At 39.7% G+C, this 72,089-nt stretch overlaps 4 protein-coding genes across 4 annotated transcripts; 2 read left to right on the top strand and 2 right to left on the bottom strand.

Moving 5' to 3' along the window:
- The first annotated feature begins 21,214 nt into the window (after positions 1 to 21,214).
- LOC111918783 (hydroquinone glucosyltransferase) lies at positions 21,215 to 22,926 on the top strand. Its single transcript, XM_023914406.3, has one exon. The coding sequence runs from the start codon at positions 21,319 to 21,321 to the stop codon at positions 22,711 to 22,713; it is 1,395 nt and encodes a 464-aa protein (XP_023770174.1). The 5' UTR covers positions 21,215 to 21,318; the 3' UTR covers positions 22,714 to 22,926.
- A 32,142-nt stretch (positions 22,927 to 55,068) lies between these two features.
- LOC111918785 (uncharacterized) lies at positions 55,069 to 56,566 on the top strand. Its single transcript, XM_023914408.3, has 3 exons — positions 55,069 to 55,542; positions 56,128 to 56,145; positions 56,240 to 56,566. The coding sequence occupies exons 1-3, from the start codon at positions 55,185 to 55,187 to the stop codon at positions 56,431 to 56,433; spliced, it is 570 nt and encodes a 189-aa protein (XP_023770176.1). The 5' UTR covers positions 55,069 to 55,184; the 3' UTR covers positions 56,434 to 56,566.
- Positions 56,567 to 57,391: 825 nt separating this feature from the next.
- LOC111918784 (uncharacterized) lies at positions 57,392 to 58,643 on the bottom strand. Its single transcript, XM_023914407.3, has 2 exons — positions 58,223 to 58,643; positions 57,392 to 58,127 (listed from the first exon to the last, which is right to left on the bottom strand). The coding sequence occupies exons 1-2, from the start codon at positions 58,525 to 58,527 to the stop codon at positions 57,608 to 57,610; spliced, it is 825 nt and encodes a 274-aa protein (XP_023770175.1). The 5' UTR covers positions 58,528 to 58,643; the 3' UTR covers positions 57,392 to 57,607.
- Positions 58,644 to 68,030: 9,387 nt separating this feature from the next.
- LOC111918786 (probable WRKY transcription factor 41) lies at positions 68,031 to 69,567 on the bottom strand. The gene is made up of 3 exons (XM_023914411.3): positions 69,132 to 69,567; positions 68,911 to 69,039; positions 68,031 to 68,819 (listed from the first exon to the last, which is right to left on the bottom strand). Exons 1-3 carry the CDS (start codon positions 69,422 to 69,424, stop codon positions 68,312 to 68,314), a joined length of 930 nt encoding a protein of 309 aa, XP_023770179.1. The 5' UTR covers positions 69,425 to 69,567; the 3' UTR covers positions 68,031 to 68,311.
- Between the last annotated feature and the right edge of the window lie 2,522 nt (positions 69,568 to 72,089).

The raw sequence follows: 72,089 nt of genomic DNA, 5'->3' as shown, positions 1-72,089 counted from the left end.
TAAAAACAACTCTATATAAATGATTATATTGTTAGCTTTAAAATAAAAAAACGATGTTTGATGTTTTAAATAATTATAATGATAGAAATTAAAACATTAAGCAAATAAATTTTAAAAAATTAATTAACAATAAAAACAACTATAAATAACATCAAATCATATATTATATTTAATTTTATTCATGTGTAACTCGCGGGTAGAATGCATTCAAACGATTGAGGTTACGAAGTTATAATAAATGTATATATTATCATAAAATTTAAAATAATCAATATATTATATCAATTTAGTATATACAAATTATTATATCAAATTTAACAACAACGTTATTGTTATATTTAAAAAATCATATATTTGTAAAGACTTCAATTATATAGGTGTTTCTGCGCAACGCGCGGGCACTCGCCTAGTATATATATATATATATATATATATATATACATATATATATATATATATATATATATATATATATATATATATATATATATATATATATATATATATATATATATATATATAGAGAGAGAGAGAGAGAGAGAGAGAGAGACACACATTTTATAAAGGAAGGTGATTTTTGAAGTTACTAAAATAAACGCAACATTATTACAACTATAAATTTTCTTTAGGAGTTTTGACTTTTTAAATTATTGGAGTCTCAACATTAACTCAATATAGTCACTAAAGATCTGATCATGTCCCTAAAGTTTGAGCTTTGACTCGTTTTACCCTTACGACCTCTTGTAGTCTGTTATTCGGTTTCCTTGTCTACGTGACATCCAAAAACTAGATTCTTAACTATGAAATCTTTTCTTTTAATTTTTTTTATTAAAACTAAACTCGATTTTATGTTTTATGTTTTTTCTTTATTTTTCAAAATTTTTGTCGTTTTATTTTGTTTTATTTTTCAATGTGTTGGTACTTTTTCAATATGAAATCCAAAAACTGATTTTCAATATGTTTGACACATTTATTTTATTTGCTTTGTACTGAAGATGTTTTGGATATACTGATTTTATTAAATTAAAAATAAAATTTTCGGCTCTTATTTTTGGTACGTTTCAAAACTTTATCTTTCCAGTAGCCTCTCCACCAAGTAGTCCTTGTTTATTTAGAACTGGCATGCCCTTCTCACTCATGTCCCCCAACCTACGATGCCACTTTGTCTTGTCATCACCTTCATTCAAGGATTGGGAGATAGCCACCGTTCCCATAACAGTACTGCCTTCTAGGATTCCTTTTCATTATAACCAGAGAGCCTTTGGTCACTTTGACACAGTCGCCTTCACTAGCATACCTTATCCCATTCTTAGGTAATGTTCCAATAGAAATTAGATTCTTACGAAGTTCTGGAACGTACAAGCAATCTAACTCCTGACCATGCCATTGTGCATCTTGATCTGCACCATGCCACCACCTTTGATACTGCTCACCTAATCATCACCCATCTTAACTGTGCCATCCCAATATTTGAAGGATTGGAACCAGTCATGATTATATGTCATGTGATAGGATGCTCTAGAATCTAATACCCAAGCATCAACATAACTTGATGTACATACAGTCAGTTCATCACCATCGTCCCCATCATCAGAACTTTCCTGAACCACATCAGTAGTGTTGTTGCTGCTTGATTCACCTTTGGACTTCCCATTCTTCAGTTGTGGACAATTTCACTTGAAGTGCCCCTTCTCCTTACAATTATAACACTTGGCATTCGATGAACATTTAGACTTCGATTTAGAACGTGATCTCCCTTTGTTTCCCCCTTTCCTCTATTCTGTCCTTCATCTCCCTGCAAACAGACCAGAACTGGACACCTCTTCTCCAACTGAAACTTTTCTTTTTCAGTTCCTTGGACATCAGAGAGTCCTTCACATCATTCATAATGATCGTTGTCCTACCATAGAGCATGGTATTAACGGAATTCTCATATGAGTTAGGAAGAGAACATAAGAAAATGAGCGCCTGGTCTTCATCTTCAATCTTTATGTCAATACCTGGATCCAAGATGGTGAGATTGAATTTATCTAGATGATCTTTCACTTGGGTACTTTTAGACATTCTGTGAGTGTATAACCTTTGCTTTTGATATAACATGTTCGTTAATGAGTTGTTTTGGTACTTGTCACATAGTTTATCCCAGAGCCCAGAACCAGTTATTTGATACAAGACCTCCCTCAGTATTTCATCTGTTAAGCACAATAGAATGACACTATGTGCCTTCGTCAGAATGGCCACCTTCTTATCAGCCACCATATCCTTTGGTAGGTTTGCCTCTCCTTCCAGTGCCACCACACATCCTTGTTGAACCAAAAAAGCCCTCATCTTCACCTTCCACAAAGTGAAGTCATTTGAACCATTGAACTTCTCTAAATAAGACTTGTGAGTAGACATCTTTAATCACAAGAATACAAACCACAACTCTGATACCACTTGTTAGGAAGTAAAGCGGATAACTAGCAAAACTATAAGCACACAAGACATAGTATTTACGTGGTTCAGTCAAGGTCACCTACATCCACGTGTAACACCCAAAGTTTTGAAGGCCAAGAAAGGAAGAAAACCCTAAGTTTGGGGGTCGACTCGGCGAGTCCAAGGAGGGACTCGGCGAGTCCGAGCGGGATCCGAGTCGAGGAGTAAGTGACCGACTCGACGAGTCGGCCAAGGTGACTCGGCGAGTCTGGTCTGTGCGAGGAAAACCCTAAATCCGGGGTTTGGAGCCTATTTAATCGCCTCATTCTTCTTCCTAGGGCTCCTTTACTGCCTCTCACACTCAGAACGCCGCACCCTAGGTCTCCATTGTGCTCATTCAAGCTTTTAGCCATTTTTGGAGTAATTAAAAGAAGAAGAAGTGGGAATCTTTGAAGCATCAAGGAGTGGCCTTGGATCCAAAGTTTGGGGAACATTTCAGAGCACTTGAAGGTATTAATTCGTTTCTCTCCTTTAGATCTTCTTTGGTTATGAGTTTTGGGGCTTTTAAGCCATGTCTAAGATCAATTTCGAGCTTGAGGTCCAGATATGAGGTTGCTACCTCAGATCCATGCTTGTTTTGGTTTAGAATCCTGTAAAGTATCAGCCACTGGGTGGATTTTGGAGCCTCTTGGTCTTAAACCCTAGTTCATGGTGTATTTTGCTTAGATCTCCATCTTTACACGTAAAGTTTGCAACTTTACGTGGGGGATAGGCTTGGGAAGGGTAGATCTATAGTTTGGAGTCCATGCATGACTCGAAAGTCCTCTGCATGTATGTAGATCTGAATGGACTCGGCGAGTCCTTCGAGTGGACTCGACGAGTAGCTTGAAGATGAGGAGGAACTCGATGAGTGTGATGAACAGCTCGTCGAGTCGGATGAAGATGGGCATGAACTCGGCGAGTTGGATGAACAACTCGGCGAGTTGGATGAAGATTGCCTTGTGCTCGGCGAGTTTGTTCTTAGACTCGGCGAGTCAGGTCGCGTAGTCCCAAACCCTTCGAGTTAAGACCCGAGTCAGCGAGTCGAGCAAGGACTCAGTGAGTTAGTCAGGACAGGATTCGGGAATCTGTAGACTCGGCGAGTCAGGGGCTGACTCGGCGAGTCAAGTCGCGATTGGAAGGACTTTGAGCATAAGAACTCGGCGAGTCAGTAAGTGGACTCGGCGAGTAGGGTTGACCTGGAAGGTTGACTTTGACCAGGACTTTGACTTTGGCAAGGGTTGACTTGGTTGACCTTTGAAGGTCAGTTAGACTAAGTGATATGTTGATATTGGTAGCTCGGGGAGCTAGTGGAGCAGCAGTTCGGAGTTAGTGGTCAGGTAGCGGTCAAAGGGATTAGCAGCAACAGTTCAGCAGTATCAGGTGAGTTTCCCTTTGTATGAATGGGTCTACGGCCACAATGCCGTCCCATATAGTTATGAGTAGAAGACCCGGGGGTTAGCCCTAGGCACAGTATGCTAGTATGATATTCGGACGAGGTCCAATGATAGAGGGCGGGTGCCCAAGGAATGGTTTATGCGGTAGTTTATACTTGTTGTCTGTGTGATACTTGTATGTGCCTGGTAGGGAGGTGAGTGCAGGCGAGGTCCCATATCTCACCAGTAGCAGAGTATGGATGGTGTTCCACATCTCAGTAGCAGCAGAGCAGGGGCGAGGCCCAAGTCAGGAAGGGAGTGAGTGTGGGCTGGGCCAGTATCTCACTACCAGCAGGAGCATGGATGGGGTCCGTGACTCAGCAGTAGCAGGTCAGGGGCGGGGCCCAAGGATAGGCGAGGCCTTAGGACAAGATCCTTAGTATGTGTTTAGCTTATGTGATGTGTGTATGTGCTATTATATGTTAGTGGGCGAGGCCCTGTGATGGGCGAGGCCTACATGAAACAAATCTGTATCCGAGCGGGGCTCGAAGCCAGGCGGGGCCTGGAGCAGCGGGGCCGTTGTAGCGGGCGAGGCCCGAGGTAGGGGCGAGGCCCAGAATAACGGGCGCGACCCAGTATGTGCAGTATGTGGTTATGCATGGTATGTGGTAGGATGGGGAACTCACTAAGCTTCGTGCTTACGGTTTTCAGTTTTGGTTTCAGGTACTTCCGGTAGCGGAGGGAAGAGCTCGGGGTGATCGCATGGCACACACCATAGTTCAGATAGCCTGGGAATGTTTACTCTGATAACGAATATGTATTTTGGAAACTAATACTTTGTTTATGTTTTGAAATGATGAATTTGCTTAACGTAATGTTTTATCAAATGAAATTTTTAGTCCTGAAAATTTGGGCTGTTACAAGTTGGTATCAGAGCCTTGGTTTGAGGGATTCGGGCATACTCTCGGGTGTGCTTGAACTAAAACTGAGGGGTCGGATAAAAAGTTTCCAAAAATGAAAAGACAGTCTTGTAAAAAGAACTTTTGAGAACGAAAAACAGTTTTAGAAAAGCAAAAAGAATTCAGAAAGAGAAAATTTTGAAAAGAGAAAAAGGGGTGTGGTGCATGCAATCAGCCGAGCTCAAGTAAGTACCCCAAAATACCCATACAAGTTTATGTTATGATTATCAGTTGATAGAACAGCATGCTAGAATAAGACTAAGGATCTAGTGATGATGCCTTATGTGCCTGTTATTTGTGCTTTTGAGCTGCATGATAGTACTGATTAGATAGTAGTAGGATAGCCTGTTTAGGTTATGCCTGAGCTTATGAGTTTGTGATACATGCTAGTTCAGATTCTTGCTTTGTGGATATGATTGCTCGAGTATGTTGTGGTTAGATTTTCCCTTGTTTGAATGTTGCTTGCTTTGTGCATTGTGGGACTCTGAGTAATGGGAGTTAGCCATTAGGTGGATACGTCACGTCACATGTGATCAGGGTTGAATAATCTCAGAGTGCTGGATTTGGCCCTATTGCGCAGCTCTTGTTTGAGTCCAACCGTTGTAGGGACGAGCCTTTTACGTGAAGGATTATCTGAGCCTCGTCACATGTGATGGTATCCAGGTGATGGCTAATTGGCATCACAAGGAGACCTTCAACAGCTGAGGACTGGTTGAGATTGAGTCAGAGGTTTCCCTAGGGTAAGCCTAGGATGAGATAGTGCTCGGAGCATTAGTAGTGGATAAGGGACCTGGTGGAGTCAAAGCAATTCCTGAGGAAAGTACGGATAGATGTGGAAGGTAGTATGGGCCCGTACTACTGAAAGCAGAGGATCCGTACTTGATTTGGGAAGGGCCAAGATAAGACCGGGAACCTAGTAAGGGGTGTGTTTGGTCTCGCAGCAGTGAGGAGTTTTCTGATAGTGGTTGTGTTATATGTTTCAGCATGGTGACGTTGCGAGAGAGACCAGCGGGCGGATCAGGCACCGGAGAGGGATCGGGCTCGGGTTCAGGGGCCGAGCAGCTCGAGGAGCGGATGAGAGAGTTGATATCAACTGAGGTTACGCGCAGTATTCTAGCTCAGACTCCTGTGATCTTTGGCACGGTCAAGGAGGGTATATTGGAGATCTTGGATGAGAGGCTGGGAGCCTTCCGTACCGAGATGATGGCGTTGTTGGGAGCGCGTACCTTGACATTTCGAGAGTTCAGGGCTTGCAGGGCACCAGATTATCATGGGGCTAGGGACCCCATTGCTAGCAGCAGATGGTTGGCTGATGAGCAAGTGTCCCGAGGGGGACAAGGTTAGACTCGCCTCCTGTCTTCTGAAGGACAGAGCGAGGGATTGGTGGGAGGAGATTGGTCATGCTTTAGGGGATGATTCCGCGTTGGACGCGATGACTTGGAGCGATTTCTCGGCCAGGTTCAGGGCGGAGTTTTCGCCGATTATTGAGGTGCAGCAGCTGGCACGAGAGTTTCAGGATTTGACGCAGACTACTGAGACTGTGGCGGAGATCACCGCCAAGTTCAGGGAGAGGGCTCTTCTTGTACCGCAGTATGTCGCGGATGAGGAAATGAAGAAGGCTCGGTACCATGAGATGTTGATGGATGACATCAGGGAGTTCGTGAGCAGATCCAACTGTAAGACGCTGGAAGATATGATTGCTCGGGCTAGAGAAAAGGAAATTGATTTGGAGCAAATCTGGAAGAGGAAGCCGGATGAGGTTCAGGTAGCTGTGGGTTCGAGCAAAAGGCCCAAGGGATCGGATTCGAGATCGAGGGATCATCAGGACCGCAGTCGGTGCGGAAAGTGTGGCAGGGCGCACGGGGGCGCATGCAGGAGTGGTAGCGGTGGTGAGTCTGGCTGTTTCAAGTGCGGTCGGACTGGTCATTTCAGCAAGGATTGTACTGTTACCGCCGCGCAGGGATCAGACTTGATATGTTTTCACTGCAACCAGCGGGGCCACAAGAAGGCCCAGTGTCCCAGTTTGTTTTCAGCAGGACGGGTGATGGCACCCGCCCCTGTAACCTTGAGGATCACGGATGGCCGTTAGGGCCGGGTAGAGGCGCCTGCAGCAGGGAGCAGGGCTTTTCAGATGACGACCGTGGAGGCACGATCAATGCCGGACGTTGCAGGTATGCAATTTCCCATTTTCAGTTCTTTTATTCATGCATGATTTTATTGTTATGGTTCTGCATCATTATCAGTAAAAGTATTTTATTTTGATTGGTTGATTGTGATCGAGTTGTATGCCATCTGCATACCTTGGATATTTGTATGGTAGTTAGGGGATGTGCTCTATTGAAAAAGGTTTCGAAGGATGCAGTAACTGTAGCATGCTTGGGAGAGATTTGGTACATCTCGCTAAGTTCGGAGTGGTACGGCGATTGTGATGGATTGGCTAAACCCTAGCTATGGCGGGCTTGGGTTCCTCAGTAGATGGGTTATGGAACGGTAGCAAAGATCGGGATCTCTTTTGAGTATTGAGCAGCAAGGGGTAAGCAGGATCGAAGTGGGGGAGAATCCTCCGGGTGTGCCCAGAGAGGAGCACGCAGACCCATAATGAGTACGTGACCTCCGAGAAGGAAGAGAAGTAGTTCAGCTTTTGATGGATTGAGGATTTCAGGGTTGGGAGTTTGAGAAACTCCCCATCAGCTAGTGCGTGTGATGGTAATGGTTAGTTATGGTGGAGAATTCAGGTTGTGGATCGCCGTAGGACTCGAGGGAGTCGGAATGAGGACCTTGAGAGCTAACGGCACATGGGTGCCTTCGTTCTAGCAGTTAGCATTGGATGGTGATGTAAGACTACGGGTAAGCCATAGCATTCCTTAGTAGTTTTGTTAGCAGAGTTGGGGCGAGGCCCTTATCTCCTAGTGATCAGATAGGAATCAGGAATGGGTAGTGGACGAGAATGATATGGAGTTGCCTGTATAGCCCTAGAGAGGTGAGACCTTGGGAGAGGCCGCTCCAGGATATAGTTGGGTGAGACCCGTGGGCGAGGCCCGTATGAGATCAGTAGTGTAGATGAGACCTAGGAGCAGGGTTGCTCAGTAGAGTGGTTGGGTGAGACCCGTGGGCGAGGCCCGAGCGAGAGTGATTAGACTAGTGGAAATAGAAGGATAGATGCGGGTGGGACCCGTGGGCGAGGCCCGTGAGTTTTAGCAGCACATGTGGGACCTGGTAGGGACCTTAGTGTCAAGTTAGGGGATCGAGAATCCCAGGGTTGTAGTGCCTGAATGGCAGAGTAGATTGAGCAGTTATAGGTGATCGAAGTTCTTCGGAAGTCGCTGGGAGCGACTATTGGTGGTGTTGGGACTGGCTACCGGTGGGAGCCGATAATCCAGTCATTGATAGGTTGATAGGGACCAGGGTGGTCTCAGTTCTTCAGGAAGTCAGACGAGGAATAACAGAGTTGCCAGTCAGTGGCAGTGCGAGTATGCAACATATGGTGGAATACAGTTAGCTGATCATGTGGTGCTTGACACCAAATTGTAGTAGAAGGAAATGCCCAGTGGATATTGGCGATAATGACCCGTACTGGAAGTAGCGGGAGTAATAGAATCTGTGAAGACAGGGTCTTCGCAGTGGCAGAGGGAATAGTTGGTTATGGAGCATTGCCTTGGGGAGGCAAGGAAATCGCACAAGGAAGGAAGTGGAGAACCCCTATGGGTTCAGTGCAGTACTCGGTGAGTACCAGAAGGATTGTCGGTTGAGTAAGTTCTGTTTCTAAGTTGTTCAGGGTCAGGTTTGACCCGAGGTTTAACCGCGAGGTTTATGTTAGTTAGAATGACCAGGTGGAAGACCAGCACAGGTAGGCGACATATGTTGGGATAATTGGTGGGTGTTGGAGGCGGATCGCAGGCGGTGGGCTATGGCAAACTTCAAGGACGAAGTTCAATTTAAGTGGGGGAGAGTTGTAACACCCAAAGTTTTGAAGGCCAAGAAAGGAAGAAAACCCTAAGTTTGGGGGTCGACTCGGCGAGTCCAAGGAGGGACTCGGCGAGTCCGAGCGGGATCCGAGTCGAGGAGTAAGTGACCGACTCGGCGAGTCGGCCAAGGTGACTCGGCGAGTCTGGTCTGTGCGAGGAAAACCCTAAATTCGGGGTTTGGAGCCTATTTAATCGCCTCATTCTTCTTCCTAGGGCTCCTTTACTGCCTCTCACACCCAGAACGCCGCACCCTAGGCCTCCATTGTGCTCATTCAAGCTTTTAGCCATTTTTGGAGTAATTTAAAAGAAGAAGAAGAAGTGGGAATCTTTGAAGCATTAAGGAGTGGCCTTGGATCCGAAGTTTGGGGAACATTTCAGAGCACTTGAAGGTATTAATTCGTTTCTCTCCTTTAGATCTTCTTTGGTTATGAGTTTTGGGGCTTTTAAGCCATGTCTAAGATCAATTTCGAGCTTGAGGTCTAGATCTGAGGTTGCTACCTTAGATCCATGCTTGTTTTGGTTTAGAATCCCGTAAAGTATTAGCCACTAGGTGGATTTTGGAGCCTATTGGTCTTAAACCCTAGTTCATGGTGTATTTTGCTTAGATCTCCATCTTTACACGTAAAGTTTGCAACTTTACGTGGGGGATAGGCTTGGGAAGGGTAGACCTACAGTTTGGAGTCCATGCATGGCTCGAAAGTCCTCTGCATGTATGTAGATCTGAATGGACTCGGCGAGTCCTTCGAGTGGACTCGACGAGTAGCTTGAAGATGAGGAGGAACTCGACGAGTGTGATGAACAGCTCGTCGAGTTGGATGAAGATGGGCATGAACTCGGCGAGTTGGATGAACAACTCGGCGAGTTGGATGAAGATTGCCTTGTGCTCGGCGAGTCTGTTCTTAGACTTGGCGAGTCAGGTCGCGTAGTCCCAAACCCATCGAGTTAAGACTCGAGTCAGCGAGTCGAGCAAGGACTCAGTGAGTTGGTCAGGACAGGATTCGGGAATCTGTAGACTCGGCGAGTCAGGGGCTGACTCGGCGAGTCAAGTCGCGATTGGAAGGACTTTGAGCATAAGAACTCGGCGAGTCAGTAAGTGCACTCGGCGAGTAGGGTTGACCTGGAAGGTTGACTTTGACCAGGACTTTGACTTTGGCAAGGGTTGACTTGGTTGACCTTTGAAGGTCAGTTAGACTAAGTGATATGTTGATATTGGTAGCTCGGGGAGCTAGTGGAGCAGCAGTTCGGAGTCAGTGGTCAGGTAGCGGTCAAAGGGATTAGCAACAGCAGTTCAGCAGTATCAGGTGAGTTTCCCTTTGTATGAATGGGTCTACGGCCACAATGTCGTCCCATATAGTTATGAGTAGAAGACCCGGGGGTTAGCCCTAGGCACAGTATGCTAGTATGATATTCGGACGAGGTCCAATGATAGAGGGCGGGTGCCCAAGGAATGGTTTATGCGGTAGTTTATACTTGTTGTCTGTGTGATACTTGTATGTGCCTGGTAGGGAGGTGAGTGCGGGCGAGGTCCCGTATCTCACCAGTAGCAGAGTATGGATGGTGTTCCACATCTCAGTAGCAGCAGAGCAGGGGCGAGGCCCAAGTCAGGAAGGGAGTGAGTGTGGGCTGGGCCAGTATCTCACTACCAGCAGGAGCATGGACGGGGTCCGTGACTCAGCAGTAGCAGGTCAGGGGCGGGGCCCAATGATAGGCGAGGCCTTAGGACAAGATCCTTAGTATGTGTTTAGCTTATGTGATGTGTGTATGTGCTATTATATGTTAGTGGGCGAGGCCCTGTGATGGGCGAGGCCTACATGAAACAAATCTGTATCCGAGCGGGGCTCGAAGCCAGGCGGGGCCTGGAGCGGCGGGGCCGTTGTAGCGGGCGAGGCCCGAGGTAGGGGGCGAGGCCCAGAATAGCGGGCGCGACCCAGTATGTGCAGTATGTGGTTATGCATGGTATGTGGTAGGATGGGGAACTCACTAAGCTTCGTGCTTACGGTTTTCAGTTTTGGTTTTAGGTACTTCCGGTAGCAGAGGGAAGAGCTCGGGGTGATCGCATGGCATACACCATAGTTCAGATAGCCTGGGAATGTTTACTCTGATAACGAATATGTATTTTGGAAACTAATACTTTGTTTATGTTTTGAAATGATGAATTTGCTTAACGTAATGTTTTATCAAATGAAATTTTTAGTCCTGAAAATTTGGGCTGTTACACCACGGGTATGAAGGGATTATTCTTTTGTTTTAGAGCTCTCAAACAGAGGTTACAAGTACAATTACACAGAGATTCACCTATCTCTCTAGAATTCAAGATAAAAAATGACCTAGCATGCATCCCTATTTATACTTGAGGGATCAGACCTAAAACCCTAATGGGCTGAGCCCATTGGCCCATAGGCCCATGAATGGAGGCAACCAATCATATTCCGCCATGTAGCATCTTCTGGAACATTCTTGAGCATGATAAAGGATTTCATAGCATACTTGGCACATCAAGGACCAAGATGGTCCAACTTGCACCATGATGGCGCAACAAGTGTATGGATGGCCCAAAAAGCTTCAAGTGTGGCACAAGAACATCAAGTTTGGAGCAACAACACCACCTTGGCGCATATGAACATACATGGCACAACAAGGCCAAGCATGGCTCTAGAGCATACTCCATGGCTCAACATGAGAAATTCATGGGACAAGAGGGATCCTCATGGCGTAGGAGGAACCCCTCATGGCGCAATAGGGAGTGTAATGGCGCAAGAAGGAATGCCCTTGGCACAACAACATCCTTCTTGGCCCATCCCTTCAACATATGGTGCAACAAGGTTCCCTTGTTGCTCCATATCACTCCCAAGTGCTCCAAACCTCTTCCAGATGCTCCAAACCCCCTTTTGTACGATCCGTTCCTTTGGAACTTGATCGTTCCTTTATCAGACAATCCATTCCTTACTCAGATGATCCATTCCTTTGTCACATTCTCCATGAACCCCAAGTGATCCATTGAGTTCAAAGTGCTCCAAATGCTCCATGAACATGATCCACATATTTGAGTCACATTTAAAAAGCAGTAAATAATCAAGGGTTCTGTTTTCTAGTTGGTTCTCATCGCAATGGTACACTTACGTGTGGGATTAGCATGACGATGACTAGCTAAGGAGGTTAAGAGCCGATCAAATCTATGGGTTTTCAGAAAGGGATTCCATCGTGAAGCGGAAGCGAGAGCTGATTTTGAGAATGAAATCTAATTTATGTTGGGGAGAATTGTAACATCCAGTTTCCTTCCATTTATGAGCCATGGACCGGAAGTCGATTGTTTGAGTTGTAGGACCTTCAGGAGGTAAATTTTAGTTCTCGTGGAAGGAGGTAATGATAGTTAATAGATTTTACCTTTGAATTGTCTTATGGGCCAAAGGGTAGAAAGGGAAAAGTCACAGGTCGGGTTCTTGCGTGAAATATGGATTTTTGTTCAATAATTTTTAGTCCAAGATATTTAGATAATATTTTAGATCTCTTCAACACCTTTCCATGGATATAAATAAAATAAAAAACGGAGTTGGAACGAAAACGTTATGGTCGTTTGAAGTTAGGCGGTTTTGGGTTGAGCCGCATACGCTGGGCGTAAATTCAATACGTTGGTCGTACATAATCAGTGCCCAAACCCTATTTTCATGGTTTAAGCCCTATTTAAGCTCCTTAACTCCCCAAATCCATTCCATTCTCTGCCTCCACCTCTCCAACAGCCTCTCATGAAACCCTAACCCTAGATTGAGCCTTGTGAGCAAAAAGAAGGTGTTTTAAGTGCTTTGGAGTGTTCTTGGTGCACCTTAGAGAAGAAGGAACTCGCTGAAGAAATGTTGGTTGCATTGGAGCTTATAGATCCATACTTTTTCAACTAGATCTTTCTTATAAAGGTATAAAATTTGAATCTTGATGACGAAATTGTTAGATCTAGCTAGTTTTGGGTGTTATGAGCTTTTGGTCACTTTAAGTGCATAAACTTTAGATCTTTAAAGTATCTGACCTTTTTATAGATAAAGTTGGAAACTTTATTCATCTAAACATCATTTTGATTCAAATATGAAAGTTAGAGACTTTGACTTAATGGATTAAGTTGAAAAGATGCACTTTTTGGGTCCCTTTCAGACTTAAAGACAAGATCTTGTTTGTTGGGACCATTCTAATAGATAAAGTTGGAAACTTTATCCATTATGGAGCTATTATGAAGCATAAAAATTTGATCTTGAGTGTTGTATGTAACAATGTGTGTGTAAGATGGTCTTATTGGGTTAAGAATGTAGGGTTTGGGACATTAAGCACTTAATAGCCATGCAAAGTCATAAAGTTGGAAACATTATGACTTCGTACATCATTTTGGGCTTGGATCCGAGTTTTGGACGGAAGAGCTTAATGGAATAAGATCTTAATGCAATTTTGGGACTGGGCTGCGTACACTGGGCGTACCTAGAGATATGTTGCACGTACGCAGTCAACACCTCACTTTTTGGTTAACATCAGAGTACGTTGGGCGTACTCTCTTAGTATGTAGGGCGTACTTAACTGGGAAGGGATATTGACTTTTGGGACCTTGACTGTCGACTTTGACTTTCACTAGGGTTGACCAAGTTTGACCTAGGGGTATTTTAGGTATTTTGGATTATGTTTGAGAATTGATCATTTGGATGCATAAGTGGCGGTTAGAGTTGAGATTCGAAGTCGGGACCCCATCAGCTATTATTCAAATTAAGAGGTGAGTTTTCCTCACTGTACTTACGAGTCGAAGACACCAAGGTCGGCCCTTTGGATTGATATCCTGGTTTACTGTATGTTGTTATGCTATAGTGATCTGTTACATCTGTATCCTGGTATATAGGATGTTGTTATGATGTAGTGATCTGTTAGATCTGTATCCTGGTATATAGGATGTTAGTATGCGGTAGTGATCTGTAGATCTGTATGTTTGTCTATTGACTGGTTATATGTTTATTTGTTATGTATATGTCGACATGTTATGTGTGGTTGGGTTGAAGCGGTCTTGCTTTGTGCTAAACGCAAGACACCTGGGGTGGTTCGGATAGACTGTAGGCCCTGCGAGGCGGTCCATTCAGGCTAAAGGCCCGACAATCGGTCCATATAGGCTGTAGGCCCTGCAAGGCGGTGCAGTCAGGCTGAAGGCTCATATATGCATGTTGTTGTTTGTTATGTTTATGTGGTGGTATTTTGGGAGAAACTCACTAAGCATTGGCTTACAGTTTTTGGGTTATGGTTTCAGGTACTTACGAGGATCATGGAAAGGCGAAGGTGTGACCGTACACATCCTGATTTTATGTTTTTGATATTGGGGAACTCTATTTTTAAATAATATTTTGGAAACAATGGTTTTTTAAACACTTTTAATAGTAAATGGGTTGTTTTGAAAAGTCTAAATTGGTCGTGATTTTTGAGGCGTTACAGATGGAGCTAAATACGTCGAATGTCAGCAAATAAGGGAGATGGAGACATATGGATGATCAGTGTTTTAATCGAATCAAACTTGCTTGAGAGGCCATTTATGGTGTACAATATGAGTTGTTTCTCCGGGACCTGTGATTCAAGATTCTCCAAAAGATCTGCAATGATTTTTATATAGGTACAATAGGCAACCATCATAGAGTCATCCATGGTGATGTTTCGAATTTTAGAGTCAAGTTGGAATGCTTTGGCTTCTTTGTTGCATTGAAACAACTGCTCAAGACTGGAGCAAAGGACATCAAAGAATGCTTTCATCTTGAGAATTGTGTTGAAAAGAGTTTGCGACAGAGTTCCATAAATCCACGATTTGACAATATTGTCAATCTGTATCCATTCAACATCTGTTAGAGTTTCAGGTGATTTGGTGGCTGAGTTAAGGTGGATGTCAATACCATATCCTGCACAGTGGTGAGGAAAATTCCTTGCCAAGCATCATGTAACCTCCCGATGCTCAAGTACTTCTAAATTTATCCCTTTAAGTTTATTATATGACATTTTGGTCCCTAAGTCCAAGAAATGTGCCTTGAAGCCCTAGTAGCATTCTTGTAATTTTGGGCAGGAGAAGTACGCTAAGCATACATGTGTGTATGCTGAGCGTACACTTATGCATGCGGGGCCTACTAAATAAAGTTGGAAACCCTAATTTTTAGAAGAGGAAGGAAGAAGATTAAGCTAAACTTGGAGAAAGTGGCAACCCAGATTTGGGATTCCTCTTTCATTTGCAATCCTTTCAAGGTATAAAGCTTGAACCTTTGTCTTTTAATCTTGTAGATCTAGCTATGAGGGTTTTATGTCATCTTTTTGATCCCAAAGGTCTCATCTTGATTGTGGCATGTTCTGGATGTTTTGAGTTGTCCTTTTAGACACTAAGAGGGTTCCTTAGCCATAAAAATGAAGTCACTTTGGTTAGTTTTGCTCCATGCATCTTGTAGAAGGTCTTAATGGATTAAGACCTTGTGTTAAGCTCTTATTTTTGGATTAGATGTCTAAGTCCATAACTATTTCTGGTATGTACTTGACCCGTTTGGCATGGTCCAATTGGGTTGCATGGCATCATGATACTTGGATAAACAAAATGAGAAAAAGACACTTATGTTTATTAATATATTATAAGTTCCAATATATTAATAATATTATTTAATTAGTGTTGATCAAGAATTAATTTGGAATTAATTTTGTGATCAAAAAGAGACTAATTAAATTAATGGGGTTGATTGTGTAAATCATCCATTCTTATATAGTGGGCTAATGATCCATGGTTTATTGAATTGGGCTAAAACCCATAGGCTGCTCCATGGATGGTCTATGGAGGTTAAAACCCATGGATCATGGAGGAAATGAAAAGCCATGTCAATTAGGGTTTACATGGTGTAACACTACTTGTGACACAACTATAAAAGGACCCCATGGGCTACTAAAATCGGCACTAAGTGAAGAACAAGAGGGCTAGCCGATTTTGAGTGTGTGTGTACTTCTCTCAAAGTTATTCCAAGAGTTGTGGTGTTGTGTGAAACACTTGAGGCATCACATTTGGGGTGCTAGGCTCACAAAGTTCTTAAGGAATCCAAGAAACAAGAAAGGTATGTTCTTCTACTAGCTTTTATGTTTCAAGTTCCCCATGCCATGCTAGTTAGGTTAAGAACCTTGGAAAAATCAAATTTGCATGTATCTTAGTAAAACATAGATCCAAGGTTTCTAGGGTTGCATGTACACCTTAGGAGTGTTAGAATGCTCAAAACCCTTCACTTATTGTAACGCCTCGTTCCTAGTACACATTTAAAACATTATTTTTACTTTTTATTTTAGAAGCTACTCGATGAGTCAGTGGCCCCAACTCATCGAGTAGCAGTGGGTCAACACATGAAGTTGGCGTGGCGACTCGACGAGTCCATATTCCGGACTCGGCGAGTCCGCCAGTCTGGATGAATCCCAAATTTTCAGGATGTGTACCCTATTTAAACACTATTATAGCCCCAAACCAGCCTCCTTCACCTCTCAGAGACTTATTCCCGAAACCCTAGCCTCCTTGAAGTGTGTGTGAGTGATCTTTGCCCTTGTGAAGGAATATTGGTGCATTGTTGAGCAAGAAGAAGAAGGAGAAGGTAGAAGAAATCAAGGAAGAGGAAGTAGATCCAGATTATACTCCTCTTTGGCCATCCTTTCTGCTAATAAAGCTTTCATCTTGGTTATTGTATTGCTAGATCTAGTTTGTCCCCAAATTGATGGTTTTGAGCTCAAAAACCCCAAATCCCTAGTGATGAGGCTTTGTAATCAAGCCATATCTTGGATCTAGCCTCTCTTGAGTTCCAGGAGCTCAAGAAGGCCACCTTTTGTCAGCCATGGCTTTGTTCTAGTCAACTAACCCCCATAATAGCCAAGTTTGAGTGTTATTGCTTCATTGCATCATAGATACACGTAAAGTTAGCAACTTTACGTGTTCAGATAGTCCCATAAACCCAAATCTATGAATTGGATGCACTAAAACTGATTAGAATCGACTGAATAGAAACTGCACGCAAAGGACTCGGCGAGTTGTTCTTCTGACTCGGTGAGTCAGGTCGCGAGTCTTAGATTCCCTGTTCAGTAGTAGCGAGTCTGTTTAGTGAGTGGAGTAAAGACTCAGTGAGTTAAGTCATGGATCTGAGTGTAGAGGGACTCGGTGAGTCTACGCCCTGACTCGGCGAGTCTAAGGCAATCTCCTTACCCGTAAGAACAGACTCGACGAGTTGTTCATACAACTCGGCGAGTCACAGACTAGACGTGTTCTTATGTTGAAGGTGAACTCGATGAGTTGATCATACAACTCGGCGAGTCGGATGAAGGTTGGCAGGATATCAGTAAAGAAGGAGAACTCGTCGAGTATTGGTTAAACTTGACGAGTAGAGTCGGGAAGGGGAGTAGAAGGAAAGATAGGGACTCGACGAGTTGGCGGCCCAACTCGACGAGTCAGGTCAACGGATTGTTGACTTTGACCAGGGGGTAGAATAGTCATTTTACCCTAAGATTAGTTATCAGTGTTTGATTAAGTGTCTTTTGGGAATTGTAGCCGGGGAGTTACCGGAGCAGCAGTCAGACAGTTCCCGAGCAGCATTTCAGCAGCCAGCCTTACGAGGTGAGTTTTCCTTCCAGTAGGAACGGGTCTACGGCCACAATGCCGACCCGTTTAGTTAGCAGTAGTTCCGGACTACGGTCTGATGCAGTAGTTCAGTATGCTTGGTGTCTTTGTGATACAGACATGTTATGTGTTATGTGATGTGGACTATGGTCCGATGCAGCATGCAATATAGGTGTTTATGTTATATGCTATGACTATGTTATGCTATGTTTAGTCAGTTCCGAACTTCGGTCCGATGCAGTGGGTAAGATCCTAGTTAGTTCCGGACTTCGGTCCGATTCAGTGGGCAAGGCCCTAGTCAGTTCCAGACTTCGGTCTGATGTAGTTCCGGACTTCGGTCCGATGCAGTGGGCAAGGCCCTAGTTAGTTCCGGACTTCGGTCCTATGCAGTGGGCAAGGCCCAGTATTTGCTTTATATGTTATTGTATGGTATGTGGTAGTTTGGGGAGACTCACTAAGCTTCGTGCTTACAGTTTCGGTTTTGGTTTCAGGTACTCAGTTTTTAGAATAGGAGCTCGGTAAGATTGCAGTGCACACACCATTTGTTTAACCTGGGATGTTTATACTCTGATATTTTGATAATTGTTACGATATTTTGAGATACACTTTTTATGATTTTTTATATGATGTTCGATTAATATGGTTTTATTATTAAATTAAAACGAAATTTTTAGACTGTATTTTTGGGATGTTACACTTATTAGGCGTGTAAAGTCATGAAGTTGAAAACTTTATGACTCTAGGGTGTGTTTTTGTCATGGATATGAAATATTGGCTTGAGTGCTTAAGCCATTATGCACTAAATGGAGTTTGGAAGCTGCGAGGGTACGCCCTGCATACATGGGAGTATGCCCTGCGTACTCGGTCAACCACCCCGATGGTGGTCTTTTACGAGGCTTTGCATACGCTAAGCGTGCATCTAGAGTACGCCCCGTGTACTCACATGGATCAGCCTTGCTGAATTGACTTGGTTGGGTTGACTCAATTGACTTAGTGGGTTTGACCAATGGACTTTAACCAAGTTTGACCTTGAGGGTATTTTGGAATTTTGATGGAATTAGTCATTTGATGGAAATAGGTATCGGTTAGAGAGCTGAGATTCGGATTCAGACCTTATCAATTATGTTCTATTTGTTAGGTAAGTTTTCCTCACTGTAATTTTGGGTCGAAGGCACCAAGGTCGGACCTATTGGATTGTTATCCTGGTTTATCGCATGTTGTAGGTTGTAGTGATCTGTTAGATCTGTATCCTGATATATAGGATGATGCTATGCTTAGTGATTTGTTAGATATGTATGACTGTTTGTAGATGCTAGCTAGGGTTTGATATGGTATATGTTGATATGTGATGGTATGTTGGGTTGAGGCGGTCCTACTATATGCTCAAGGCCAAGAAACCTAGGACATCCCAGATAGAATGCAAGCTAGTAGGGCGTACCAGTCAAGATGAAGGCCCAGAGAACATTCCAGATAAGCTGAAGGCCCGGTGAGGCGTACCAGTCATGCTTAAGGTTCTGTGAGCGTGCCAGATAGACTGTAGGCCGGTGGGGTGTTTCAAGCAGACTGAAGGCTCTGTGTGCATGCTGTTTGTTGTTATTATTGTGATTATGTGTTGTATTGGTACTTTGGGAGAAATTCACTAAGCTTTGGGCTTACAGTTTTGGATTATGTTTCAGGTACCTTAGATGATTACGGGAAGACGAATGCGTGATCGTGCACCTCCTCGCGTTTTGATTTATGATTTTGGGAAAACTATGATATTAACATGTTTTGAAAAGTAAATTGTAAATAATGATGGTTTGTGGATTGGTTTTAAATGTTTAAAATTTTCATGAATTTTATGGATGTTACACATCATAGTTGTGTTGATCAAGATTGAGCATGAGGGGGACAAATGCTCGGAAGTTTGTGATGTCGTAAGGTTTCTCGGTCGCCATTGAAAGGTAGAGAGGAGAAGAATTAGAGGGAAATAATTAGGGTGCGTCGTGAAGAAGAAGGAAAGGAGAGTACGGCGTATAGGAGGTCCGATACCATGTAATTGGGTAAATTCCCCCTTGTGTATTCTCAATAACATAAAGGTATAAATACAAAGAAGTACAAATGAGGCAATGGGTCTATACACAATACATCTATACAATTGGGCTACTTATAATATACATTATACTAATAGTTAGTGATGTAAAAACCACAAGTGATAAAACTGTGTGTATAGTGGCAGGTTTGACCACGAGAATGGAAGTTTGATCATTGTCGATACCTAGGCACTAAGCTCTGCCATTTGCCACAAGATAGGCCTTGTACTGGGATTGAGATCCATCTTCATTATGCTTCTTTATGGTATAATTATACCATGTTACACTATAACTTCCCCTAAATGTGATTTTTTTCTTATTAAGATAATTAAATAGAGTGCAAATACAGTAAAAGGGCTAATCTACATGAGTGGTATATCATCCTACACAAGAAATACAAATACATACATAATACGCTAACAAACACGTTTTATGTTTTGTATATGTTTTCAGAAGAAAAAAAAGGCTCACTTCATGTTTGCAAACAATAAAACACATTAAAAATATATTAAAGCTAGAAAATAGAAACTAATCTAATAATTTTATATTCCAAAAGGCATCAACTTGCCATAAAAAGCCATATAGAGCCATCCATGCAACCAACAACATACAATCAAAGTTCTAGGTATAAATGCTAGTGCGACACAATAATTACATCAATTATGTGAAAAGATTTAATCAATCGAAGCTTTAAAGGCATAAGGGTATGGGGTATCACACAATTTTTTACCGACGGAAACATATGGTGTGTTCGGCAAAACTAGCTAGTAAAACTAGCTGATAGCAGATAGCGGGTAACGTTTGATTTTGGAACGTTTTGTTGAAAGCTACTTCATGTAGCTTTTGATTTTGGAGCGTTTTGTTTAGACTAAAAGTTAAACGCTCTTGTCGCCAAACGAGACTTCTTCTTTTTTACTAGCGTTTTCTTAAAAGCTAAAAGCCAGAAGCTCTCAAACGCTATGTGTCAAACACGCCCATAAGCTAATAGTGATATTTTTGTCATTTTTGCTAATGACAAAAGGGTGTGGTGTTTTAACATGCTCCACATATGCATACCCCCGGTAAACTTCCATCGATGAAAACTACCGCCGGTAAATCAAATGGTTGAGGAGTGGTGTTCACCGGCGGTAATATGCTTCACGTATGCATACCCCACATCATAAAATAGTAGTGCTAATAATTACATCAATAATGTGAAACAACAATTTAATCACATGTCTCTGTAACAATCATGTATATGAGTTTTATAAAGCTCTTTTTATCTGGATCCTTCCGCAACAATATTAACTAAAATAGAGACCAATAATTGGAGAATTCAAAAAGCATAGTTGTAGGAAATTTATTGATACATAATATGTTTTCTATCAATCACATACGTAGTTTAAAAATAAGAAAAAAATTTACTATAAAAATTGAAGGGGATTTCGGGCCTCCACCGTGTATTCGGGACGGAACTCCCCACTCCCCCACTCTCGAAAACTAAATGGGAGTAAAACCCACCCCCAAACGGCTAAACCCCAAACATTTGTTTTTAATTTGTCAAGAGTTATATGTTTAGGAATAATTTCTTACTATTTTTTATAAGATTTTGCAAGAACTATATGAATACAAATATACAATTGTTATACTTTTCCATTTTCATATGAAATGATAAAATTTTCATTTAAACATGTTAAGTTAGCTTCATCATATCGTATACTTTAATAAAAGAAACAAAACTCATCCGGTAATTTATAGCAAAATATATTCAGGATTATTCTTTTTTTTTTTTTAATGGCAAAGGTCTAGCAAAGGTCACTTCAGCAAGGGAAGTACTATAAATATGTGGACAGAGGAGATGGGGAAGTAGTAGTTACTAGTGACGATTCTAAAATGGAAGCTCACATAGCCATTTTCCCGAGTCCAGGGATGGGTCACCTCATTCCACTGACTCAGTTAGCTCATCAGCTTCTCCTCCATCGTCGTTTCTTCATCACCTTCATAATACCCACTGCCACCGGTTCCCCTGTAAAACCACAAAACGACATCCTCAACGCCATGCCGGAGAACATCACTTCCATATTCCTCCCTCCCGTAGATCTAAACGACCTTCCAGATGATGCTACCATGGAAACTCGGATATCACTCACTTTAACTCGGTCGTTACCTGCTCTACGTGAAACTCTTACCGAGTTAACTACACGAAACCGACCCTCAGCTTTGGTTGTTGACCTTTTCGGCCCTCCTAGTTTCGAAATTGCCAAAGAGCTCAACATTCCATCCTATATTTTCGGTACGTTTTCGGCTATGTCATTGGTTAGTATCTTCTATACGCCGATTTTAGACCAGATGTTTGCTTGCGAGTACAGGGAGTTACTTGAACCGGTAAAACTACCCGGATGTGTTCCCGTTCAAGGGTCCGATATTCCTGAACCGCTTCAAGATAAAAAGAATGAGTCATATAAAAACATCGTTGAAATTAGCAAAATGTTTAGCATGCCAAAAGGTATATTGGTGAACAGTTTTGTCGAGTTAGAACCGAGTACGTTTAAGGCCATGCAAGAAGGTGAGTGGTGCAAACCCGATATTTACGCGGTCGGACCGTTAATACGCAAAGGTTCAGACAATCCAACCGGTGATGAATTCGAATGTTTAAAGTGGTTGGATAAGCATCCGGTCGGGTCGGTTTTGTTTGTATCATTTGGAAGCGGTGGGACCCTCTCCCAGAAGCAGCTCGATGAACTAGCATTTGGGTTGGAAGAAAGTGGTCAAAGATTTCTATGGGTCGTAAAGAGTCCAAATGATAAGGCAAATGCAAGTTACTTCAATGCAGAAACTCATCACGACCCGTTAGGGTATTTACCTGACGGGTTCTTGGATCGGGTCAAGAACCGGGGTCTGGTGGTGTCGTCTTGGGCACCTCAGGTTGAGATACTGAGCCATGAGTCAACCGGAGGGTTTCTGACACACTGTGGTTGGAACTCGATACTAGAAAGTGTTGTAAATGGAGTGCCTATGATTGCATGGCCACTTTACGCTGAGCAAAGAATGAACGCTGTGTTTCTTACAGATGATTTGCGAGTTGCTTGCAGGGTTAAAGTGGATGAAAATGGAGTTGTAGGGAGAAATGAAATCGACAGTTGCGTTAGATGTTTGTTTGAAGGAGAAGATGGACGTAAGATGAGGTTGAAAATGAGTGAGCTTAAAGATCTTGGTGCAATGGCATTGAGCCAAGATGGTTCATCGACTAGGTCGCTCTTACATGTGGCTGAAAAATGGGTTGAATAACGTTTTCTTGTACTTTTCGTAGAGGATAATTGTGTTCTGCTTCTACGTAAATCTTTTAAAAATTATTATTTGTACGTCTTTACTAAATAAGATATTTCACCTAAAAGTTGCATTAGAATGTTGTTAAAATTGGTGTAATTCTTTTTGGGTGTAGCCTGGTGTAAGCGACCAATAATTGATTAATGGGAAAAAACATAGGCTAATCTTTTCATATTTAATTAGTATTTTTTACACGTCGGTAACGAATTTTTTGAAAGTATTTATATATAATCATGAATATAACCTGCTACAACGGGTCATAATGGTAATATGTGAACACTTTAAAAAAGTTCGTTACCTAGATGAGTACAAAAAAAAAGATAATTACCACATGTGAACAAACCGGGAAGTTAATTATCTTAATATGAGGAAGTCTATTTCTCAAATGTTGACAAATACTAAACGATTGAAGTGATATATCTAAAAAGCTCATTGCTCAATGATTTTCAAATAATAAAAAGAATAAATTATAGTTTTGGTCGCTGTGCTTTGTGCCAATTTGTAGGTTTGGTCCAACCTTTGGAATTTTAATAGGACCCATCTTTGTGGTTTTAAAAAATTACAGTGGCCATCCCTGAAGCATACATCGTTTATATTTCATCCGCCAAACACCAACATGTACCCTTCATATCAGGGGCATTTTTGTCAATTTGCTTTTGTCTTCTTCCCAATGTCTATATGAACGCAGGAATCAAATGTATTTAAATACCATTTCTTTCTCAATCAAGCTTCATTAAACGCTTTTGAAAATTGAATCTATGAAAAATCAAAGAATGGTGATATGTGTCTGTGGTCATCCTGCGATTGTACGCACGTCGTGGACAGATGTTAATCCAGGCAGGCGTTTTTGGGGTTGTCCCTAAAAAGGCTCACGATGTCCATTCATCGGCTGGTTTGACCCACCGATATGTCGTAGGTTTGTCGATATCATCCCATGATTACTGAGGGCAAGAAACAACTTGGAAACTAGTAGAAGGACTTACAAATACCTATTTTCCTGTCTTGGGGTTTTTTGGAGTCGTGTTCTTCATGGGTGATGGTAACGATGATATAGGGTTGCAGTAGGTGCAACTTGTAGTGTAACATCCATAAAGTTCGTGAAAATTTTGAAGTTTTAAAAACCAATCCACAAATCATCATTGTTTACAATTTAGTTTTCAAAACATGTTTAATATCAGAGTTTTCCCAAAATCATAAATCCAAACACGAGGAGGTGCATAATCACGCATTCGTCTTTCCGCGATCATTTGAGGTACCTGAAACATAACCCAAAATTGTAAGCCCAAAGCTTAGTAAGTCCCCCCAAAGTACCAACAACAATACATAATCATAATAATAACAACAACCAACATGTATACAGAGCCTTCAGTCAAACTGAAACACCACAACGACCTACAATCTATCTGTAAGCTCACAGAACCTTCAGCATGACTGGTACGCCTCACCAGGCCTTCGGTTTATCTAGAACGTTCTACGGGCCTTCGGCCTAACTGGTACACCTCACTGGCCTACAATCTATCCGGTACGCCATAGGTCTCTTGGCCTTGAGCACGTAGCAGGATGCTTCAACCCACCATACCATCACATATCAACATATACCATATCAAACCCTAGCTAGCATAACAGACAGTCATATAGATCTAACAGATCACTAAGCATGGCATCATCCTATATACCAAGATATAGATATAACAGATCACTACAACATACACGCATACGATAAACAAGGATAATAATCCAAATGGGTGGCCTTGGTGCCTTTGACACAATAGTACGGTGAGGAAGGCTCACCTCACAAACTGAACAGAACTGATGAGGTCTGACTCCGAACCTCAAATCTTTATCCGATACCTTTTTCCATTAAGTGACCAAATTCCATCAAAATCCCAAAATACCCTCAAGGTCAAACTTGGTCAAAGTCAAAGTCAACTGGTCAACCCACTAAGTCAACTGAGTCAACCCAGCCGAGTCAACTCAACAAGGCTGACCCATGCGAGTACGCGAGGCGTACTCCAGAGTTATGCTTAGCGTATGTGAAGCCTCGTAGAAGACCACGATCGGGATGGTTGACCGAGTACGTAGGGCATACCGTCGTAGCCTCCAAACTCCATTTAGTGCTTAATGGCTTAGGCACGTAAGCCCATATTTCAGATCCATGACTAAAACACACCCTAGAGTCACAAAGTTTCCAACTTTATGACTTTACACACCTAACAAGAGCTTAATACAAGGTCTTAATCCATTAAAACCTCATATAAGATGTATGGAACAAATCTAACCAAAGGGACTTCATTTTTATGGCTAAGGACCCTTCCTAGGTTCTGAAAGGACAACTCAAAACGTCCAGAACAACCATGCACAAGATGAGACCTTTGGGGCAAGAAAAGCAACATAAAACACCCAAAAATGGGATCTAACAACCAAGACGTCAAGGTATAGACTGTATACCTTCTGGAGCTTCTCAAGAAGGCAAAGATTCTATATCCACAAGCTTACTTCCGCTTCAAGGCTCCTTGATGCAACTTCTTCCTCTTTCAACACACCAAAAACACTCTCTTGAGATCAAAACACACACTAGGAAGGCTAGGGTTTGCAAAAACGCCTCAAAGGATGTGGAGACTGAAAAGGTGAGGAGAAATGAGACATAATGTTGCTTAAATACCACCCAAACCCTAAAAATTAGGGTTTCCTCCTGAAGCTAGTACGCCCTGCATATATATAGGTGTACGCCCAGCGTACTAAGGCGTGCCCTAGTATGCTCAACGTGTACACATGTACACATGGCATACTCCTCCTGCCATAATTATGAAATTTCCACTAGGGATTCAAAGCATAACTTCTTGGGCTTATGGACCAAAATGACATGAAATAGAATTATAGGGATGAATTTGGAAGTACCTGAATGTCAAGATGTTACAATTCTCCCCCACTTGAACTAGAATTCATCGTTAAAGTCTTCTTCAATGAACAACTCATGATAATGCTCCCACATCTCAGCCTCCAACTCCCAGGTCCACTCGGAGCCCCTTTGGTGCTGCCATCACACCTTTACCAAAGGTATTTCCTTGTTACACAAAACCTTCATCTTCCTTTCTAGGATAGCCACCGACCTTTCAACATAGTTCATGCACTCATCGACCTAAATATCATCCAATGAAATCACTACATCCTCATCCAATATGCACTTTTGCAGTTGCGAAACATGGAAAGTGCTGTGAATCTAACTGAGCTCCTCAGGAAGATCCAATCTGTAAGCAACCTTGCCAACCCTATTAATCACCCCAAAAGGCCTAATATACCGGGGGCCCAACTTCCCCCTCTTCCTGAAGCGTATCACACCTTTCCAAGGTGAGACATGTAGTAATACCATGTCGTTGACCTAAAACTCCAAATTAGATCGATGTCGGTTGATATAGATCTTCTGCCGACTCTGAGCGGTCTGTAGTCTCTACCTGATCTTATGAATTAGCTCTGTAGTCTGAAGGACCACTTCGGTCCGTCCCATAACGCTGTGACCAACCTCGCCCCAACAAACCAAGGTACAATATCACCGCCCATACAAGAGCTCGAAAAGAGGAGCACCAATGTTGGAGTGATAACCGTTGTTTTAGGAATACTCCACAAGAGGCAGGTAGGAGTCCCAGCTCCCACTAAAATTGATAACATAGGCCCCCAACATATCCTTAAGGGTTTGTATCATCTGCTCACTCTAGCCATCCGCGTGCGGATGATAAGCAATGCTGAAGTTCAACCTCATGCCCAGTTCCTCATGAAACGTCTGCCAAAAACGGGAGGTGAACCGAATGTCATGGTCTGAAACAATGGAGACCGGAACCAAATGGCGAGCAACAACCTCGCGAACATAAGCATCGGCCGGCTTCTTGGCCGAAGAACTCTCCTAAATCGCCAGAAAGTGGGCACTCTTGGTCAATCGATCCACGATGACCCATATAACATCAAAACCCTTTTTCTTCTTTAGAAACTTGGTGATAAAATCCGTCGAAATCTATTCCCATTTCCACATGGGAACCTCTAGAGGCTACAACTTTCCTTGCAGCCTCTGATGCTCAACCTTAACCATCCTATAGGTCATGCATCTCTTCCCATACCAGACTATTTATCTCTTCATACACGACCACTAATAGCTTAATCTCAAATCCTGATACATCTTGGTGTCCCCGGATGAATAGAAAAACGAGACTTATGAGCCTCCTCTAACACAATCTATCTGACCCCACCAAACATCGGAACCCAGAACCGACCACATTAGGTTAACAACCCACGACTATCTGTGACAAATCTTTCAATCTCACCCCTGATCCTCTCTTTCTTCTAATTCTCTTTCCGAACACCTCGGCATGAGCCACCCTAATCAAACCCAAAAGAGGGGAATCCAAATCGTGGGTGGGATATCGCGTCTCGTGCGGCTTCAGTTTCTGCAAAGCATAAGTTAACACCTATCCTCTTTGCATGAGGAATGCCCCCAGAACAGTGACGGAAGCATAACAGAATACCACAAAAACCTCAATTCCCTCTAGGAGGATCAAAACAAGGGCCTCACATAACCTCTGCCGAAGGATCTCAAATGCCGACTGCTGCTCAAGGCCCCATCGGAAATCCACCCCCTTCCTCATCAGACGTGTGGGGGAACCGCAATATTAGAGCAATCCTGAATTATTCTACGATAGTACCCTGCCAAACCCAAGAAGCTCCCGATATCCGAGGGAGACTTTGGAACCTCCCACTACACTACAACCTTGATCTTGGCCGGATCGACTAAAATCCCATCCTGGTTAACAATGTGCTCAAGGAACTAGACCTCTTGTAACTAGAACCCGCACTTCGAGAACTTAGAATAGAGCCGTTCTCGTCTCAAAACCCCCAGAAGCTCGCGAAGATGCTCCTCATGTTGCTCTCTGGTCTTGGAATACACCAGGATATCATCAATAAACACAATGACTGAAAGATCGAGCATCCTCCTGCATACCCCATTCATCAAATCCATAAACACCACCAGCGCATTGGTGAGCCTAAATGACATCACCACGAACTCGTAATGCCCATAACAAGTCCAGAACGCGGTTGTCTCCATGTCCTCCTCTCTCACTCTAACCTGATGATACCTAGACCTCAGATCTGTCTTGGAGAACCAAGATGCTCCCTGCAATTGATCGAAGAAGTCATCAATCCGCGGAAGGGGATAATAGTTCTTCACCGTTAACTTATTCAACTTCTGGTAATCAATTCACATCCGGTGTGAACCATCCTTCTTCTTGAAGAACAATATCAGTTCTCCCATCGGAGAACTACTTGGTCTGATGAACTACTTGCCTAACAGTTCTTGCAGCTGAGATGAAAACTCCGACATCTTAGGTGGTGCCAAGCAGTACGACACCTTGGCAATCGGGGATGCACCTGGCATAAGGACAATCCTGAACTCGACCTACCTCTCGGGAGGCACACCGAGCAACTCCTCCAGAAATACATTTGCAAACTCCCTGACAACCGGGACCTCTAAAATTGAAATCTGATCCCCAAAACGTGTATCCACAACATGTAACACCCCGTTTTAAAAAAGTACTTCGATTGCGGGTTCGGAGGCCCAGGGTATAAGCGATTCGGTATTTTATGGGTCTCGGGTTTTATTTGAAAGGTTTTAAGGCTTGTGTATGTAGTCACGAGCGTAGGACTTCTCGCCACCTTTTCGTGGGTATAAAGTTCGTCAGAAACGGACTTAGAATGAAGGATCTATAGCACTTTGAAGTTATTGGCAATATTGGTCCTTAATGGAGAATGATGGCAAGAAAGGACCATGCATGCAAGGTGGCGAGCGCAAGAGTACGCCCAGTGTAGGCTGGAGTACGCCCATCGTATAAAGGAAAATGATCGCAGGTGCGGAGGGGCGTATGCCCAGCGTACGAGAAGTACGCCCAACGTACGCTCAGAGTTCCCAAACTCTAATTTTAGGGTTGAGCCCTATATAAAGAACCTTGTGTCTATAAGGCCAACCTCCATTTCCACCATAAAGGAGCTACTACAAAACCCTAGTCCATATTTGGGTGTTCTTGGAGCTTAAAAGGTCACTAGAGAAGCATTTTAGTGTTGTGGATCTATTTTCCAAACAAGAAAGGAATAAGGAAAGGTGGTGGTTCAAAGGAGAGGTTGCAGATCCAGGATTATTGCTTCATTTCTAGCCCTTTCAAGGTATAAAGATATAAACTTGGTGATTATGTTCTTAGATTTCTTAGATTGAGTTTTTGGGCCATTTTAGTCCAAAGGTTGAAGCTTTGTGGTTCAATCCGATTTCTAGGACTTGGAGTTGCTACTCTCTGTTCTATATGAGTCCCTAAGGCAGAAAGTTGCCATCCTGAATGTCTTATTGGGTTCATGCATGAGTTAAGAGCATTTTTATGTGAATGAAATATCATTTTTGGAGTTTAAACTTGATTGGGGCATGCAAAGTCACCAAGTCAGTGACTTTATGGATTAATATGTTGAAAAGGACTTGGATCTATGTTTGTAGCTTTGGGCCATTAGTGGGCCACTAGTGGGCTTGGGAAGCCTACCTAGTGTTGGGCCATTTTTAGAACATGGTTTGGGCCTTAGATATGGACCAAGTTGGACTAGGGGGTAAAATGGTCATTTTACCCTAAGGAGGATTGTTATTTTGGACTAAGTGATATTTTGGTATTGATAGCTCAGAGAGCCGAAGGAGTAGCAGTTCTGGGAATTGCCAAATAGCAATCGGAGGAGTATCAACAGGGTTTCAGTAGAGCGAGGTGAGTTTTCCTCCAGTAGGATCAGGTCTAAGGCACCAATGTCGGCCCATTTATGTAGTTACAATATGCTGAACTCCGGTCCGATGTCGGGGTTAGCCCGATGCAGATTATATGTTTCCGGACTTCGGTCCGATGTCGGGGCGGTCCCGAGAAGTAGCTATGTATGATTGATGTCTTTGTGATTCACGCATGTTATATGTTATCTGTTATGTGTTACATGTTCTGGGCTTCGTTCCGATATCGGGTCAAGCCCAATGTATGCTAGTTATGTATGTTATATGTTTCAGGCTTCGGTACGATGCTGAGGCAACCCCGATGTATGATAGTTTATGTATGTTATATGTTCCGGGCTTCAATCCGATGTCGGGGTAAGCCTGATGCCGATTATGTAATTATGTTGTGTGTTTATGATATATGTATGTTGTGTATGTGTCACGGTAAGCCCGATGTCGGGGCAAGCCCAATGGTGGGGTGAGCCCGATGCCCGATGCCGGGTAGGAGTCCTGTGCCGGGTAAGCCAATGTCGGGATTCGTCCCAATGCAGTTAGGAGTAGTCCCAGAGTTATGTTTTTGTTATATGTTATGTGTATGGTATGTGGTAGTTTGGGGGAGCTCACTACGCTTCGTGCTTACAATTTCAGTTTTGGTTTCAAGTACTTCAGCTATCAAAGAGAAGGGCTCGGGATGATCGCATGGCACACACCGCAACTTTCTAGCCTGGGAGATTTACTTTGATAATTGATATGAGATTTTGGTATGATGTCAGATATTACTTTTATTTTAAGATACATGGTTTATGATTTTTATATGATAACGATATTTATGGTTTTATTAATGATTTAAAAACGAAATTTTTGGACCGTGTTTTTTGGGATGTTTCAAGTGGGTATCAGAGCCTTGGTTTTAGAGTTTAGGCACACTTTCAGGTGTGTCTGAACTCAAACTAAGGAATTGGTATATAATTTTCAAAAGAAAAACCATTTTTATAAAAGGATTTTTGGGAAAATAATTTCTTTTAGAAAAAGTATAAAGAAAAGAACTTTGAAAAGAGGAAAGAGTGTGGTGCATGCAATCAGCCGAGCTCATGTAAGTACTCCCAAATTACCCATACAAGTTTATGTTATGTTATGATATGAATATGAGAACTGCAAGCTAGATTAGAATTGAGTGTCTCGGAAGAGATGACTTTGTATGCTTTTATGAGCTAGTAGAATTGCATGCTAGAATTGATCAGCCAGTGGTAGGATAATCTGTTTAGGTTATGCTTGATATATGTGTATAAGCCTTATGAGTTGCATACTAGTATAGATTCCTGATATGTGGATAGAATAACTTGATTGTGTTCTGGTTATATTTTCCTTTTTGTCTGAATGCTACTTACTTTGTGCTTGTGGGACTCTGAGGGATGGGAGTTAGCCATTAGGTGAATACGCCAAGTCACATGTGATAAGGGTTGAATAATCTCAAAGTATTGGATTTGACCCTATTGCGCAATCTCTTCTGAGTCTAACCGTTGTAGGGACGAGTCCTTTACTCGAAGGATTATCTAAGCCTTGTCACATGTGATGGTACTTAGGTAGTGGATAATTGTCATTATGAAGATACCTTCAGTAGCTGAGGACCGGGTTCGGGTTGGATGTTACCCTAGGATGAGATTAGTGTTGAGAGAAATAGTAGTAGTGAAAGGGACTTGGTGGAGTTGAGGCAATTCTTGAGGAAAGTACGAATAGATGTGGAAGGTAGTATGGGCTCGTACTACTGAATGCAGAGGATCCGTACTCGATTCAAGAAGGTTTGAGATAAAACCAGGGAACTTGTAGTGAGTGTGTGAGATCCCTTAGTAGTGATGAGTATTCTGATGGTATTTATGGTATGCGTGCAGCGTGGTTACGCTTCGGGGTAGACTAGTGGACAGTTCTGGTATATGTGAGGGATCAGGCTCGGGTTCAGGAACCAAGCAGCGCGGGGAGCAGATGTGAGAGTTAATTTCAGCCGAGATTACGTGCAGTATACTGGATCAGACTCCTTTGATCTTTGGTATAGTCAAAGAGGGGATTTTGGAGCTTTTGGATAGCTGCCTCGAGGCCTTTCGAGCCGAGATCGTCGCAGGGCAGTTAGGGGTTCCTCTGGGACCCAATGTTTATGGATATCTGAGATCCCTCGGAAGAGAGGGTCCCGTTATCAGCTCTTTTCATCAAGGATCAGAGGTGGGTTATGCACCTTGTCCCCAGGAGAGTTCACTACACGATTGGATCATTGTGGAGGTTTCGCGAGCAGTATGCGAGGAGTTACCCGACATTATTGGGCGTATTACTGATAGGCTGACCACCAGGTTTCAGGGTCCCACAAGCACTTAGAGTTTCTTCGTAAGAGAGGGTCCCATTATCAGCTCTTGTCATCAGGGATCGAGGATCCCAGGACTTAAGGAGCCAGGGTGGCAAGGTAGATAGAGCAGTTTAGATAGCCGAAGTTTCTTCAGAAGTTGATGGGAGTGACTTAGAGTTTAAGATCTGGTTTAGTAACCGGTGGGAGACCGGTAACCCAGATAATGGCAGATTAGTTGGGACCAGGGTGGTCTCGGTTCATCCAGAAAGCGGACAGGAGATAGCAGGATCATTGGGCAGGGGTAGCGATAAGGGAATTCTTGTTTGGAGCAGTCATTTGTTCGGGAGGTGCTAAGTCACTCACAGCAGGATTAAATAATCTCATAGTAGAGGATTTGACTCTGTAGCATAGCTCTCATATGAGTCTAACCGTTTCAGAGATGAATTTTCTACTCGAAGGATTATCTGATCCATTCGCTAAGTTGGGCTTTCAACATTGAGGCGTGATAAGAGGAAGCATTCAGTAAGTAGAAACGATGAGTCAACACTAAGAGTGACTGGAAATTTGCTACAGCGAGGGGTTGTCCCACATAGATATATAGAAGATTGTTGCTTATGGAAAGTTGCCTTGGGAAGGCCAGTGGCCGCACAGGGAAAAAGGGGTGAAACCCCTTGGATGTCCAACATGAGTACTCGGGGAGTACCGGAAGGATTGTCGATTGGGTAAGAGCGATGTACTTAGGGTTTATAGTGATGGGATGGTTCTCAAGAGGATACCATCGAGGAATAGCATTTCGCCCAGGAAGACCGGATAGAAAGCCAATAGAAGCGGTCCCTCGAGGATTGGACCGAGCAGTCAGAGTATGAAGTGTATAGGAACGCCGTGAGAGGTTATGGGATATTTGGTCGTAGCGGACTTCGAGGACGAAGTCCAATTTAAGTGGGGGAGAGTTATAACACCCCGTTTTGAAAAATACTTCGATTGTGGGTTCAGAGGCCCATTGTATAAGCGATTCGGTCTTTTATGGGTCACGGGTCCTACAAGTACTTAGATTTTCTTCGTTCCGATGTCGGGGCAAGCCCAATGTATGCTAGTTGTGCATGTTATATGTTTCGGGCTTCAGTCTGATGCCGAGGCAAGCCCGATGTATGCTAGTTTATGTATGTTATATGTTCCGGGCTTCGGTCCGATGTCGGGGTAAGCCCGATGCAGATTATGTAATTATGTTGTGTGTTTATGATATATGTATGTTGTGTATATGTTGGGGTAAGCCCGATGTCAGGGCAAGCCCGATGCCGGGGTGAGCCCAATGCCCGATGCCTGGCACGAGTCCGATGTCGGGTATATCGATGTCGGGATTTGTCCCGATGCAGTTGGGAGTAGTCCTAGAGTTATGTTTTGTTTATATGTTATGTGTATGGTATGTGGTAGTTTAGGGGAGCTCACTAAGCTTCGTGCTTATAGTTTCAGTTTTGGTTTCAGGTACTTCAACTAGCAAAGAGAAGGGCGCGGGATGATCGCATGGCACACACCACAACTTTCTAGCCTGGGAGATTTACTCTGATAATTGATATGAGATTTTGATATGATGTCAGATATTACTTTATTTTAAGATACATGGTTTATGATTTTTATATGATAATGATAGTTATGGTTTTATTAATGATTTAAAAACGAAACTTCGGACCGTGTTTTTGGGATATTTCACCACATAACCCAAGTAGCTGGGACACCCATGCTGAATATACCGATGAGCCCTGGCCGCTAAACAGAACTCTGAACTCATCATGGTGTCCTATCCATAGATAACCAGATCTGACCCACCTTGGGTTCGAACTACCACTTGTTGGACCTCAAAATAAATCATAGCACCAAACCAGCATAGACAATACGTACCCACAATCAAGCTAACACCCCCTATGAGAATAGGGATCAGATCGATCGGATAAGGCTCCCCGAGATCTCCAATATACAACCTTGATACACTGATGACGTAGAAACCTCGTGTTTGTTGGCGATAGAAACCCGCAACGGATACTCTAACTCCCCAATAGGCATATCGAATTCTCTACTAAATGAACGAGATACGAAGGGATGACTCGCACCTGAGTCAAACAACACAAAAGCAGACAAAGAGTTCACTAGGAACGTACTTAACAAACACACATATATAAGCATAACACAAAACATAATCAACAAGATAATGGATAGAAACATACCAGTCAAAACATCTAGAACTGCTCTGGCCACCTCAGCAGTAAGTTGCAAAGCTTAACCTCAGGGGCTCCGCCCTCCCCTGGCATCCATCGGTGATCCTCATAGTAGCTGGCATTGGGGCCTGCGCCGGCTTGGTGGCGAGCAATGGGCAGATGACCTTCACATGGCCAACCTAATCACCATGATAACAAATCCTGGAACTCAGAGATGGGGCCGGTTGGTGACAATCGCTCGCATAATGCCACTCATTGCCACATTTTTGGCACAAACTTCCTGATCGACATGCCCCATCATGAACCTTACCGCACTTCCTACAAGTACAGCCCCTCTAACTCCCAGATCATGAATCAACGGCCTTGAACCGCTTTGGTTTTTGGTTGTGACTGCGTAGGGGTTGGTCTCTGATCTCTCATCTGAAGTTGTATCTCAATCTCACCTTGCCTTGTGGCCTCCTGCATCTCCAACAAAGAATCATAATTAACGTTGGGTGGAAACAAACTGCCTGATATTTGTCTTGATCATGCTCAAGTAACAGGTCATCTGAGTCTGCTTAGAAGCAAACTCAGGGAAAAACATGGCCCTCTCTATGAACATCCTAGTGATCTTCGTCACCGACTCAGTACCCTACCTTAGGTCCAAAAACTCATGGGCCAATGTATTACGTTCCACCTGCGACACATATCTAGTACGGAACATCTCTGAGAACTGTTCCCAAGACAAAACAGCTCTCTACTTAGCAGAATACGATCCCGTAACAAGTCTCCACCAATCCTTCGCTCCGGACCTCAGAAGGTTTAAAGCGCACTTGACCTTCTTGTTAGCTGGGAGCAGGTGAAAAAGCATTCCTCAACATCAGATAGCCACCTCATGGATATGATCGGGTCCTGAACTCCATCAAAAGTCGAGGGCTTTGTATTGTCGAAGTCCTGATATTGAAAAACCCGCCCAACACCAATCCTTACAGCCGCAACGGCTGCGGTGGCTATAGCAGTAGCAGTCTCAGACAAAGCAGCATATCTATCATCAAAGAACTCTATCATCACGGTTTTGATAGACCCAAAAAGCTCCGGTATCTGACCCTAGACAATATCCACAACCTCCTCATGGAGGATCTTCCTAATCCTATCCTCAGACACAGTTGGCCCACCTGACTGCCAGCTCCCGATCCCAATCCAGATCCAACCTCAAATCGCCTCGTCATCACCAAACTAAAAAAAGTATCAGGGAGATATCAGATAACATGCATATCATAACATGGAATCAACTCCCCAAAAAGCCCTAGGGGTTGTGACTTCCTTGTTACGCGTACGGGTCCTGTGCTTTCAGTAGTATGGGCTCATACTACTTTTTACACCTACCCGTATTTGTCTCAGAGGATCATTACAAAAACCCTAACGATACATATTAGCATACTCACAAACACAGGGCAAACACTCGACATACGCATGCGCTCCATCCTCACTTCCTAGAGGAACACTAAACATAAAGCAACTAGCCGGCTGACCCCATACAACTCACCCTACCACTAACTGCCAAATAACCATCCATTGGTGCAGAATAACTATCGCTTGAATACAATCACATGTCGCACAGTTTAAACAATCTTAGGCTAAAATTAAGATCCAATCCTAAAACGGTTGGACTCAGACAAGAGTTGCGCCACAAGACCAAATCCCTTATCCTAAGATCATTTAAACCATGTATCATGTCACTTAGCTTGTTCACTAGTTCACACGCGAAAGAGTCATACTGATGTATGATTTTTATATAAATATTTTAAATGCTTAATTTTAAATTTATAAAACTGCATTTATCACAACCGGGCTAACACACACACACACACACACACTAGGCAGTGAACCTAATCATGTAATAGTATAGTTGTGGTAAGAAGAGGTGTTGAACACAAGAGGAACGGTAGTGAATTAATTTGGAGTTTTCGATTATAGGTTGCACTAAACACACTAAAGCAATAAAGAAATGTTTTATTAAATACTTTAATTACCACTTAACATTAAATATCGATAAACTGTCTGGAATACAAATTTCTTTAGGTACTTTGGTTTAGATAAATTACATCTCAAATTAATGGTTAACTACTGATACAATGGATATTCATTCATTATTCACAGATTCCTAATATGACTAGTGTCTTGGCCATGACACCTAATCCTTTGATTTCAACATAACTATTAATTCATTGATCAGGTGAACATACAATCATGCAAATCAATATTCAGTTCGTATTAAGAAAGATTTGATCTTATTTAATCTTAATACTAATAGGAGTTGAGTCATGCAGAGAATGGTCATTCTACTCATGCAGACACATTAAAGTTCATTAGTTTATTCCCTAACCCTAGGTTTTGGTCAAAACTCTAGTCATAATCACCAATGGTTACTGGATAACTATGATTCAAATTAACACAGCTAGATAGTCCTCTAAACTTTATTAATTCATCAATAGGAAACAAAGCAACAATCTTTAACACATATGGATCTTCAATCAAACTTGAGAAAATAAATTAAATAAGAATAATCAATCCAAATAGTAATTAAACCAATAATTAAAAGATTTATTCAATCATAAACATAAAGTAGAACGTTTTAACACCTAAATCAGAAAGTAAACATATAATGGCATCACTATAGAATGCTAACATGGTCACAATAACCAACCACATGATTACCGACATGAATCTGCTCTCTAATCCCATAGATCTTCGTTCCTATCAGCTAAACGGCCTTCCGACCGCCTTGTAGACCTTTAAAATGGCAGAATATAAGTTACTTGTCGACTAGAGATCAAGGCTAATCGAGTTCTCTCTTCTGGTTGGCCGAAAATCCCTTTTTATAAGATTTGGAACCGACTTACATACGTTGAGTGTAAGTCGGTGTATGCGGGGCGTAATACGGAAACCAATCGCGGTCAGGATTCGGCACCAATCCAGTACGTTTGGCGTACTAGTATCTACGTTGGGTTTAGTCCATAGATTTGCATTACGTTGAGCATAAGTCCCACTACACGGGGCGTATTGGGCTTCCTTCAGCCAACTTGTTCCTTTTTGCATTCCAAGCCCAATTTTCGCTCCACTTATTTCTTTTCCGCTCTAACAATAATCATACCTGTAAAATATAAATTTAACCATTATAAGTACCTTTTAGTTCTAAATAATAATAATAAAGGCTAAAATACTAAGATATGATATATATATATATATATATATATATATATATATATATAGACACACACACATATCAAAATACCTCACACTTAGCATTTGCTTTCCCCAAGCAAACTGATTTTTAATTACCAATATCGCAAAAAAAAAATCCATTTTAAACTCAACCATTATCCCAAGACCGCAATGCATGTATTTGTGTCTATAATTCCTAAGAATTTCCCATTCCTAAATACTCACAATCCTTATGAATCTTCACCCCTTAGCTTATATGACACTCATTTTTGCAACCCTCTGAATCAATCCACATAAATCTTTCTTAACCTCAAGGTATTTTTGGTTAAGCTACCTAAGCATACATAATCTAAAAAAATTCCAAGTTAGATACCACAATGTAGCTCTTTAGAATTCTTCACTTCCTTGATATTTGCTTTTTGATTTCTTTGAATTTACCACCTTTTTGTTTAATTTTGGTATCTTCAACTTTTGATTCTTCAGAATTTTTGATCTTTGAATTTCATACTTTGTCAGCTCCAAAATTCTTACAACCTTTTGGTAATTTTTCTCTCTTTTTTTTAAATGTCTCACTTTTTTTTTTCTCTCAAAACCTACATGTTTAAGCAAGGGAGCTTAACTTCAATCTTTATTGGTTAAAGGTATTAGTCTAAGTGTAATGACTATATAAGCTATCCTGGATAGATTTCAAGTACATGCTGTAAAACGTATTATGCCATATAAATTACCACATTATCTTTCATATCTCATGACTTTTCACTAAGAACGGAAAGCCACAAATACACTATAACATGTGTTGGCTCAGGTAAACATTTGAGTTCCCATCGGATCATCCCATACAATATGATCAAAAATTCTAATTATCATTATATTTTCCTAAATTAAACTATTATTTCAAGTTTTTAAATTTTTAAATTTTCCTAATCTAGCAATTTTTAATTTTCCGATTTAAATTCCCTTTTCGACCCCTACCCCACACTTATTTCATACAATCCCCTCATTGTATGCATAAAACTAATTAAACACATAAAAATAGTAAAAAAGGGAGAAAAATGAACAGACTCCACTGGGGTAGTAGTGGCGAGATCGAATGGGGCTGCTAAAATTTGCTCCATAAATTTGTTGAATGGCAGGAAACTGGAACTATTGCTTCTGAATGTGCCAAAAAAATAAAATCAAGAACATTGACTTCTAAAATGTGGTGCAAAGGATTGCAAACTAATGCAATGCATAGTGACCACGACGTGGGAAAGTGTCGACCACGTCATGTCGTCGAGTGAGAAAAAATCCAAATCGCGAATTATAACATGGCCACAATGTGGTAAGTGGTGGCCACGTCGTGGTATCTAGAATGACAGCCTCCTCTCACAATGAAAAACTCCCCTACGACATAGGAAAGTGTCAGCAATGTCGTGGCAGCCGGGATGATAATTCTGTTTCGCGTCGAAATAAAACTCTATGGTGTGGGAACAGCTCTTCCATGCCAAAGGAACCAATGTATAGTTGGAAACGCCACTCTTCGAAAATAATAATCTCTCACGAAATCGACGCATACCCCACACTTATTAAAAATCGTGGCTCTCGATTGTTAACTTCAAACTCTCACACGACTTTTTCTCTCGTGATAAAACAATAGTCGGTCCTAGCGGCTGAACTTACTGCCAACTTTCTAAGGGCGAAAATTATGCAAAGATCTAAAACAATCAAAGAGCATCAACATGGAAAACAAAATTACATAAACCAAAAATAAAACAAACTTCCTAATTTAAACAAATTAAAACACACCAAAATAAAAATAAAACTAAGACTAAGAAACCAAAAATAAAATAAAAATAAAAATAAAAAGGATCACTAGGTCACTCATCATCCTCGTCATCATGTCACTACGCCCCAGATGTGCCGGATCCTATGCCATTGTTGTCTACCTTCCACTATATCAAAGCGCTCGTCCATACGTTGAGCAAGGTAACATATATCTATCTCTGGCACAGGTCCCTACTGGGCTCCTCGTGGAGCAGGTCGACACCTCTAGACTCTCTGTGGCTTAGGTGCTACTGCAACATCCCCTCATCGGCCATGTCGTTTGGTCATATCTATAATATACCATCGTCACCATGTGCCAGTACTGTAACGCCCGTAGATCAGTGCTAGTCAATTTAGAGACGATAAGCGTCAAAAATGACTTTTTGATAGAAGATTATTTAGAATGAATAATCTTAACTAAGTTGTAGTATATGTTACAAGGATTCCGTACAAATAAAGAACGCCGAAATCCGAGTTATAACGAAGAAGTTATGACCTGTCGAAGTTTCGCGACAGAACCGGCATGACACAGCGCGATGTAAAAAGTAAATTTACGTTAGAGCGATATTTAGCCTTAGCAATATAAATGAAAGTCGTAGAATACATTAAACCGTGAGCGTGCATAAAAAGAACGCCCAAATCTGACTTCGTATGAGGAAGTTATGATTTTTCGAAGTTTTGACTTAGCGGTATGCAGCCCGAATACTCGATTTGAGACCGAGCGGTTTTTAGCCGAAAAAATCTAAATGAGAATCGAAGATCTCATTAATTGTAGTAAAACGATAAAACGATAGGCGAAAACGGACGTCGGATGAAGAAGTTATGATTTTATAACGAAGTTTTCTTGTCCCGACCTACTAAGAATAAATAATAAAAATAAAGTCAAAATTATCCGACGGAGTCTAAGCGAAGGTTGTAGAGCGTAGTCTCACCTACGCGGGGATATAAAGAACGTCGAAAATGGAGTTCGTATGAGAAATATATGAATTTTTGAAGTTTATTAAATATTTTCGATATTTAATTTAAATATAAATTTCGATATTATCCAGAAGGGGAGTCAGCGACCCTATCCCCATTACGCCCAACGTAATTTAGAATTACGCCCAGCGTAATTCGGGTTTCCAACCCCCTATAAAAGGAAGTCGAGGGCAGCCGAGTTCTTTGCTCATTTCTTCCATTTCTCTCGTGTTTTTGCATCGTTTTTCGTGCAAGAACTATCCCGAAGCCCCGATATCATTCCCGAGCCCCGAAGCAAGTCCCAAGGCCCCGAAGATCCCGAGAAGTGCAATTCCCGAGTCGAAGCTCTGCCCGCGAGGAGTCCGGTTTTTGTGAAGATCTTCCAGATCTACCGAAGAATACTGCTTCTACAAGTCGTAGCGCTGTCCGATCGTCTTCTAATCAAGTGAGTGTATAGTCACTTTCATCTTACACATAGATATGAAGTATTTTATAAAATACGTGCTATGTGTACATATATTGATGTTTATATGTGTGAGTGTGTGGTTACTTTCTTCTAACACATAAATATAAAGTATTAGTTATAAAAATACGTGTTATGTGTTATATATTATTTGTCTATTTGAAATGGGCATGGAATTGATGTTTTATACAAGTGTTAAATGATTTAAACTGTGTAAGTATTTATATCTACGAAAATGTTGGGTAGAACATGGGTAGATGGGATAGTTGGTGACTATGGAGTTAGCACCTACTGTTAGATAAACCTTGGTGACTATGGAGTTAGCGCCTACTGTTAGATAAACCTTGGTGACTATGGAGTTAGCGCCTATTAGATAAACCTTGGCGACGATGTGACTTCGTGCCTGTTAAGTGAACCTTGGTGACTATGGAGTTAGCGCCGCTTGAGTAAACCCCGACGACTATGGAGTTAGCGTCTGATAACTATGGATTTAGTACCTGATAGATAAACTTTGGCAGCAATGGACTTCGTGCCAATTCCTTAGGTAAATCCTTAGGAATGAATGAATGAAGGATAGTGGATTCTTAGGGTAAACCCTTGAGAAAATAAAGTAGATATGGGGATGGGTATTTGGGTTGATTGTTTGATAATTGAATATAATAAATGTATTATTGTGGGTTGAAAACCCTATATGCTCACCAGACTCCCAAGCCTGACCCACTCAGTTTTCTTTACATTATAGGTAATGACACAAGAGTATAAGTTGGTGGACTTGACGAGAGATTTTGGATTATAGATCAGTAGTTATAAATAACTGTTGTAAGGTCTATTTTATATTGTTTATGCTTTTGGTCTGTATCGGAACATGACATTCCGAGGTTTTATTATTCAATGAAAATACATTCTCTTTGAGAAATGTTTTGATAAATGGTTATCATATTTTATTTTGGGAACAAATTCCGCAAACGTTTTCTTTAAACGATCACTCTGATTTATAAAACAAAGCATAAACAAATTGGTCTTTTCTGGCCGTGAAATTAGGGATGTCACAGTTGGCATCAGAGCATTAGTTTAAGCGAACTAGGAATTTGTAGGAAATTTCTAGACTTAAACTTAGAATGCTAAGTAATGATTGCGAGGAGTGTGTCTAAAATATGTTAGGTAGTACACCTAAATTGACACAAGCACTAGTTTATTTTAGGAATGATGCCTAAAAAGCTTTTATGTGCTAAATGTTTTGTGTGATAGCTATATTGATGCTATTATTTGTTCGGATCTATGGTCTGTTGCCGACCGGATCTGGAAACCTTATGCGTGTAGGAATCTAAGCGCATGACTACGATATTAGAACTAGCATGTAAACGTTTCGGAGTGATAAGGAGATTTATACGTTTATCGTGCTGCGTAGTTCCCAGGTACGTTGGGCATATTGGTTGCTCCGAGAAACTTTTGGTCGTGATCGTCTACTTTGTACGTTGAGCATTTCAACAATTATGTGGGGGGTAATTGAATTATATATATATATATATATATATATATATATATATATATATATATATATATATATATATATATATATATATATATATATATATATATATATATATATATATATATATATATATATATATATATATTATTTTTGTGCATTTTATTTTCTTTTTCCTTCTAATTCCATTGGGGACTTTTGAATATTTAAATACGGCAATTAAACAATAGCAAAACCCTCCGACAAGTGAAATGTTATCATAGAAATTAAAAATTAAATTAAAATATAAAATTAAAACGAAAAACAAATAACGCGTAATCAAATAAACCAAATTAATTGAAAACTGTTCCCCGACAACGTCACCAAAAACTTGTGTGTGATTTTTTTATAAATATTTTAAGTGCTCAAGTTTTAAATTTATAAAATTGAATTTATCGCAACCGGACTAACACACACACTAAACAGTGAACCTAATCGTGTAATAATATAGTTGTGGTAGGAATATGTGTCGAACACAAGAGGAACGGTAGTGAATTAATTTGGAGTTTTCGATTATAGGTTACACTAAACACGCTACAACAATAAAGAAATGTTTTATTAAATATTTTAATTACCACTTAACATTAAATATTGATAAACCGACTGGAAGACAAATTTCTTTAGGTACTTTGGTTTAAATAAATTACATCTCAAATTAATGGTTAACTACTAATATAATGGATATTCATTCATTATTCATCGATTCCTAATATGGCTAGTGTCATGGTCATGACACCTAATGTAACATCCCGAAATATCAAGAGTAGAGTTGAAGGGCTAAAAGAGTATATTGGGAAAGAGTGACTCGGCGAGTCCATGGATGGACTCGGCGAATAGAGTCGCGATTTCGTCGCGTGTTAAGTAGCCGACTCAGCGAGTCAATGAGATGGACTCGGCGAGTAGGCGCTGAGTGGAGAAAACCCTAATTCTCGGGGTTGAGCCCTATATAAAGAACATTATGTTTCCTTCCCAGCCTCTTTATCACCCCTTGAGTCCCAGAAACCCTAATTTCGTGGAGAAACCCCATTGTTGAGCAAATTGGAGCTTGGAGAGGTGGTTGTTGAAGAGATCTTAGAGAAGAAGAGGCTTGGAGCAAGGGGCTTTGCTTGGAATTGAGTTTCATTGCAGTTGGGGCGTTCTTTTGAGGTAATATCTCGTTTTTGAGCTGCTATTTCCTAGATGCATCATTTTGGGGGTATTAGAGATCATATCTTTGGATGTATTGGATTTTAGAGGTTAGATCTGAGGTTGCTACCTCAGATCTGGAATGGAGAAGAGTTGGAATGCATGAAAGTCCCTGTGTTGAGTGTTGGATGAAGCTATCATGTCCCAAACCTTAGCCCTAATGTGCAAAATGCATAGATCTCTTTGGATTCACGTAAAGTTTGCCACTTTACGTGATGGATGAGTTGTAGGAGGCTAGATCTATGTTTTGGATAAATTGCATGGCCTAGAATGCTTCTGTATGGATTCAGACCGGTGGTACTCGGCGAGTCACATGGGTGTACTCGACGAGTTGCTTGAAGATGAGCTGGAACTCGACGAGTTGGAAGAACAACTCGGCGAGTTGGATGAAGATGGCCTGGAACTCAGCGAGTTGTATGAACAACTTGGCGAGTAGGTTGAAGATAGCCTTAGACTCGGCGAGTCTGTTCTTGGACTCGACGAGTCTTGTCGAAGAGTCCCAATATTTTCTGGTTGAGTCGAGAATCGGCGAGTCGCGGGATGACTCGGTGAGTTATGGGTGAGTGGACTCAGAGTTGTTGGACTCGACGAGTCTCGGGGTGACTCGGCGAGTCATCGGGTTGACTCGGCAAGTAGAGTTAGTCAGGGGTTGACTTTGACCTTGTCCAAGGGTTGACCAGTTATCTTTCAGGGGTATTTTGGTAATTAAGGGTATTTATTGAGTGAGTGTGTTGGTGTCCAGTGGAGGAGTTCGTGTCGGAGCTTGGAGCAGCGGGATCTTATCCTTTCATCCGGCAGTTTCGAGGCGAGTCATCCTCACTATATCAACAGGGTCTAAGGCACCAATGCCGACCCTTATCGGATTGAGATCCGGGTAGTTGTTGTTATGTTGCCGCTTTGATATGTTTGCATCCTGCGAGTTAGGATGGTATATGTTAGAGACCTGATTGAGATTGGTATCCTGAGAGATAGGGAGATGCTTTGTTAGTGACCTGTTAGGTCGGTATCCTGGTTAGGATGATGATATGTTATGTGATATGTTGATCTGTTTGTTGACTGTGAATTGCTATATGATTGTATGTATATGTGCACATGGTTGTTTGGACTGGAGTTGGGTTGAGGCGGGTCCTGCTGTGTGCTGTAGGCCAAGATACCCAGGGCGGACCGGTTGTCCCGAAGGCCCAGCGAGCGGTCCGGATAGGCTGTAGGCCCCGAAAGGGCGGACCAGACGTGCCGAAGGCTCGGAGAGTGGACCAGATAGACTGAAGGCCCGGTGCGGGCGGACCAGTCATACTATAGACTCAGAGAGTGGACCAGGTGGATTGAAGGCCTGGGAGCGGGCGGACCAACCACACTACAGACTCGATGTGTGACATCCCCATTTTCACGGCCAAAAAAGACCGATTTGTTTATGCTTTGTTTTATAAATCAGAGTGATCGTTTAAAGAAAACGGTTGCGGAATTTGTTCCCAAAATAAAATATGATAACCATTTATCAAAACGTTTCTCAAAGAGAATGTATTTTCATTAAATAATAAAACCTCGGGATGTCATGTTCCGATACTGACCAAAAGCATAAACAATATAAAATAGACCTTACAACAGTTATTCATAACTACTGGCCTATAATCCAAAATCTCTCGTCAAGTCCACCAACTTATACTGTGCCATTACCTGTAATGCAAAGAAAACTGAGTGGGTCAGGCTTGGGAGCCTGGTGAGCATATAGGGTTTTCAACCCACAATAATATAATTATTATATTCAACCATCAAACAATCAACTCAATTACTCATCCCTATTATCTTTCTTAGGATTTTACCCTAGGAATTCAACTACTCGTCATTCATTCATTCCTAAGGATTGACCGAAGGAATTTACACAAACTTCCATTGCTACATAAGGCGCATCTGCCAACATTATCCTTTAAGCGCCTCTGCCAGGATTACGTCATACACTATGAGGCGCGACTGTCAGGTTTATGACATTCTCTTTTAGGTGCATCTGCCGACATTATCTTATAAGCGCATCTGCCAAGATTACCCTATAAGCGCATCTGCTATTATTATGACAATCTTTATTTGGCGCATCTGCCAAGATCACGACATTCACTACTTGGTGCATCTACCGATATTATTCTCAAGCACATCTGCTAGTTTTATGACCTTCTTTAATTGGTGCATCTACCAATATCATTCTTAATCATCTTTCATACCTCATCATTTTATTACATACCAACTATCTCATCTACTCATGTTCTACCCAACATATTTGTAGATATAAAATACATATACAGTTTAACTCATTTAAAAACTATATAAAACATCTATTCCACACTCATCTCAAATAAACAACAATATATAAACACATAGCACGTATTTTATAACAAATACTCCATGTTTATGTGTTAAAAGAAAGTAACTACACACCCACACATATAAATTGCAATATACTTAATACACTCGAACCATACTTGTATTATTATCGTGTTTATGAAAGGTAGTATACACTCACTTGATCAGAAGATGATCAGACAGCACTACGACTTGCAGAAGTAGTATTCTTCGGTAGATCTAGAAGATCTCCACAAAAACCGGACTTCTCGCGGGCAGAGCTTCGGCTCGGGAATCGCACTTCACGAGATCTCGGGAGCGTAAAACTTCCTTCTTAACTTGGATATGAGATCCGGGGTGTCGGGATGGCTTCGAGGGTTTACACGCAGAGCTTCGGCACAAAAACGAGGAGAAATGAGCAAATAAGCCCGAAACCCTCGCATCCTATTTATAGGAGGCTGGAGCCTCGGAGTACGCGGGGCGTAAGACTCCGAAATCGTCACTGCATGCGTCATCCGAAGAACTCGAGTGCGAAGGTCGTCATTCTTCGCTGTACGCGGGGCGTACAGCAGTACGCTGGGCGTACTTCGGATATGCCCGGTGACTCCCCTTCGGATAATGCCGGGATTTAATAATTAAATTTAATTATTAATTCTTTAATAAACTTCGAAAATTCATATCTTCTTCATGCGAACTCCGTTTTCGACGTTCTTTATATCCACGCGAAGGTGAGACTACGCTCTACAACTTTCGTTTAGACTCCGTCGGCTAATTTTGACTTTATTTTTATTATTTATTTTTAGTAGGCCGGGACAGGAAAACTCCGTTATAAAATCATAGCTTCTTTATTCGACGTCCGTTTTCGCCTATCTTTTCATCGTTTCACGGCAATTAACGAGATCTTCGATCCTCGTTTAGATTGTTTCGGCTATAAACCGCTCGATCACAAATCGAGTATTCGGGCTGCATACCGCTAAGTCGAAACTTAGAAAAATCATAACTTCCTCATACGAAGTCAGATTTGGGCGTTCTTTTTATGCATGCTCATGGTTTAACGTATTATACGACTTTCATTTAGATTGATAAGGCTAAATATCACTTTAGCGTAAATTCACTTTTTACGTCGCGCTGTGTCATGCCGCTTCTGTCGCGAAACTTCGACATGTCATAACTTCTTCGTTATAACTCGGATTTCGGCGTTCTTTATATGTACGGAATCCTTGTAACATATACTACAACTTAGTTAAGATTATTCATTTTAAATAATCTTTCATCAAAAATTCATTTTTGACGCCTATCGTCTCTAAATCGACTAGCCCTGATCTACGGGCGTTACACGATGTATGTGGATAGACTCAGAGGGTGGACCAGGTGGACTGTAGGCCGGTGCGGCGGACCAGTCACACAGTAGACCCGAAGTGCATGGCTGTTCTATGATCTGATATGTTGTGGCATGTTATGCGTGTATGGTGTTAGTGGTTGGTATTTTGGGGATATCTCACTAAGCTTTTGGGCTTACAGTTGTGGTTTCATGTTTTTGAGGTTCTTCAGGAGATTGTGGCAAGGCGAAGGCGTGATCGTACTGTTCCTCGTGATTTTGTAGTAATGTGATTCTGGGAATACGTTAAATGTTTTATATTGAAAATCTTTTTGTAAAGATTTAATGGAATTGAGCTGTTTTTGAAAAATTTAAAATTGGTTGTATTTTTCGGTCGTTACACCTAATCCTTTGATTTCAACACAACTATTAATTCATTGATCAGGTGAGCAAATAATCATGCAAATCAATATTCAGTTCATATTAAATAAGATTTGATCTTATTTAACCCAAATGGTAATAGGAGTTAAATCATGCAGAGAATAGTCATTCTACTCATGCACACACATTAAAGTTTATTACTTTATTCCCTAACCCTAGGTTTTGTTCAAAACTCTAGTCATAATCACCAATGGTTCCTGGACAACTAGGATTCAAATTAACACAACTAGATAGTCCTCTAAACTCTATTAATTCAGCAATAGGAAACAAAGCAACAATCTGTAACACATATGGACTCCCTGGGTCTCTTTGCCTTGAGCACGTAGCAGGACCGCCTCAACCCAACATACTATCATATATCAGCATGTACCATATCAAACCCTAGCTAGCATAACAGATAATCATACAAATCTAACAAACCACTAAGCATAGCATCATCCTATATACCAGGATACAAATCTAACAGATCACTACATCATACAAGCATGCGATAAACCAAGATATCAATCTAAAAGGGTCGGCCTTAGTGCCTTATACCCAGGCGGGGTCTGATGACCGGCAGATCTGTTCCGATCAGGGCTCGATGTCGGGCAGGGCCCATTATATGTTTGATATGTATGGTATGTGGTATTTTGGGAAACTCACTAAGCTTTGTGCTTACGGTTTCTATGGTTATGGTTTCATATACTTCTGGTTCGAAAGGGAAGGGACTGACTTGATCGCAATGCATCCACCCATGTTTCTGCAACTTGATGATTTTCAGATTGTACTCTGATAACTGTTTTATTTTGATATACTTTTGAATGTTTGGAAAAAGATAATTGGTGTTTTTGGTTGAATTAAAAATGAAAATTTTATCTTATAATTTTTGGGACGTTTCATGATGAATATGAGAGCAAAGATCGGCAAGAAACAGAGAACATATATTTTGTTTTGGGGGCTGCAAAGGCTTATCGAGAGTCTGATTTCAAAGAAAGCTTGGGCAGGCTACGTCGTGCATTAAATGATGATTGTCAGACATGGCTAGACAGAATCTGTAACGAGAGCTGGGTAAGGCCGTGTTCACTATGGTTCGGTACAATATTATGACATTAGACAGTGCTAAGTCCGTCAATGCATTATCAAGAGACGCACGGAAACTACCAATAACAATGTTGATTGATTTCTTTCGAGCAACTATGCAACAATGGTGGTGACGTCGACGTAATGTTGGAGGTAAGTGTTTCCTTATATTGTAATACTTTAATGATAATTGTAGTGTAGTTTACTGTGCATGACAACATATACGTAAATGTGTGACAACCCGATATTTCAACTCTATATAATAACCTAAAAAGTCAAGTATTGTAACCACGTTTGTGATAATGAAATTTACTTCAAAAATAAAATGTCCAAAAAGTTTCTATTTAATTACCTACTATGTTAGATGTCATTAAACCGTGATCGTACGTAAAAAGAACGCCCAAATCCGACTTCGTATATTGGAATTATGATTTTTCCAAGTTCGGCTTAGCGACAGACAGCTAAAAACTCGAATTGGAGATCGAACGACTTTTGACCGGAATGACCTAAACGAGAATCGAAGGTCTCGACAATGGTATTTCAGCGGTAAAAAGTCTGGCAAAAACAGACGTCAGATAAAGAAGTTATGAATTTCTAAAAAAAATTTATTAAACGCGACCTTTTAAAAATAAATAATAAAAATAATTTCAAAATTTGCCGACGGAATCTAAACGAAAGTTGTAGAGCATAGCCTCACTTATGCGTGGATATAAAGAACGTCGAAAATGGAGTTCGTATGAAGGAGATATGAATTTTAGAAGTTTATTAAATAAATAAAATATAAATTTTATTATTTATCCTTGGTATTATCCGAAGGCAAGTCAGCAAGTCTATCTGAATTACGCCCAGCGTACAGGCGTACGCCCAGCGTACTCAAGGGCTAGGCTTCGGATCGTCCAATTCTCGCCCTATGTGAAGCTAGCACCCGTCCCATCCGAGTCCGAGGCAGTCAAGGATCCGGTCATGCGTGACGCACGCGTACGCCCAGCGTACCGAGGCGGTTCCCACACCCTATAAAAGGGATGCGAGGGTTCCGAAGAAATGCTTTTATATGCTTTCAGGGGGGGGGGGGGGGAATACAAGTAAAACACACGAGTATTATCGTGTGTTTGGGGGTGTGACAAAATGTTTGGTGATCCTTAATTAACCTTTTAAATGTTCTATAAATGCTTTTATATGCTTTCAAGGGGGGGGGGGGGGGGGGGGGAATACAAGTAAAACACACGAGTATTATCGAGTGTTATATAAAGAATTATTATACACTTTTATTTAACCAAATCATATGTGATTTATAAACTTTATAGGGAACTCTTGTATATAAAATATATTAAGATAACATTCTATCTTTTGAAATGTAAAATGTTGTCATATATGTATAAACTAAACATTTTGCTTAGATTACATGTATACGTGTCTAGCTTAGACACTATAAAAATCTATACTTTCATAACAAGTGATTCCTTTTCTAGGTATTTCTAAACAAACGAGACACACTTTTAGAAAGCTATAATAGGTATAGTTTTACGAGGATATTGCTAACTTTTACATACTAGAAACACAATTTTCAAGAAGTCACTTTCATATACAAGAACAAACGAACATTTTAACACGTAAATATGTTTTTATACTAAGATTTGTGAGACATTAACTTCACGTACGTTCGAGTACACATTTCAAGTCCTGTATTATATACCAGAATCCCTTGGAGGGGGAGCATGGTGTTTGTGTATAGATCTATACGGGCTTGACAACCGCGCCTTGACTGTTAGCTACAGTCCACCATTTGGGGTGACAAACGTCATAACATTCCAACGCCTGAAGAACGTTGCGTATAGGCAATCCGAGTCAATAGTATGGTTATAAAACTCACATGGGGTATTAAAAATACATTGATTTACGAGGTTTTTCAAACATATTGGATATTTTACATGTACATACATTTTCTAGAAACAAATATACCAAACCAAAACATTTCATTTCATACAAACATTGTCATTTAATACTTATGAAACTCACCAGCTTAAATGCTGATCTACTCTTTCAAAACTACTTGTATGTCCCAAGGATTCAGTAATTACAGGTATCAAAACAGCTTTTGAAGAAGGGACGTTGTGTCGTCAGTTTAAATTCATATTTTGGCATCATATTGTAATTGGTTTTGAACATGTACTTTTTAACAATGTAAACTTTCAATTATATATATGATGGTTGTATTGCTTTCTTTACTATGTATTCATTTGTTATGCTACCACATGAAGTCATCCGCCCCCGAACGTTTCCGCCGTTCCGGTTTGGGGGTGTGACAAAATGTTTGTTATAGCTAAAAGTAAAAAAGATGTTACTGAGTATGCTGAGAAGGTTATCGATGGGAGGATCAACAAATCCTCTGCTTTTCTGGTATACGAGATTGATCAAAGCAGATATGAGGTAACTCACCAAATGAAAAATGGTATATTAAACTTGGAAATTCGTTACTAGATGTGTGGGAAATGGCAATTATTGGGAAGACCTATTACTCATGCTATAGCGGTATTAAAGGAACTGAGATATCAACACTGCAGTACATGGGTGTCATCATACTTCACAATGGAAACAGACCGATCAACATATGTCGAGGTTGTATTTCCTGTTCCAGTTCCAACTAAATATGAAGAATCGGATGAAGTCATGGTTGTTTTGCCACCATTGATGGACAAACGACAAGCCGGACGACCTAAAAACAAGAACCATATCCCATCCCAAGGTGAAGGCCAGATTCAGAAAAAATGCAGTCATTACCAAAGGATCAGTCACACAAGCAGAAACTATGATGCTCCGGTTCCCGCAGAGACAACAAACAGTGAATCTTTAAGTAGGACCAAGTCAAGTGGCAAAAGTAATGTTAAGTCTAAGATTAGACATAATAGTCAAAAAGGTAGCCAGTAGTATGATCCTATTGATTTAAAAAAAACTCGTAGTGATGTTTGTACGATATCATAATATTCTACAAAATGTTGTTTGGAAGGATAAACTTGTTTTTGCTATATCTTCAAATGCAAATTGTTTTAAAACATTGACAAAGAAAATCATAACTCAAACATTAATGTAATATACAACATCTATCCACTGGACACTCTCAATCCACCACCTAGTAGCACGTTGTTACGTAGTAGGCTGCAACAACTCGTTGGGAGGAGAGGGGACACTGCATAAAAACAATATATAAAGGTTAATCTTAAGTTATTTATGTCATAGAAACTCATTACATTATAAGGTGGACTAAACTACATACACTAGTAACATCGAGAATACATTGACAATCAGGTGCATGCAAACGCCTCATCCTAGGGTACGCAACTGCCCGAGGGATAACACCCGGTATATGGGAACCATCTATGATGCTGTTAGGAAATAGCTCCAAGATATAAATCTACAAAATTAAGATGACAAACAATTTACCAAGTTAACAAAGTTATCATACTTGTTGTTTAAAAACTCTTATTAAACATAGTGTACATACCTTAAATGCATAGACAAATTCAGAGTATATGTGTGTCTACTGCCGACTCTTGGTGCATTTGGGTTCAAATGGTCCTCAATCTTATCAAACATAGTACACATATGTTTGTAAGTGAAATCCCATATCAATCTACCCCATGGGTACCTATGTCAAAAAATTGCACGTAATAATGGTTAGATTACCCAGTTTCCCTAAAAAGTATCATTTTGATATAATATAGGTAAAAAACTGTATGCATGTTAAACTCCTATAAATTAGAGACGAGTGTCATACGTTTATTAGTAACTGGCTATTGCAGGTATTTCCCCAAAAATCCTTGCTCTAGCATATCCAGCAGGGAGACTCTCACCACGTCTTTATTGCTTAATTGACGAAGTAAGTTATTGAACACCTTCTTAAGGTCAGCCATACTCACCGAATGTAAAAGCGGTACAAATGGAAACAAATGTTTTCTGAATTATGCAAAACTAGAACTGGGATGGAAATAATTCCTGAAGCACAAGTCGATGACAAAGCAGAAGGCTTACTTGTCAAAGCAAACCCGATAGTCGCAAACCAGAAATAGAAGCTCTTCTTGGTCAACTGGATCAAAAGTATTAACTTCCTTGCACATATAATAGTAATATAGTAAATGGTGACATTCGACACCCATCGACATGTTCACTTAATCACCAAAACATGACTACCTAAACATCGCCCCACAAACTGGTCGGTTTTGTAAGCGAGCCATAATTTTGCGCCCAAGTTCAAGTCTGCAGGTTATAGTAGCAACCACTTTGTATGATGTAAGTGCGCCATGATTTTGTGCCCAAGTTCAGGTCTGCAGGTTATAGTAGCAACCTCTTTATATGTTCTATCATTCTACAATCAAAAGAGTTACTAATTAGAGATTTTTGTATGTATATTCCGTGACCAGAATTTCGGACAAAAAATCCGGTACGGTAGTCCGGACCAAAATTCTGGAACCAGTTCATTGTATTTCAGACATGTTTTCGAATTCTAGATATGATTTCGGATTCTGGACACGTTCCGGATTAGCGAAAATTAAGGTTTTTGATAACAATGTATGATGTAGTATAAATATATAAGTCCATGTGACCCTATAATTGTCTTAACATGATTAAAATTTACAGAAAACCCTATAATACCTATATAATTGCGTAAATTAAGCATTTTTAACGTATAATATAAATAAATGTATTTAATTAACAACAAATTTCAAACTTACATGTAAAAACTCCATTTTGTCACTGCTATTAGAAGACATTTTCAATTGTAAGGGTGTCCGAATTGGAATGTAGGATAATCCAAAACAAGGAATGTCGAAATCTAGTCTGAAACGAGTTAGATGGTATTCATAGGATATTACTAGGTCAAAATATTATCTACTTGTTTAGTTTAACCAAATATGAATTCGGGAATGGAACACCTCATTCCGGACCAAATGATCATTTTGCAATGGGATAATGACTTGTAAGGGTAACGAACTTTCGATTTTGTTCACATTTAGTCACTAAACTTTTTTTCGTTATCTATTTGCCATTGAACTATTGAAACTGTACACATTTTACCCTTATGACCGGCTGTTGTCGGTCATAAGGGTAAAATGTGTACAGTTTCAATAGTTCAGTGGCAAATAGATAATGAAAAAAAGTTTAGTGACTAAATATGAACAAAATCGAAAGTTCGTTTCCCTCTAAAAAAGTTCAATGATTAAATGTGAACAAACTTCCTCTTGTATTATGTTTTAGCAAATTATTTATTTTTGTTAAATTCTATCAACATTTGTTGATGAAGAAAGTTTATAATCATTTTTCGATTATAAAAAAGAGGAGATATTTAGATATGAAAATTCGAAAGTTGAATTTTTCATATTATGCTAACTTGAAGACCGAAGTGACCTCAGAGTATTTGAAGTTTATGAAATGATTCGATTGGAGATTCGGAAGTGATTTCGGTTCATGATGGGTTTGGACTTATTGAAGATTTTTGGAGTGTGCATAAATGCTCAAATTTTGGGTAATTTTTTGGAGAATGAGAAATCCCTAATTACCTTTTGATGCTCGGTTTGTATGGTCTCACATTCTATAACCCAAATTGAAAAGTCATGGAAGAATTGAAGATTTGATGTTTATCTCTACATGTGTCACGTTTGAGGCTCGATTCGTGAAGTTGCTCGAGTTTGGAAGATTTGAAGCGAGTCATCCATTCCTAACTTTGAGGGGGAGAATGTTGGGTACAAAGTTATCCATGTATGACTTTGTAAATTGTTTGACTTTTGTACACTCACTTGCATGTGGTAAAGTAGCCTTGTGACATGATATATATATATATATATATATATATATATATATATATATATATATATATATATATATATATATATATATATATATATATATATATATATATAGAGAGAGAGAGAGAGAGAGAGAGAGAGAGATGTAAAGACCTATATATAAGGTGAGTTCATACCACATGTAGAGGTATGCTTGAGAGATGTAACATCGAGAGTGTTAGTGTGTTAATTATGTATATTTAGATCTAGATCCTTTTTTGTAAACACCTTTCATAATCAAATGCATCTATTAAACACCCAAATCACCGTGTTCTTTGTGTGTTCTTTAATTCCACATGTCAAACCAATGGTCATAATTCACATGAGTGAGAATGATTAATTGTTTTGTAAAAACAAAACCGGATTGGAAATTTTGATTTTTTATTTTGGAAAATACAAAAGCATTGTTTTTTTTTCGGTTTCGTTTTTTCGTAGATTTCTTCATCAACAAATGTTGCTAGAATTTTACAAAAATAAATAATTTGCTAAAACATAATACAAGAGGAAGTTTGTTCACATTTAGTCATTGAACTTTTTTAGAGGGAAACGAACTTTCGATGTTGTTCATATTTAGTCACTAAACTTTTTTTCGTTATCTATTTGTCACTGAACTATTGAAACTGTACACATTTTACCCTTATGACCGGCAACAACCGGTCATAAAGGTAAAATGTGTACAGTTTCAATAGTTCAGTGACAAATAGATAACGAAAAAAAATTTAGTGACTAAATGTGAACAAAGTCAAAAGTTAGTTACCCTTACAAGTTATTATCCTTTTTGCAATTTCCCTATAAAATAACCCATAATTTACGATTCCTAAAAACCAATTAAACCAAATCTATAAACTAAACGAATAACACCCTTACATCCTATTCCTTAAAACGACCAATCTCAAGTCCGAACGACCTCCTAAAAACAAAATGAAACAACGATAAGTAGCCTCGTGTTTTTCAGAAAGCTCGTTAAATCACTTCACCACTCAAACACAATGATCAACTGTCTGCAGACTGTTTGCCGTAATCCTATCTTACTGGGTTCTTCTTCTTCGCTGTTTCCAAACAATTTCAAAGTTACTATCCATTATCCCAATGGAATCAAAGAGGCCAACTGCTTCAGAAAGGCTAAACTTTCCGAGAAAAATCGAAGTAATTTTGTGGTAAACGGATTGCCTTTTCCAGTAGATCCATGGTCACCCACCATTGATTCACAGAGCATAGCTTCACAACTCTTTGCTTTCTCGTTGTTTCCGTACATTGGGTTTTTGTACTTCATCACCAGATCCAATTCCGCGCCGAAGCTTACCCTTTTTGGTTTTTACTTCTTGCTTGCTTTTGTTGGTGCCACCAGTTAAGTTTCCTCCTTTTATCTAATGTTCTTATATTGATAGTACTCGTTACTCCTTAATGTGCTCTAGCAATTTTGTGGATTTCTTGCCTGCCAAGTGTTTGTTAATATTACCAAGTGAATTTTCCTAACCTTGTGTTCTTATTGATCCTCAAACACCATCTTTCTTAGACACAAAATGCATAAAAAGTTGCATTTACACCTCCAATGGATGTTTGAAATCACTAATTGTTGGTAACAATAACATGTTTTACAATTTAGTACGAATGATAGTGTTAGTATGCAACAAAAATTCCGTTGTTTATTATGCTCACAATCGGTTGTGTTGATAAAATTTGGCATGATATTACTGAAAAAATGATTTGCTTGTGCTATGGTTGAAAGCATTTCTCATATCCTCATTTGCTTGAGCTTCACAATTGATGGAAAATTATGAAAATCCAGTATTATTTTTTGCCATTGGAGTGTTGTATCTGTCATTTTTACATACAAAGTGCAATGATTCATAATGATAGTAACTTCATTTGGTCTAACAAATTTTCTTTATGGTGGTGTTCTTTTGCTTCTCTTCTGTTCTTCACATCCAGTCCCTGCAGGAATATATGGTAATTTCCTCTTTCCCAAAAAAAAAACTTCAAATAAGAGTCTTATAAAATAAACATATTTGATTTGAAGTTTATGAATCTTTTTGGAACACAGCTAAGGTGCATTATGGAACTTCCTTATCAAATGTGGATTGGTTACATGGTGGTGCTGAATCACTTCTGACTTTGACCAATCTGTTTATTGTTATTGGCCTAAGACAAGCTCTAAAGAAAAAACCCAATCACCCAAACCAACTTGTACCTGATGCTGAATCTGTGCTACCAGATGACAACACTCCATCCACATAAATATTTATGTCGCTTATGCTTTTATTCAAGTTCAAGAAGAGTAGAAACCGGTTCTCAACTGTCAAAATATATGTTAATTTTAGATGTTCCTTGGCTACAAAACAAATATAGCTGTAGAAATTCAGAATTTTTTTTTTTTGCCCTCTAAAAGAAAGAGTTGTCAATATATGATGAAGATAATCTGATAGCCAAAATATTACTCTCAGACAAGTCAAACATTTTATTGAAGAGTTGCGTGCATCACAAATTTAAAAAAAAATTTAAAAAAAAAAAAGGGTCCAAATTCAACTCTATGAAAAGTGAAAACTACTTGTTGGGATCCTATAGTGGATCCATATGATTAGCCAAGCAATCCAAACATATCCCGAAGAAATGTCAAACATTTGGTCACATAAACAAGTGAAGAATCCAACAATTAATGAAATGGATACGATAACAATATCCAACAATAAGAGCAACACATGCCAAGATAAAGCAAATAAACTTATAAAACACGAGCATTTAACATGATTCCACAACCGGGGTGATTGTGTATATATCCAAATCAACAATCAAACCGGAGTTACAAATCACTAACAAGCGACCAAATTGAAGAAACAAAGACCTTTGTGGCTTTGTCTTGAGAGAAATTACTAGAATGAAGGAAGAAAAATTGCCTAACATCCTCGTTTTAAAAAAAAAAAGACTACTTGGCCGTTACTTCCATACCAAGGGGCCATTTCTGTCAAAAATAGGCACTTCTGTTAACCACTTATCACTTTGACCAACCTATTTATTGTTGTTATTGGTCTAAGACAAACTTTTACAAAACCAACATGCAAAAACAACTTGTACCTGATGCTGAGTCTGTGGGTACCAGATGACAACACTCCATCCACTTAGCTCCAAATTTGGGAATTATAAGAAAAATATATAAATGCATAATATATGCTTCATGTAACTTGTACTTTTCTTCAAGTTCAAGAAGAATAGAAACCGGGTTTCAAGTTGCAAAAATTTGTATTGATACATTACTTGTAGATGTTCCATAGCTAGCTAGCTAGTTATAAAATCTTACATTTCAAATATGTACAAACATAGTTCTAGCAAGCCTCAGTCTGCAACTGGGAACTCTAATAATGAATCATTTATTTCTTGTTCATTCCTTGTGTAGTTCTTGAGGGCTATCTATCTATCATAAGAAACAGTTGTTAAATAATGTGAAATCAGGGTATAGATCTTCCGGATCGCTTGTGAAATCCAATGATGAAGAAATACCCCAGTCTGTGAGGTAGTTAGATTCAGAGGTGTCCGGAGAGATAAAAGGTGGTGAATAGACTTGCAATAGTTCATCATCAAAATGATTAGGAAGACTAAGTGCTTCAAAATCATCATCACTGAATCCAAATGGTGTTGAAGAGAAGGAAAGTGAAGATGGAAGAATGGCACTCAAGTCCCACGTGTTAACACTGAGGTTTGCTCTGAGATTTGAGAGAACCTCTCCAGGATTCGGTGTTGATAGTTGTTGATGGTGGTGGGTTGGCTTTATTTCATGTTTTTCCGGCGACGGTGGCGGTGGTGGTGCCGACTGTACGACATTGTTGCAGGTGGGTATCCCTTTGTATACTGTTGGGTTTTCATCTCTTCTCTTCTTCCAACTGTAAACATCATTAGTGTTACCCTCAACTTCATTTTCCCATGGTGTTGATGCCTTTCTGTAAACACAAATCAAGAAACAAGATTTAGATTCTGCTCATTCTTTTAAGTGAAGAATATTAAAGAAACATCGAGAAGTGAAAATCAAAAATACCTCTTTTTGGAAACAGCATTTTCGTCAAACTCAAACTCAAACCCAAACTCAAATTCTCCGCTTTTAGGGCTGACTGTGGATATGGATGACTTGGGCAGACTGGATTCGGGCAGTGGATTTGCCCGAGGCTGCCCGGCTGATTTAAGAGTAAAAAGAGCTTTATCATATGAAGATAAGATCTTATGTATCAAGAATTCTCTAGCTTCAGCTGAATTTAGATTGAGCCTTAGCTGTTTAGCCATTTCTATTCCTTGAGTGAGCTCATGGATGACTGTTGTCTGTTCATAAACACAAGCACTCTCCATATCTTTTTAGTACAACACTCAATGCACGGCGTACAAGATAAAGTGGGTTGATTGAGTGTCAGTGATAGTTCATATGAGAGAGCTTGGTTGTATATATGGAGATAGAAGTGAGATGGTGGAAGTGTAATCTGAATATATAGGAATGATCAATGATTTTGGTTGAGGGGAGTCAAAAGTTGACCGAAGAAACCGAGTAAAATGTTTTGGTCAAATGGTGTAACGAGTGAGCTATAACTGTTGTTGACCAATTTAAACAATTGTTTTGTAACAACCTCATTTTGCACATGGTTGTTTGATATTAAAAATCTGGATAACTAGAAAATGGCTTTTCAAGAAAATAATTAAAATGTTCAAGTAGTACATAGAATGATAGAATACTGAAATAGCCACATAGATAAATAGATAAAACGGTAAAACGGTAAAAATGCAAGTTTCTTCTAATTTTTTTGCTCTATGAGATGACAAGGATTTATTGGATGACGAGAAGATTTACTTCAAAATAGAAAAAAAAAAAATGTAACATATTAAGCTTAACGAAGTGGATTAACAAAAATCTTACAAGCAGTAAAATTATGGCTAAAAATTATTAGCAACTCACAATTTAAAAGTTATAACAATTTCGAGCGAGATGTTACAAAGTGTTAAAAACTTCTATGAATCAAGAAATGAATAAATTAAAATAGACCGATTAAAGTTGGTACAATTTCTAGGATCCTAACCAAAGACCAAGATACAAAGTAGTCTAGGTTTTCAAATGTGTTCTTTCTAGAAATTATATGAATTTCTAGAAATTATACAAATTTATAACACTTGTTCCTCAAGTATATTTTTTTTATTATTTTAAAGTTTATAATTTTTGAGAAATAAGAGTCTACGCAGGGCATAGATTGGGAATTACGTAGGGCGTAATTCATATAACTCATGCGGGGATCTTATGCCCTACGCAGGGCGTAACCTTGGTTACGCATAGCGTAGTGGCGCAGAGCGCAAACCTTAATTTTCGGGTTTTTGAGCTCTATTTAAGGACCTTAACCCATTGAGACCTTTCTTATAACCAGACTCCATCCCCTATAGCCCCATTTACAAACCCTAGTCCCTTGGAGAGAATTTGGAGCTTGAGAGTGAATTTTGGTGCATTTTTTGATTTCGAAGGTCATTGTAGAAGTTGTGGTGTAACTTCCGTTCTAGGTATTTTCATTTCCAACTTAAAATAACAAAGTTTTGCAAAGTCAGTCCCTACGCAGGGCGTATTTGCTGTGTACGTCGAGCGTAGGTCACTTATGTCTGGACGCGGACCTCGTCGAGTACGTAGGGCGTACGTGAGGAGTATGCAAGGCATACTCATGCAGACTCCAAACCCTAATTTTTAGGGTTCAGACCCTATTTAAAGAACCTTAAGTCCTTGAGGCATCCCTCATCACCAGCCCCCACTATCCCAAAGCATCATTTTGAAACCCTAGCCACCTTGTGAGATTCTTGAGCTTTTAGAGTTATATTTTGTGTGTTTTATGAAGAAGGTGATCATTGGAGGAGCTCTTGGAAGTCCATTGCTTGTAGATCCATATTTTGTTGTTCATCTAGCTTCTTCAGAAGGTAAAAAGCTCCCACCTTGAAGGTTCATTTTCTAGATCTTGTTGGTTGGTGAATCCTTATGTATTTTTTGTCCCATGGATTTGGTTCTTGTGAGTATGATCAGCTACTCCAGAACCCTTGGTCATCCTTTTAGCCATTTCTAAGGTTAATATGTAACATCCCAAAAATTCAACAAATTTAAAGCTTTTCAAAAAAAACCCTTTTTTAATAGTAATGTTACAAAACCATTATTTTCAAAACATTATTTGAAATCAGAGTCTCCCAATATCAAACCTGTTGAAAACCAAGGATGTGTACGGTCATGCATTCGCTTTGCCACGGTCCACTGAAGTACCTGAAACCATAAACCAAAACTGTAAGCACGAAGCTTAGTGAGTTCCCCCAAAATACCACCATATGAACAAATAACATATACCAACAAATAACATGCATACAAAACCTTCAGCCTGACCGGACCGCTACGCAGGCCTACAGACTATTTGGACCGCTCATAGAACCTTCAGCATGACTGGACCGCATCACCAGGCCTTCAGCGTATCTGGACCGTTCTTCGGGCCTTCGGCCTAACTAGTCCGCCTCACGGGCCTTTAGTCTGTCCGGGCCGCCCTGGGTGTCTTGGCCTTCAGTCTCCACTGGTCCGCCTCAACCCAACCACACATAACATGTTGACATATACATAACAGATAAACATATATAAACCTAGCTAGCCATAACAACGTATCGATATAAACATTATCGGGTTTGTTGACAGACAGCACAAAGCAGTGCAGTCTCAGCCAACCTACACTACAGTGCCATATACACAGCTAATCATATAACCAGTCAACAGATAAGCAGACAGATCTTACAGATCACTAAGCATAGCCTCATCCTATATACCAGGAGACAGGTCTAACAGATCACTACTGTATACCAACATGCAATAAACCAGGATAACAATTCAATGGGCCGGCCTTGGTGCCTTCGACCCGAAAATACAGTGGGGAAAACTCACCTCAAGCCGCTGATAATTAAATAACTGCTCGGTCCGCCGAACCGGATGACCTCGCGCCAACGAACAATAAATACAATCTTAATCAATAATTAACCCGATAACCCAAAATACCCTTAGGTCAAACTTGGTCAACCCTAATCAAATTTAAATTCAAAGTCAACGGTCAAGGTTCAAAAGTCAATATTTCTTCCTAGTGGAGTACGCCATGCGTACCAAGAAAGTACGCCTAATGTACTTTGATGATGACAAATAATGGGAAGCTGATCACGTACGCGCAATGTACCACCAGGTACGCCCAACGTACTCAACCCACTCCCAAAACTCCATTAAGGGCTTATTACATTAAGTTCTTACATCTAAAACTCAGACCTAAGCCCAAAATAATGTCCTAAATCATAAAGTTCCCAACTTTATGACTTTGCATGGGTATAAAGTGCTTAATGTCTAAAACCCTAAGTTCTTAACCTAATAAGACATCACAACTTTTGCATGGAAGGGATAGAAGGGCCAATATCACATTTTCATAGTTCATAATAGCTTTATAATGGATAAAGTTTCCAACTTTATCCATTAGAATGGTCCCAACAAACAAGATATAGTCTTTAAGTCTCAAAGGGACCCAAACGTTCATCTTTTTCAACTTAATCCATTAAGTACAAGTCTCCAACTCTCAGATCTGAATCAAAATGATGTTTAGATGGATAAAGTTTCCAGCTTTATCCATTACAAGTCATAAACTTTCAAGATATAAACTTTATACACTAAAATGACCAAAAGCTCATAACATCCAAAACTAGTTAGATCTAACAAATGTCTCATCAAGATTCAAACTTTATACCTCTAGAAGATAGATCAATGTGTATAAAGTCCAGATCTATAAGTTCCAATGCAACTAACACTTCTCCAAGGAGTTCCTTCTTCTCCAAGATGCACCATGCATACTCCAAAGCACTCAAAAACACCTTCTTTTAGCACACAAGGCTTAACTAGGGTTAGGGTTTCATAGAAGGGGTGTTAGAGGGGTGGAGGCTGAGAATAGAGTGGGTTTGGGGAGTTAAGGAACTTAAATAGGACTCAAACCACGAAAATAGGGTTTGGGTACTGATTGCGTACATCCAACATACTTCTGGTATGTGTAGTGTACTCAGGATGCCTCAGTACGCCCAACATACTAAGCATAACCCAAAACCGACTAAACTTCAAACAGGCATAACTTCTTCGTTCCAACTATGATTGTGACGTTCTTTATATCAATGAAAAAATAACGAGAAGCTTTACACTTCTATCAACTCATCCTTGCCTTAAAACTTTCCGAACAAAAATCCAAAATTTATAAAAGCTCGAACTGACACTTTACCAAAATACCCCTGGTGCCAAAACACGGACCGAACTTCCGGATCATCCAAATTACATTACGCACACCTAAATGGGTCTAAATCTCTTTTCCTCAAAGGCACTAAGCCTGATGATACTCGGTCTTCGGGTCACCACCCCTACATAAGAAACGATTCAGAAAACGGTGTTACAACTCTCACCCACTTAAATTAGATTTTGTCCTCAAAATCACTCTTAACACCCTCCTGAGAACCAACGTTCCGAACAAAATCATCTAGTGCTGAACAAATCATTAAACCCATAATTGTCGATCCAAAACGCTACTTCTATAATTTTGAAGCCCATCACTTGCCTGACCTTTGCACAGGTAGAATCATTCTGAAGCACAACCAAAAGGGTCTCCTCCTACCATCAAAACTGAAACATCCTTTTGACCCTGAACCTTCCAACTGATAACTCTGCATACAGACTCCTAAATCCATAACTTGCTGAGATACAAATTTTCACTTATACACTAACGATTCCCGATGTGAATCTCAACCAAGAGCCACTTGGTACATAACCCATAACCTGAGATCCAAGGATTTACACTTGTGTTTCACTCGAACTCTTCTGATTCACGAACACCATTCCTTAAGCCGAGATATAAAATCCCCAAAACACCGCTGAGACTACCAGTCTCGCACCTGGTCCAACCACCAGGTTCCTGAGAGTCCAACAGATAGGGCTATTCTACCCTATGAACCACTCTATGCCACTCCCTGGCCACATATTCATCCTACTAAAACCATAATCCAATTCCTTGACCTAATTGGTCTCTACCAGGTCTGACCTGCATTGTCATAATCATACGGGCCTTGCCCACGGGTCTTACCCAGCGAGAGCTACACAGGCCCAACCCATCTCGAACCCTAATGGTCATATTCCCATGACAGATATATGTTATCCGACCCTATTTTCCGCCTTGCCCAAGGCACGAGCTAATCCTCCTTTATACTCACAACAACCCCAACGATGGTCTACCTCAATCAGGTGAATGTTACGATCCCATCGCAGACTTACAACACTTCCATATTATCTGCCAATCTAGTGGATGTTATGGCCACCCCATAGTCTTACGACACGACTATCTGTCACACGACCCGACCCGATATCAATGCAAAATACAACGAAATCATGGCCTCACACGACCCGATATTAGGATCAATAGTCTTATACTTGATCCAATTCAAAGGCTATAGCCAAAAAGAACCATTCATATAGTTCGAACCAAGTGCTCCAATGTTATCTTGTCCAGTCGCATACACCCCTCTCGATAATACATATAATGAATTACCCCAATGCACATCCATATAGAACCCATAACATCATCCAAAAAGGAGAGAAATACCATAGTTCTATCGAACGACAAACCTCAATCACTAACAGAAGATATCCCCATGAATGATCGGAACAAGACCCCATACCTTGGCTGAGACTAAATAGATTCCACCAATACACAACCGGCACATGAAGTGTAACACCCGGGTTTCAGGGCTAAGCGTATTTGTCAATGTAATACTCTAGGTCAACTATTGTAACTCTTTTTGAAGTAATAAAGATGAAATATTTGAGTATTATGTGAATTATGTGTGTTATTGTGCTTATTATTTAATTATAAATGTATAATTAATAAAGAATAAAAATAAGCGTTAAAATTAAAGTGTGAGATAAACCCGATATCTCTACATAAAGTTGTAGTGGTCGAAACAAGGATTTCGGGGATATAAGGAACGCCGAAATCCGAGTTATAAAGAACCAACGCATGAGTTACGCCTATACTATATTTAATATAGCTTTTATTTAATTATAGTAACATTAGTAGGACCTGAAAATAATTATTTGGGTTATTATTATGAGTTATATTGAGTGTTATTTAACGCTTATATAATAGTAATAATAGCTAGACTATTAATTAGTCCCAATTAACGTTAAAACTAAACTCTAGTGGTATTAATACTAGGTTTTGGTCAAGGAAAAATTGTTTTAAGAAGTAACGAAGAGTTGTCCGAGTGCCGAGTCACCACCTTACCAGGTGAGTGCATAGTTACTTTCAGCTTACACATAGATATGAAGTATTTTATATAAATTACGTGCTATGTGTGCATATTATCTGAACACTTGCTATCTATGTTGGATGAACATTGTTATACATGTTTTCAATGATTTAAACTGTATATGTATTTTATATCTACGAAAATGTTGGGGTAAAACATGGGTAGATGTAATAGGTGATGTGTGATAAAATGATGAGAGGCCTCGATGTTGATGTTGTTGATTCTGTCATCTAGCGGAGTATGGATGACGACCACAGACTCTTCTAGACAGTCCAGTGGAACACTAGTAGGCTCACAACCTGTAGGTGTTTGTGAACGATGTGTTCACCGGTGTACTCCATCCCCCACATGGTTGCCTTTAGGACATTTATTGCCAAGTAATCCCCTTAGCAGTAATGTCCATCCCGATGATGATCCTTAGACTAGGTCCCTTATGATAGGTGTTTAGGGACGTAAAGTGAGGATAACGGAAACGGGTAATCGGGTTATTGTTGATTGATGAAATTAATAAACTTATTTATTGTGGGTTGAAAACCCTATGTGCTCACCAGGCTCCCAAGCTTGACCCACTCAGTTTTATGTATTACAGGTAGTGGCGCTTGAGCATAGATATGATGTTTGGACGAGGGATTACGGATATAGGCCTGTAGATGTGAAATATTGTAGTAAGGCTTATATTGTATTGTTTATGCTTTTGATATGTACGAACATGACATCGCAAGTCTTTTAATGAAATACATTTCTATGGAAATGCTTTTGATAAATCTTTATCATATTTTGTTTTGGGACAAATTCCGCAACACTTTTATTTAAAATGTTACTCTGATTTTCAAACAAAGCATAAACAAAATCGGTCTTTTCTGGCCGTGATTTTGGGGATGTCACATGAAGACTTCCAAGGTGATCCTGAATACTACCAAAACCTGAGTTGGCTATGAACCAAAATTTCACACCACCATCATTGAGGGTAAACATACTCAGGGACCAAAGGAACATAAAACACATTAAACTTGACGATAGGTTGACACATCCATTGAACTGCAATTGTCACAACTTGAAACTCTCAGAGAACCTTCGATGAATAACAAATGATGCGACCAGAAATTGAGTACGCATTGACATTAGATCAAATGATCTAAAACCCTTATGGAGCTGATCACACCCAATTCTGAAACTAGTTCCCTGATCGACCTTTGAACAAGCTAGACTATAATTAGAATTCCATGAAACGAGCTAACAAATTCCCCCTGCCGCCAATACTCAACCTGAGTGGTTCTAGCGGCTCCTCATTTATTCTTTGGAACCCCCTCAAGAAACAAGTAGTTGCAACGAGCTCCTTGACCAAACACTTCATGTTGAGGGACAACTCATGTGTCTCATGAACACATACATCCGATCGCCACCTACTATATACCCTGCCTTCATCAAATCCTGAACCGAGATCCCACATACTCGCACTGAAGATCCATAGGAACCATTCTCTCAATACTACGAACCTAAACATATCGATGATCCTCTAAGAAAAATACTCAGTTCTCCTTCACTTAGGGTTCGAACTACCACCTACTGGTGTTGAAACCAAACCATAACTCAAAGTGGCTTAACCAGGTACAACCATCCCTGACCTTAGAATGAATAACATACGCATAGTGATCTTCCAAATAAGGATCAAACAAATCCCAAGAGAATTCTTGAATTTCAGCTGAAGATCTCTGAAATCTCCCCCAATCATGGCCAATTTAACATTAAGGATTCCTTGCAAGAGCATTAGCGAACACCGACTTACGATCCAAGTTCGACACTTGTGAATTTGAATTTTAGATTTGCTACCGCCTAAAATGGTTATGACACCAAAATCATAGCATTCTTCCCTTTTTAGTGTAATCATTGGAACAAACCGACCAAAAACTTATAGATGAAAGAAAATTTCACATTTATTGAATTTTCATCTTATTATATAACGCATTCCAACTATTCGAGATTCAAAGGTTTCTTCAGGATTAAATTCTTCAACTCGTTCGAATACTCAAATAATATACACACAATTTTTCAAAACTACTCTAGTATATACTAATACTAGGCGAATGCCCGCGCGTTGCGCAATGGGATAATTATGTAGTTTAATATGGTTATATATGGTTTAATGTATTGTGAATAATCCATACATAAAACTTGTATGCGATTAAATAGCATGTATATTTTTTGATTTACAGATTTTTTTTTATCATAATAAATAATGAATTTCTTTTACTATTAGTTTAAAATTTTAAATGTAATTTTTATGTACACATTAGTATCTAATGTAATTAGTTGATGATTTATTAGATATGGATTCTCATATGTGGTCGTCTATTTATGTTGAACCTCATAAAAATACATATTTAACGACTTTTGTTAGTTTTACTATTGAATAGAAAATGGTGCCGTATTTTAAGTAAATATAAAAAATATCATTCTCAATCTATTTTTAAGATAGTGACATATTTTAAGTTAATATAAAAAATCACATTCTAGAACTAATGAAAAGAAAAAACGTAGCCAAATTTTTTAACTATAATAAAGTTGATTCCAATTAAAAAGTGTTCAATCGAAGATAATATCATTCAATAAACATCATAAGATATTCCATTATATTCGAATTACAGACATCATTTTTGTAAGAGTCATTCAAAATATATGAGACTATAGTGCCTAATACGACAATGTAATAACCAAATGACCCTAACATATTTTAAATGAAATATAATTATAATATATATTCTCTATGCAACTAAATTTCTGCACAACATGTGAAATTCGTCTACTATATGGTATTCTTCTAATATATTATATTATAGTATTAACATTATATTTGGAAAACCACTTTGAGTTATATTATAGTTTATAACATTAAATTTGTGATGGGCTGTATTTGACACACATTTGTGTATTTATATCTATATTATATATTTAAAACAAATCTGATATAAACATCCAACCTAAATATTCATCTTCAAGTTTACTTTCTTCGCCACGTAAACAAACTTTTGTTATAAAGCCAAAAATGGAATAAAAGACACTTAATTGTATGATCATGATATATTGTATTTTGATTGGGGCTTGTACAAAACATGAATGAACATATATTATTAGTTTATCTCTTGTTTTGGGTAATTCGAATAAGATAGCTTCAAATCCAACATATCAAACGGATTACCCTTTTACTAAAGTCTAAAACCCAAAAACTCAAACATATTCTAGTACCATACAAATGCATGAGGTTTTAGCAAATTATTATCTCATATGAATTACCATTGATTATGTGTGATTAATTATTAAGAAGGTGAAAAGGTTTGGGGGTTTCAAATGCATGAGATTTTAGCAAATTATTGTGGGGGTTTCAAATACATGACAATCAAGGGAAAATGCAAGGTTTATAAGTAATTAAGATTAGACACTACTATAAGTTGTATATCCATATGACCATATCCATTGAGGAGCATATATAAAGTAAAGTCCAAGCTTTTTAAAACTGCTACACTTCACGTACATATATAGGTAGTTCCTTGAAATCATATTCACAAATCTACATTTTTCAAAGGAACTTATAAAAGAAACTTCAACTTAACATCACTTGCGATCCAAACACATATGTGTGATGATATTATCATGAGTTCCACTCTCTGACTGTGGGCTTTCCACATTAGACATTACCATTAGCCAACCACTCCGCCATTAGCCAATTTCCGTGATAGATCAACATCCACCATAATCACACTGTTTATGATTAACTCATGAAATCAGGGAATAGATCTGCCGCATCCTTTGGTAAATCCAATGATGATGAACTCGCCCAGTCTGTGAAGTAGTTAGATTCAGAGGTGGCCGGAGAGATGAACGACGGTGAATAGCCTTGCAATAGTTCCTCATCGAAATGATTAGGAAAATTAAGTGGATGGAAATCATTATCATTGAATTCAAATACTGTTGGAGGAATGGAATGTGAAGATGGAAGAGTGCAACCCAAATCCCAGGTGTTAACAGTGAGGTTGGCTCTCGGATTTGAAAAGTTCTCACCAGCATTTGGTGTTGTTAGTTGGTGGTGGTGGTGGGTTGGCTTTATTTCATGTTTTTCCGGCGAAGGCGGTGGTGGTAGTGCCGACTGTGCAACACCATTGCAGGTGTGTATCCCTCTGTACGTAATCTCAAATACTGTCGGATCTTCATCTGTTTTCTGCACTTGTTTTGTAGCCAAGCATTTCTGAACCTTTCTGTATGAGCATTTATAATAGCTTCTGCATGTTTTAGTAAAACTTACCATTAGGACTTGAATTCAATGACCATGTTAATTACCCATCCTTAACACGTAATATAATAGAAATTTACCTTGGAAATTTGGCACCCAAGATGTCTTTCTGCCCATACTTCCTCCAACTATAACCATCATTAGCGTTTCCCTCTATTTCATTATCACTCAAGATTTTAACTTCATTATCCCATGGTGTTGACGCCTTTCTGTGACACCAATCAAAAAACAAGATTTAGATTCTGCACATTCATTTGGGTAAAGGATAAATTAATACACAACGAGAAGTGAATTAAAATACCTCTTTTTGGAGGCAACATTTTGGCCAAACTCAAACTCATATTCAGTGCTTTGGGGACTGCTTGTAGTTATAGATGACTTGGGCAGACTAGATTCGGGCAGTGGACTTGCCCGAGGCTGCCCGGCTGATTTAAGAACAAAGAGGGCTTTGTCATATGAAGATAAGATCTTCTCTATCAAGAATTCTCTAGCTTCAGCTGAATCTAGATTGAGCCTTAGCTGTTTAGCCATTTCTATTCCTTGAGTTAACTCATGGACGACTGTCGTCTGTTCATGAACACAAGCACTCTCCATATCGATCTTTTCAGTACAACTCTAGATGCAGGATGTACTAGATAAACTGGGTTGACTTTGAGTGTCAGTGATTGTTCATATGAAGTACGTGAGCTTGCTTCTATATTTGGAGATAGAAGTGAGATTGTGCTAGTGTAATTGAGGGAAGAATGGAGGAGCTATATATAAACAGAAATTAAAAAGTTCTATTATTGTAGTGGAGTCAAAAGTTGACCGAAGAAACCGAGTAAAATGCTTTTAGATAATTAGATTCCAACGTGGGCTAGTCTTTGGTCAAATGTTGTAACGAGTGAGTTGTATTTTCTGTTGACCATTTCAAAACAGTTAGTTCTTAACTACCACATTGTTTTATCCCCACATTAAAAGTCAAAATTTTCCTATCTCCTAGGATTGGTAACCACACATGCATGATCCTTGCTGGAAACGATAAATCTAACACATAATATTATATGATTAATTTAATGGTAAAGTAACTTACGAGGACAAGGATTAATTAATTATCACATGACGAGAGTTAGCTTAATAATCGCTAAACCAGTAAGATTATGTTTAACTGAAAGTTATTTGTAGCTAACTTAAGAATTATAAACGATTTGTGATTCTAAATTACGATTGATATAGAACAAAACGTTACGAAAGTGTTAAAGAAGTTACTAGGGCCTAACCAAACACCACAAATTAGTCTAGCTTTCCCATCTATGTTCCTTCTAGACTGAGTGTCAATGAAATGCATAGTCATATTTATTAACCTTCTAGAATCCAAACACATACCTCACTATTCTTACTTCTTAGTATATGTCATTACTACAGAAAAGAAAAAATATATTATAAATATCGATTTTATTATAGTATAAATGTCAAAAGACAAAAATATTGGTTTTCATTACATCAACGAAAATGACTCAAAGAAAAAAAATATTATTTGTAGCTGATTAACCAGTTAAGAATTATAAACAATTTGTGATTCTAAATTACATTTGATCATTTGATATATAGATTATAGAAATAATGTTACAAAAGTGTAAAACGAAATTGCTAGGGCCTAACCAAACACCACAAAGTAGTCTCAGCTTTCCCATCTATATTCTTTCTAGAATGAGATTTGTCCATGAAATGAATATTCAAATTTATTAACCTTCTAGAATCCAAAGATATACCTCACTATTCTTACTTCTTAGTATATGTCATCACTACCAAAAAAGAATAAATTTTTTATTATAAATTTCGATTTTAATATAGCATAAATTTTAAATATTTGGGTTTTCATGTCTTATTTACATCAACGACAACATGCCTCAAAACTTTAGAGAAATATTATTTGGATTACGAAATAATTTACAAGTTAATGTATAATTAAACATAGATAATAAGAAAGCCATTTCATGATTTATTGTTTTAAGATGAAGTTATTGAACAAATGATACGGGTGTATACAAGGACTTAACTTCTTTTTGGATTTTCTGATTATAAGAATATAACGGAAAAATCAAGAACGAGATAAGAAAATAAGAACAATGATAACTTGATTGACAATAAAACAAGAAAAAAAAATAGATTTGATAAATAATCTAGACCTATAGGTTGAGTGTCAATGAAAACAAATCAAGACTTATTGATTTGAATTCGTATCAAACTAGAATACGTGTCCTAGAATTGATGAGGGGGCGAGTAAGCAACTCAAAGGATAAAGTTCTCAAAATTCAATTCATTCATCAATGCTTAAAAAGGTTCGACATAAAGAACTATTTATAGTCTTAAAATGCTCACAAAATAAAAGGAAACCTATAGATAAAAGGAAATTATTAAATATAAAAGAACTATCAAATAAAGACTAAAAATAACTCCAAAATCGTCTCTAGAATATTCCAGCTTTAGCCGACATCCACAGTCATGCAAGCTCCATGCAAAAAGCCCTTAGAGTTCCAAGGTTTGCAACCAAGGTTTTGAAATTCACATCCATTCTGTAACAACGTAAATTTTCAAACCAATTTTTCATTTAAACATCGCATACTTTTCATAACATATTGTATAAAAATCTCGTTTATTCAAATTACAAAACACAACTTCATTAATAATCCAGGATCCTCATAACTCTTTCTCTGGTGTGTACAATCAAGTCGGTGCCATCCCGCGATCCTGAGAAACCTGAAACACATAACACGGTAAGCACAAAGCTTAGTGAGTTTCCCAAAATACCACGTACAACAATTTGCCACTCGAGGCGATACTCTGTAAGACCCTCCGGTCAATGTGTCTCAGCGGGACCCTCCAGTCTTGTAGCTCGTTGGACCCTCCGGTCCGATCTAGCTCGTTGGACCCTCCAGTCCGGTCTGGTTGCGAGCCTTTCGGCCTCACGGATCATTGGACCCTCCGGTCCGGTCTATAAACTCCGCATAGCATGAATCACAAAGACATAATGCATAGCATACTACATACAACAGGATAACATAATACTCAATGTAAGCACATAAGACCTTTCGGTCACACATAACTACCACTCAAGGTAAAGTACAGTGAGAATACTCACCTGACAAGCACCAAGTAAAGACCTCGCTCCCGAATCTCGAACTAGCCTCCGCCTAACACAAGGAATGAATATCTCTAAGTGATACTCTAATCACAACTCTAATGACCGAAGGCTATTCTTTCTCTCATTAATTCTTTT

The sequence above is a fragment of the Lactuca sativa genome, chromosome 6 (genome assembly GCF_002870075.4).
Source record: "Lactuca sativa cultivar Salinas chromosome 6, Lsat_Salinas_v11, whole genome shotgun sequence".
Lineage (NCBI taxonomy): Eukaryota > Viridiplantae > Streptophyta > Magnoliopsida > Asterales > Asteraceae > Lactuca > Lactuca sativa.
The sequence above is the reverse complement of the archived record's forward strand: the minus strand, read 5'-3'. Positions and strand labels throughout refer to the sequence as shown.

Bases quoted from the DNA above. Each gene is read 5' to 3' on its own strand.
- LOC111918783 (XM_023914406.3), top strand. From the start codon at position 21,319: ATGGAAGCTCACATAGCCATTTTCCCGAGTCCAGGGATGGGTCACCTC.
- LOC111918785 (XM_023914408.3), top strand. From the start codon at position 55,185: ATGATCAACTGTCTGCAGACTGTTTGCCGTAATCCTATCTTACTGGGT.
- LOC111918784 (XM_023914407.3), bottom strand. From the start codon at position 58,527: ATGGAGAGTGCTTGTGTTTATGAACAGACAACAGTCATCCATGAGCTC. The intron at 58,128-58,222 runs GTATTTTTGATT...TTGTGTTTACAG, and splicing joins AATGCTGTTTCCAAAAAGAG to AAAGGCATCAACACCATGGG.
- LOC111918786 (XM_023914411.3), bottom strand. From the start codon at position 69,424: ATGGAGAGTGCTTGTGTTCATGAACAGACGACAGTCGTCCATGAGTTA. The intron at 69,040-69,131 runs GTATTTTAATTC...TTGGTGTCACAG, and splicing joins AATGTTGCCTCCAAAAAGAG to AAAGGCGTCAACACCATGGG. The intron at 68,820-68,910 runs GTAAATTTCTAT...TAAAACATGCAG, and splicing joins TTGGGTGCCAAATTTCCAAG to AAGCTATTATAAATGCTCAT.